At 37.0% G+C, this 72,089-nt stretch overlaps 1 non-coding gene across 1 annotated transcript; it reads left to right on the top strand.

Moving 5' to 3' along the window:
- The first annotated feature begins 18,242 nt into the window (after positions 1–18,242).
- On the top strand, positions 18,243–18,404 carry LOC125999928 (U1 spliceosomal RNA). Its single transcript, XR_007492357.1, has one exon. It is a non-coding gene; the product is annotated as a U1 spliceosomal RNA (small nuclear RNA).
- The last annotated feature ends 53,685 nt before the right edge of the window (positions 18,405–72,089 follow it).

The following is a 72,089-nucleotide window of genomic DNA, read 5'->3' on the forward strand; positions in this document are numbered from 1 at the left end:
CATAATAAGCAATACTAGGAAAGTATTTAAATGACTGAAAACTATTTAATGGTTAAAAGAGACAAATTTATAAGTTCAATAATCTGAGATAAATTTCAAATAGAATAAATATAAAGAAATTCACTTGAAGTAAAAGTACAGTCAATCTCTTGAAACCCAAAGACAAAGAGGAAAAAAGATAAAAATTTAATGATTATTAACACTGGTGAAGTTAATAACACAGATGTTGGAACATTGAATGGCTAAAACTCAATCATCAACAACTTTTTAACTCTATATCATGATGATTCAATTTAAAAAAAGATTCATGGCTGGCAGACCTCCGTATGTGCCAGCGGCCTTTTGGCCTGGCCTAGGGTGGGGGGCCCGGACCTGGGTCACCCGAACCCCCTCTCCCCCTTTCCTCCGGATCTCCAGGTGGGTTCCTGGGAGGAGCTCATGGGGCACCCTGGGTTTTCCCCACTCCCAGGCCGGGTCTGGGGACCGGCCTAGGTTGGGCTTAAATCCCTGTCCTTTTGGCTTGGGAGGGTCTCTCTCTCTTCATGGAGCTGGATTTTTAGCAGCACGGGCGGGCAGCTGGCAGACCTCCGGTTTTCCCCACTCCCAGGCCGGCTCCAGAGGTTGGATCAGGGGGTGGCGTTTGATCTGGGGGGTGGCAGATAATTTCTCAGCTATACTCAGGCTGTCACTGGCAATTTCATACCAGTCTACATTTTGAAACCGCACGGGGGCTAGCCCCCCGCGCGATCATATGCTCCTCCCAACCATCAGTACCCCAGATTTACCCTTCTTAACTTCAGTAACACACAGCTTCAATCTCTGACCAAAGACATACAGTAGATCTTACAAATCCCAGAACTATTTAGAAGGACATAAATCGAACACATATTGAACACATATATCTTTTGAATATTTTATGATTATTTTCTTTAACTGCTGTAACTCTCTATATATTCTTCTACCATGATGTTTCTATCCACTTTTCATCTTGTCTTTTCTTTGTAAGCTGTTCAGTAAGGATTGTGGTGGAACTGTCCCTCAGTTTGATGCCTATGATTGAACTATGTCATGGAAATTGCTGGTCTTGTTCCTATTGCCTCCAGATGCACCAATAACGCTTCGTGGCATTGATCTTTGTTTGCATAGACACATTAAAATGGGAAAACACTATACATACAGATTAGTTATTATCTAATAAATCTCATTACAATGTACCTTACACCCTGAATATTGATATAATGACCTGGCATAGGCCCCAGTTGAATGGGCATTCTCCATTCACGCTGGAACCAGGCAAGCTATCTACGAAACATCCAAGGTCTTTTATAGCAACAGTTGGAAGCAGTCCTCTACCAGGAAAGACACTACCAAGGGTGTGACATCGACCTACTAAAAAGACACTTCCGTTTACACTGAGAAGACGTGACAACAACAATGACCTGCGAGAAGACATGACAACAACAATGACCTGCTCTACAGGACATGGTTCTCTCTATTGCCCCTTAAGTGTGAGGTGAAACGAGAGGATGCTCTGCACCATCCTGACTGCAATATGGGATATGCAGACTCCAGGATCTTTAATACAGAAGAATGATACCAACAACAGAGACTATGTGAGGAATGGGGTGTATTGCCACTACAGACTATGACTTGAATTGGACAAACTAGTTTGCCTGGAGCCTAGAGTCAGTCCCGTGCCAGGAAACTTCAGGGGTAGGGTCTCCATGTATTTAGACCATAATTTGTCTTTCCATGTTCCTTATGTTTTGGTGGGCCTATGCAAACAAATGCCACTTTAATATCGTTTTTTACTATGTTCTCTTGACTCCAATCCTTAAGAAAAATAACCCATTAAAACTTTTGAGGTTAACTTAAACTAGTAAGCATGTGCATGGAACTAGATAAATGTACTTTGCCCTCAATGTTTAAAGAGTTACATAAGTCTAATATCTTTAGATTATATGGTGTGCTGCTAAGAAACAATATGTACTACAACTGGGGATTTGAGGGACAAAGTAATTATATTGTACATGGGTTCAGTTTTGTTTTTCTTAATGTTCTTTGGCTGAAAGTTCAAGGCTGGGATATCATCGATGGAACTACTGAGAATCCTGTTTATGGGTGATTGGGCTTCCACTGTAACTTTACCCTGTCCTCTTTCTTTGCATCTTTGTTGTCATAATTAAAATAATAAAAAAAATAATTAATAAAAAAAAAAAAGATTCATGGGGCCTGAGAGTTGGTGCAAGCGGTAAGGCGTATGTCTGCCTTGCCCGTGCTAACTGTTTGATCCCTCTGTGTCCCATATGGTCCCTCAAGCCAGGAGCGATTTCTGAGCACATAGCCAGGAGTAACCCCCAGAGCGTCACTGGGTGTGGCTTCAAAACAAAAAAGAAAAATTAATAAAAATAAAAAAGATCCATTATTTATAGGGGTATACCAATTAAAAAGGCAATAGATTTACGCAAAGTGAATTTCTGCTTAGGCTACACCCAATCTTGAATATATATATATATATATATATATATATATATATATATAGAATCCTTTCATATGTAAAAAAAGAGAAAAAAGAATGATAATGTCCTAATAATTACCATAAATTACCATATATCAGTATTTTCCAATAAAAAATATAAACCACAGAAAACATGTATATAATTTTAGATTTTTTGTACCCTCATCTTAAAAAGTGAAAAGAACAGGTGGATATAATTATTTCTTTTCTACCAATTATGTATAATCATATGTAAACATTTAGTAAATATAAAATATTTTAACATATTTATCATATTTTATACTCTTCAAAGTTGTGAGTTTTACACTGACACACATATCTCAAATCTGACTAGTACTGGCTTTCCACAGGACTTCAGGTAATGTTTCCTTTTTTACTTTTCTTTGACCTAGAAATGTGATAATACATAGTTATACTTTGCCTTTATTGCCATAATAACTCCTATGATATTTGAATTGAATTATTGGCAAAAATAAATAGCAACAGAAGCAGAAGAAAAAACTCTACCTGTAGCCATCTGATATTCTGTGTCATTTGGGGGTGGGAGTTAAGGTTATCATTTTATGAAGGAATTTCACCAAAAAGAAAGCAATCAATTGTGAGGATAAATATTTAATATTACAGTATTTTCTTACATTTTTAGGGCAGCATGACTATTGAAATTACCAAGCTATATTTGAAATAACGCTATACTTGAACCAAAATTAGATTCAAATTACTCACATGCTCCATAATCTCCATTTTAATTCTTATATTTTAATAAAATGAGGACACTAATTCACAAGATTCCACTAGAATCATGTATATAGTGCATAAATGTGCTAGATGTGGTGTTGGCATTTAACATATCTAGTTGATTATAAATTAGAGTATTTCTATTTATGCTCATTTTTAATAACCAGGGACTCTATTATAAATTAGCAACTAATAACAAGAAATGGAAACACTTTTAAAAGGACTGAAATTGCCCAGTCATTTCTAAAATTTGATGAAGGAGGCCAGAGAGATAGCATGGTGGTAGGGTGTTTGCCTTGCATGCAGAAGGACGGTGGTTCAAATCCTGACATCCCATATGATTCCCTGAACCGGCCCGGAGTGATTTCTGAGCATAGAGTTAGGAGTAACCCCTGAGCGCTGCCGGGTGTTACCCAAAAACAAAAATTAAATAAATAAATAAATAAATAAATAAATAAATAAATAAAAATAATAAAAATAAAACTTGATGAAAACTAGCCATGGGCAAAACAGTTTATCTGTCAATTACCCCAGTTCTGAAGTCAAGAGACTGAATTTTATATTAAGTATGAGGCGAGAGTCTTCAATGCAGACCATATGTCTTCTATGCAAAAAAATCACTATAATGTTGTTTACATAACAGGAGCAAAAATAAGTGTGGAGAGAAATAGAATTTTACACATAGAAAATAAAGCAAGAAATACTATTCAATTTCATTTTTGAAAAATAGAAATAACAACTTGTATAACCTCCAGCACATGGTCACATGCTTTGTTGAATGGCAACATCCACTTGGATGATCTCTAAGTTTCTATTATGTGCGAGCACTTAATGATATCTCAGTTTTCATGGTGTCTACTGCGTGGTGTACACTTTCATCTGAGAAATTACACGATTATCCAGCTAATAAGTAGATAAGATGGGATTCATGCTTCCAGATTCATAACCCTTTTCTTAACCACTGTGGTAATAAATATTATAAATATTTGTTTTCCTAACAATACCTTTTAAAATTAATACTTTATCATTTGTCATTTTCATTTTAACTTTCTTATAATCTCTACTACCAAAGAAAAATATAGCTTTTTCCTGCCCATTTCCACACTACTAATTTTAGGTGATACTGTATAATTCTGGATATTTCATCAGTCCCCTTAAAACCACCTTGACCAGCTTTGAAAATTTATTCCCTTTTCTTTTTCTTCCTTATATGTGCCCTCCTAAGCTTTGTCGTTCTCTCAGTCATCACTCTAAATAGTTGTTTGCTTTACTCTTGCCCCCAAAACTCCACACTTTACTAAGGAAAAGATCATATAATTGCTCATTAACACCATTAAACTCTTGCTTCCCTGACTTTCCTAGCTTTTTAACATCACTTAACAATAATTTCATTTGACCCTGAACAATTTCCTTCCACTTTCCCTGTGTTGATTGCCATACCTTTGCCACCTTGCTTAGTCTTTTTTTGGTAAGTAAATGCTTTATTACATCAAAACTGTTCCTCTGCCTAATGGATTTATAATAAAACTCACTCTCAGTTTTTTTTTGTTTGTTTTCCAGAAAATATTTTCTTAATCAGGCCCAAATTTTCTCCAGGCATTGCCTTTTATTCTTGCCTCCTGGCCCCATGGATTATTACTTTTCTCTGTGCCATCGAAAATCTCTCCCTTCTTCATTCCATCAGTATTAACAAATGCCCCTCCAATATTTACCAAGTGTTTTGTTTGAGGTCTAAAACCTCAGAATACATTAGAGTAGTTTTATTACCTCTATGTCCAATTCATTTCTTGTTTTTTTTTTCTTTTTTTTTTTTTTTTTTTGTTTTTTGGATATTTCATTTCAACTTAGTCTCAAAATAGAAAACTTAGCCAGTTCCAGAGTTTCTCCACAGGGGCAAAATGACTCCCTGTGTGCCTCCAAGATGTTCTAAGGAGGCCACAAGTGAAAGTAAAGTAAATGGGGCCCATAGCATTAGACTAGGGGTCCAATAGGTAGGGAGACCACACGAAGGATAGAAGTACAGAAGGGGGCCTCAGGCAGACAAAAATCGAGAAATATTTATCTATTCTATTGTCCATATTGTCCTTATCCCTATAGATTTGAAAAATATCTGTTACTTAATTGGTGCTTATGTGTTACATAAGTCATAGATCAAAATTTGTTCCACAGAAGCCCTTCGCATTAGTCAACACCCATAATTTCTTAATTCATCCTCCTCCTCTGTTATTATTGTTTACATATTTTGATTAACTGTTGGTCTTCTGTCCTAATCCCTACATCCTTAAACTCCTTAAACTCTGGGTTATGATCACATATGGAGTGATGAACTTTTAAAAACTTGCTTCAAATAAAATTATGATTTATAAATTCTTGCCTTGTATATATCTATCTTATACAGCTGTATATCTAGAGTCACATAAAACATTTTTCACATAAAAAGGGGATGCAAGTAGAAAGTTTTTCCTTTTAGAATCTAAAATTTAGATTAAAGCACTGTGAAGTACAAAGTTATCCTTGTTGAGTTTTATACATACAATGTCTCAGACCTGATCCCACTGCCAGTGTCATTTTCCCTTCACCAATGCGCCCAGGTTCCCTTGTCCATCACCTTCCACCCCCAGTCTGCCATTTTGACAGGTATATTTTTAAGTTTGTTTGTTAACATTTGAGTTTCATGTTTCAGTGTTGTTGACTCTGTTATTTGAATATCCATCTCTATTATTCCTTATTACAACCAGTGCACCTGAATCCTTTGACCATATGGCCATAAATTCATTATGGGTTTTTCCTTCCTTGTCATGCTAAAGCTCATAAAAGGTTTTCAATAATTTTTGAAATTATAGAATTACATTTATGTGTCTTTCTACTCTCTTAATTTTTCTAACATGTAAGGGGTTTCCATGATTGTGATCAAATGATTATTTTATTCTGTGTCCAGCTTTTTAATTGTTTCATCTTGATTATTTCACTGAATTTGAACATGAAAAATATTGTCACATGGTTTGATTAACCTAAAACAAGAAATAAATTCAGAGCTAAATAATATCTTTATGTAATATAAATATATGTTCTTAGCTGATATATAATTTACATCCACTGGTTTTGCTAATTAAGATAAATTATCAGGGAAATAGCTGATTAAGAATGTGAGTATATGCTTAAATAAAAAAACAGGTCTATAAGATAAAATGACTCCATTGCTTTGAGGTTTTATTTTTTAACTGCAATTTTTAAATGTCATTTGACTAAATTAACAATTTAACTGGATATTTTCTATTGTGTAGTTACTACTTAATTCATTTACAGAGTTAATGCCACAATCTTTATAAATTGAGAAATTATAATAAAGATACCATAATTCTAACTCATTTTGCTTTGAATTGCAGTCAACAGTTTTTTTTTTTTTATTCTCCAGATGGTATAGTCTATCCTTTAGCAGTACAATATTGTTTTGAGTTATATTCTTGGTGGTTGCCCTGGGGATTAAAATTAGCATTGCAATTTAAAACAACTTAATTTCAGATTAATACTAACTCAATTTCAACAGTATAGAAAAGCGATATGTTAGTATAGCTCCATTCCCTTATTTTTATGCTATTATTGTCACACAGCTTACATCTTTATTATACTTATTGATATGTCTTATAAAATTGTGAATGCAATTTATAATTACTGCTTTGCATTGTTGTTTTATTTTATTTTATTTTTGTGTTTGGGGTAATACCCTGCAGTTCTTAGAATTTACTCATGCATCTAATCTCTGGGATCAATCCTGGTAGGTTCAGGGCACCATATTTGGGTGCTGAAAATTGAACCCAGGTCAGCTGCATACAAGTCAAGTGCCATACTCACTGTATTATTGCTCCAGCCCCTGTCTTTTTTTAAAAAAATAGGGGTTATACATGGCAATGCTCAGAGACCACCAGGACTTCACCTAGTATTTCTCAGGGCTTATGCAGTACTAAGATTCAAACTTGGTGTATTGATCATGTTAAACATGTGAATACCAGTTGAACTTTCTGGTCACTATTTTTAGAATACTAACTTTTAGAACAGTTCTTATACTTAAAAAACTTATAAAATTTCTTATACTTTCTTAGATTTGTCTATATAATTGCTTTTATTTGTACTTTTTAAACATGGAGGTATGACTGACATAGAATAAAGCTTTAGATATTTAGTGTATATATCTTAAATGGCGTGGAAACAAATAAATACACATGGCACTATCAACGTATGATACCATAAATTGAGTCTCACCTCAGAAATTTCTCCTTTTAATAAGCACAAGTAAAATATGAGTTATTATTTATTGTTTCATTTCAGCCTGAAATACTATCTTTACTGTTCCCTGAAGACTAGATCTTCTAGTGATAATGTCTTAGTTTTGATTTATGGGGAATGTTTGAAGTTTTCCTTTCCAAGGAATGTTTTAGCCAATCACAAGATGCTTAGTGACAAGTTTTTTGTTTTCTGGACTTTGAATATGAAGTCACACTGCCTTTGAGCCTTTATGATTTGTGAGATTTTTGGTCTTCCTTGATAATTACACTTTCAAAGTGCTAGAAGCTGATTCAAAAACATTTCCCTACAGTACGAAACAGCACCAGCAACTGGGAACTTTAGTCCTAGAAAGGATGTGAAAATCTTCAGATGTGATTCATACAAACTGAAGTCAAATGTCAAGTAAAAGGGTGTTCTTTCAGCTACTTTATACTACTTAAAAATGTCAGAAAACATTCCCAGAGGAAATGAGTAGGCACACATGGAGGAAACTCCTTGTGGATAAAAAAGGAAACAAACAAAAAACCAAGGTGACAGAAGACACATGCAAATCAGAGTCTATTAAGGTAGTTACCTAATTTGGAAGTTCACCCACAGTGCAGAAGGAATACAAGTATAAAAAGATAGAAGACATATGTTAGCAGTGACCATAATAGAGTAGACCTTCCAAAATACTCAAGGAAAGTGGACATGAGACTAATGTTTATTCTGAAAGATAACAACAAAAAATATTGTATTTGACTAGGGATCACCTTCATGAAGCAGCCTCTAAGCTGCGTCTGAAGTCCTCTTGTTTTATGCAATGTGGGTTTTATTCCCTATCTCACTATCTCCTAGGGAGCTGTAGACTCATGTGGGAGTGAGGAGGTACTCTTTGCAGAAAAGGAAAACAATACGTCCTTACTTAGGCCTTTTGATAGCTTTGGCTTCCTTAGCAGAAAAATAACCTTGGAATGAAAAGAAAAGCCAAGTATAACAAGCTTGTTGGGAAATCAGGAGAAGTAAAAATAGGTAAGATAAAATGAGTGATCCAGAGTGGAGAGTGCCAGTCATCATCCCAGCAACAAATTGTTACACATACTAAGAAGGGAGATGTAGGCAACCCATGTTAATTATCATGTAACCTTCAGCTAAACATATGTAAAGATAGCATGCACACATGCTTCCTTTGTTCAAGTCTAGCTTACATACAATTTTCCCAAATTTCCATTTTCCAAGCCCAGTGGTTACTTGGGTGGAAGAGATAGAAGCTTAGGATGTCTCAGGTAGCCTTTGTTGCAGTGCTGTAGCCACTCCTCCCTGAGGGTCCAGCCATCTCTCCTCTCAGTTAGCTTCCTGCTTTAGGCCAGTGATTCAATAGCTCAATAGCTTTTCAGGCTCCTGAGATGGCTCCTTTGCCTTAAAGGCCTCCAGGTCTCAGGCTACTTCAGGTATCAGATATAGATTTCCCCAAAACACACATAACCAGATTCTCCCCATCTTCCTGCCTATAAGATTCTCCCCTTTGGAGATTTCACCCCCTTAAATCTTCAAGGGACTATATGAGTGAAGGTTCATGTTCTGTAGCTTTTTCATGCTGACAGAAGGGCTCAGATGCTAAATCAAGAGCAGTGGTAAGAGCAGGTCTCTGTGGTTGGTTTCCTTGGTGGTTCCCAGGTTATTCAGAATTTTCAATAATGAAAATATTGAGTAGTAATTGTGTTCAGACTCTGAGATAGAATGAAGAAAAGTGTATTGGAAAGTAAAAGAGAAGGAAAAGGAACTCCCCACCTGGTGAGGAACTTAATATAGGTCTGAGTTTAACATGGCTTGTTTTGTCTGAGGTTTTATGGGAAAACAGGCCATAAAACTCTTTGCAATCCTTATCACTTGATAAAAATATTACAAAGATCCTGCAAAGTGGCCTGGCTGATCTGAGTCCTTTGGGTTTGCCCATTTGCCTTAGGCATTGTCCATTATCTCATCTTCCTCAGTGTGGATAGAAATCTATGGTGCAGTTAGAATATTTAAATTATTAGACAGACCCTTGGGGATGGGGGTATGTGTTAGGTCAATGTAGAAATGCTGGCAAAGGTAAATTCAAGGTTTCTCTTTCAATGTTACCTCTGTAAGGAAATAGATTTTCCTGTATATTTAGAATTAATGATGCTTAGGTAATGATATATTGGGTTTTGGATTTGTATATCTGAAGGTTTGAAAAATAGAAAAAGATAAGAAATTCAGTTAAAAAACCCCATTCATATCCAAAAACTTCTTGGAGGGGATGGTGATTTTTAATCATAAATTCTTTTTTTTAATTTTTTTATTTTGAATTATGAGAACAAAAGATGCAAAGAAAGAGGATAAGGTAAAGTTACAGTGGAAGGACAATCACCCATAACATAATTATCAGAAGAAGTCCCCTTGCTGATATCTTAACTTTGAACTTTCACCAAAGAAAGTTAAGATAAATAAAACAGAATCCATGTACAATTACTTTGTCCCTCAAGTCCCCAGATTGTAGCACATTATAATATTTCTTAACAGCACACAAGGCAATCTAAAGCCATCAAACTTACGTAACTCCTTAAACATTAGAGGCATAGTATTTTTTACATTTCCACATGCATATTAGCTTAAGTTAACCTCAAATTTTAAGTGGGTGCGTTTTAAGGATTAGAGTCAAAGGAGCACAGTAAAAACAGTGTTAGAGTGGCAATTGTTGTTTGCATAGGCCCACCAAAATATGAGAGGCATGGAAAGGAATAACCTTGGCCTAAATACAAAGAGATCCTACCCCTGAAGTTTCCTGGCATAAGACCAGCTCTAGGCCTCAGGCAAGTTATCATTTGATCCAAGACATTGTCCGTAGCGCCAACACACTTATCACACAGTCTCTGTTGTTGGTCTCATGTTTCTGTATTAAAGATTCTGGAATCTGCATGTCCTACATTGAAGTCATGATGTGGAGTGCCTTCTCGTTTCACCTCACCATGAAAGGGCAATTCAGGAAGCCCTGTCCTGTAAGCAGGTTGTTATTGTTAAGTCTTCTCAGTGTTAAGGGAAGTCTCTTTTGAGCAGGACGATGTCTGAGCAGTGGTAGGGTCTTCCGTGGTAGAGGATTGCTTCCAGGTGATGTTATAGACAAACCTCACCATTAAGGGGCAATACAGCAAGCCCTGTCCAGTAAGCAGGTCATTGTTTTTGTTGTCTTCTCAGTGTTAAGGGGTGTCTCTTTTGAGTAGATCGATGTCAGAGCAGCTGTAGGGTCGTCCCTGGTACAGGAATGCCTCCGGGTGATGTTATATACAACCTTGGATGTTTTGTAAATGTCTTCTGTAGATCAAGGGGTAAATGGAGAATGCCCATTCTTCTGAGGCCTGTGCCAGGTCTTTATGTCAATGTTCAGGGTGTAAGGTCTCATTGCACTACAAGATTTGTGTGTTCCTATTTCTATTAGATAAGAACTTATTGGTATGTATAGTATTTTTCCATGTTAGTGTGCCTACACAAACAAGATATAAAGCCACGTGGTGCTATCAGATATATGGGGGCGTAAGAACATTTCCAACAAGACCCATGACTTGGTTCAAACATAAGTATTAAACTGAGGGATCCTTACACACCAAATTCCATATTGAGCAGTTCACAGAGAGAAGATAAAAAACATGGGGGGGGAATCATCACTGTATAAGAAAGTATTTAGCAAAAGTTATAGCCGTCAAAGAAAACACCCATAAAATGTTGAAAAGATATGTGTCCTTTTTATGCCTTTTAAAATAGTTGGGTGGGTGTTAACTCTAGGGCACCACTTTGATCTGTGACTTAGGACTCAACAGTACTTAAGTTAGAAAGGGTAAAAAAGGAGTAATGATGATAGGAGTTAAAGAAGTTAAAGAGAAATATGAACTTATGAAGGGGTATGCAAAAGGGCAGAGTACAAAATGGACATTCTGCATACATAAAAACATAATTCAATGATAGTGAGTACTATTAATGTTTCTTGTGAGAGTACTATTAATGTTTCTTATGAAAGTACTATTAATGTTTCTTGTGCGCGCGGGGGCAATAGCCCCCGCGCGATTTTGAAAATGTAGACTGGACAGAGATTACCAGTGCCAGCCAAACCTCCTCCTGATAGACTCCCGGCTCCCAGGAAGGACAGATCCTTCAAGAAGCTGGGAGACCAGAAGTTCAGAGCCCCACCCAGACCCTCCCTAAGGAGCTGCATGGATAGTGGGCAAAGGCCTAGGGTACCTTCAAGCTCCACCAAGGGACCCAACTCACTGGCTTGCCCAGGCGTGTGGCCCGGGGAAGCCCTGGAGATCTGGAGCAAGGCGGTAAAGGGGTGCTGGGGTTACCCAAGTCCCGCACCCCCACTAGGCCTGGTCAAGCAGGCCTCCGGCATGGTGGGGGCCTGCCAAACCTCCTCCTGCTAGACTCCCGGCTCCCAGCAAGGACAATCATAAATTCTTAATTTAAGCACCATGGTTACAAAATTGTTCATACTTTTAGATAGCCCCTTTACTTTCACATTGTAGTCTGAGCACATAGACTAAGAAACCATATTTAGAATTAGTATCAGTATTTACCCTAAGTACTTCAGCCAATTGGCAGGCTCACAGAGCATTCCTACTTTCTGTACTGAAGTTGCCCCAGGAAAGGTTTTTGCTTTCACCATCCTGGTCAGACTCACAACAGGATATGTACCTTTCTTAGTCCCTTCATGAACTAGGCTACTCCATCAGTAAACCAAGTCTTGTTTGGATTATTCAAGGAAGTGTCATTAAATCAGACATACTAGAATTTATTTTTCAGTCATGTCTGCACACATGTGATCTGTACTTTCAAGGTTTCCTAGGAGAGTGGAATGAATAAGGGTTACTGGAATAAAAGTCTGGAGAGTCTAGCATTAGGGCATGGTACCTTGTCAGTTTTACACTTATCAACTATTGATGAACTTTTATTTCTTGAACAGTCTAAACTTGAGTGGGAATCTGAACTAGTACCTATACTAGAGTGAGTTTTGATGATACTTTACCATAAGGATAGTTACTGCCACTGCTTGGAGACATATAGGCCATCATTGGGCCACACTGCCAAGCAGTGCTCAGGTCTAGAAGTTTCCTCCCAACTTTTCAGTTAATAGCCATGGTGTTACTCCTTGATTTTCAACTGCTTACTAGGTAAAAGGTTTGTCTATATTCAATATTGCCAAAACTGGAGCTGAAATGAAATGATATTTAAGAATTTAAAATGCCAGTTGGCAGTTCTTATTTCTGTCTAGGGACTCAAAATCAACCCCTTTAATGCTGTATAAAGAGGTCTTGCTATAATGCCATGGGTACAAATTTTACAGAATCCTGTCATCCCCCAAAGGTTCTCAATTGCTTGCTAGCTTGAGGTACTGTGAGTTTAAAAATAACCTTCTTATGGTTTTTGGACAGAGTTCAACACTCAGGAGTAAGTATATATACACAGCACTGAACTTTCTGGTTGACAATTTGTCCCTTGGAAGGGGAGATTTTTATATTCTCAGTCTCCAGAACGTTTAACACCTGAATGGTATGCCTGATAGCCTCTGTAGAGTTGAATACGATTTCTACAGAAAGGCATGTTACAGAAACATTTTTCCTTCCATTTAATATTAAGAAAATATATTAAAATAAATTAAGATTTAGTTTCTTAATAAGCTTGGTTAGACATTTTCATAAATGGCACATTGGAGAAGTCACCATTTGAATAGCAATTATTTGCTGAGAAGTCTTGCTGATTGACTAGGGACAGAGTAGGTGTCATAATAATAAAAACATTAATTATTTTATCTGTCTTGTCACATTTAACAAGGCCTATTTGAATATCATAGTAGGTACATGGTACATTGTAGGTGGTCTTGAGTCTATCTTCTTGTAAGAGTGGCTTGGCATGCAGTCCATCATTCTATTCTCTCTCAGGGTTGGGAGAAAGATGGATTTCCAGGTACTAAGCAAAGTGCAGGCATTGGCTGCAGATATGGAAGTCCCTTGTTTCCCACAGCAGAATTATTTTCCAGTTATTTCTTAAGCAGGCCTGCCTTAGGATCTCCCTGAAATATACAGGCACTAATAACAATGACTGTTAATTGGACCTCTTTGTCATTTAAACGAATTCCTTGACTCAGTTTTCTTGCAATAGAGGGTCAGGCCCAAAACTTCCTTTTTTAGATTTCTCATTTGTATTAAGGACATAGCTAAGTACAAAAAGAGGAAAGACTTAGTTTCTGGATTAATGCAAACAAAAATTATTGTCGTATAGCATTATTGATATACTAACAATATCAAGAAGAGAAAAAATATTTCTCTCTCTTTACTCACAATAAGATGCAATCTAATCATTTGATGTGGGTCAGAGATCAAAGGAAGCACTGTTAAAATCTGTAAAAGTAAGACACAATTTAACAACCACATTATGTTCTCATGTCCACCCCCACTTTTTTATCTGAAAAGCAGAAAAATTATAGTACCTTTGTCATAAATTTGCTTATCTGAGCTAAAATAAACCAGCTAAAGACATGTTCATTGGTAACTGGTTAAAAATAAGGAGTAACAGAATTTAGATGATTAATAAGGAGCAGGGAATGATGGAGGAGAAAAAAATCTTTATCAAAATTCTACCATGGATCCCGTTTCATTCAATAAGGAGTTTCACAATCAACAAAGCACCACTGCTACTAGGATATCTATCATCTGTTTAAAGGTAAGCTAGTTTCTTACATTTTCCCAGAGGAAGGCCTTTGATAATTATTAGCAACTTTCATATGATTCTGATGATCATGTCATATGAATCAAGAACCAAAATTGAGGGGCTGGCACAGTGACGTAAGTGGTAGGATGTCTGCCTTGCACGGGCTAACCTAGGATGGACCACGGATCGATCCCCTAGCATCCCATATGGTCCCCCTAGCTAGGAGCTATTTCTAAGCACAGAACCAGGAGTAACCCCTGAGCATCACCGGATGTGGCCCCAAAAAATCAAAACAAACATAGAACCAAAATTGAACCATGGAAATAATGGTATTATAGAGCAAGCATATAGACCATAATGTCAAAAAACATTGACCATCTCAGAGAGGTCCAGAGACTAAACCCCAACTTCAAATCAAGTGGCTGTATATGGAATACATACCTTAGTAAGGTGTCCTGACCTGAAGTATGGAACCCTAAGAACTCATACAATTGTTTTTTTTTTTAATTCTTAAGGCTAAGATATCCCTCTTTTTTCTTAGCAATATAAAAGCACTATATCCAGATATTCAGGACAGTGAGGATAAATACAAGAATGGGGTCAGAATGAAGATGGAATGCCTGTGGGAAATTTGTTACAATGATTCATTCTAGTTTGAAGAACTGAGGAAGACCATAATGCTTTTAAGGGAAAAATAATAGTAATATATTATTCTGAACCATCTTATATGTTATTCTGATCTTGTTGAGTAAGTTGATCTATGCTCTCTAAATATGAAAAATTTTGAGAAAATATGTGAATTAAACATGATAAGAAGTCTGAATAACTTTTAGAACTGGGACAGCAAGAACACCTCAGAGATAATTCACATGGAAAGAAAAGGTTGATCATGCTTTGGCTACTGTATAAGAAATACTACAGTGCTTCTATCATTTATTTGTCCACTCAATTATTGAGAAATAATTGGCATTCATTACTGAATACACTTTAGGAATACTGCACAATAGTTTGATTACACGTAATGTGAAATGATTGCCATAATAGATTTAGATAAAATCCATTTTGACAGTACAATCTGTTTTCTTCTCTTGGTGTGATGGGGGTATTTAAACATCACTTCTGAGTTCTAGCATGCTCCCAGTGGAATTTTCTTGTGTAATGTTAGTTGTTCTTGTGAGGATATAAGCATCTGGAAAATCCTGAGCTGCTTTCTTGGCAATTTAATTCATACCACCTCTTGTACATTTCTGTTGGAGCAAGAAAAGTACTAATGATTGAGACTGGCTATCCCACTCCACAGCAATGAGATTGTATCTTAAGTAGAGGTTATAGTTTTGTTGATGCAAAAGATACAAGGAATTTTCCATTTTTATGTTCCTGAATTTGTAGCTCAATACTCTTATAAATTACATCTGAATGAGGGCCTCATTCAGGCTTTTACTAAGAGCTTTTGTCCTTTACTTATGTGCAACAGGACCACTTAGAGTATCAAGTTCAGAACATATTTTAAAAAACAGAAATATAGATAATTGAAAAAGTGCTACAATCAAACTCAGAATTTCTTTCAGATGAATTTAAGAAGTAGAGTCTGTTGGGAATTATTTTGAACAAATGGGATATTGCTTCAGATCCAAAGTTCCCAAACTTATTTGACTTATCACCACCTTTTCAGAAAAAGCACTAGTATTCCCCATGAAAGAAACAAAGAAAGGGGGCTCTCCAATTGCACAGGGGGCTACTACCATATCCTTATTGTTCCAGAGCTTCCAAGGTGGCAGTATGACCCACTTTGGGAAACACTGCTATAAAGCCTTGCTTGGCTTGTAATTCAATTATCAGAACAGGGGAAACAAAGCTTTCTTTGGATATATTGAAGATACTATGTTATCCATGAGTCCCAGAAAAAGTGACAGCTAGATAGTGTGAGATATTTAAGAGATATTTTTCAAAGTAATAAAAATAAATGAAAGCAATACCTTGATGTATACCATGAATGCATTGGATGGCAGAGACCCATGATTTCTAAGTATCTTCTGATAATAGAAACTAATAATCCAAAATCAAGAACAATTTTATTTAAACAATGCTGTGATAACTGTCTCTGGATTGACAAATATAAATTCTGGAATTTGCTGTCATACATTTAAGTCAGAGAACATACATTTGGTAAAGATTTTCCAGAAGATGGGCTAGAACAAGAGTACAGTTGATTGGGCATTTATCTTGCATGCCTGGATTCAAAATCTGGCACATATGCCCATATATGCCCCTAATTCACCAGAAATAAGTCTTGAGTACAGAACTAGGAATATCTCCAGATGTGGCCTCAAAATCAACCACCAAAAACACTCTTCACCTTCTACCCCTACAAAAATAACTAAAAGATTTTTCAAGAGGCAAGAGTGCAGCTGTTTAAAGAAGAAAGACTTTGTTACAGGACACTGGCCTTTGGAAAATTAAGACTCAAAAATCATGCAGGTATCCCTTATAGAACATTTCCAAACAGGAGATGATCTTTTAAAAGTATAACTATGAATTTGACCATCTGCAAACATTTTCAAAATAATAATGCTATTACAAGGAGTGGAAGGATTAGGTATTTGCTTTCCTCCAGGGATTCCATACTCCATGAAGCACTATGCTTCAGGAGGAATACAACCAGCTTTATGAGTTTGCACCTATCCAACTGCACAGGGTGCGACATATAAAAGTTTACCACTCTTGGTTTAATTCTTGAATATCATAAATTTATAAATAAGTTTCTAACAAGGGGCCTTAAGTTTTCATTTTGCACTAAATCTTTCAAATTTTACAGCCTTATTTAGAGGCAAGGCTTATGTTTTCTGTTAGTAAAGGTGTTTTACTAGGATGTTTTACTAATTATGTTTGTTTTCTTAGTACATAGTCCATAAACTTCAGAGATTCAAGAATCAAGTAATCATACTGAATAGGATAATATATTTTTATTGATATGAAATGTCAGGTGTTGTCAGGCATGGATGCTTTGGGACAGTGGAACAACCTGGAAAATTCTGTGGAAGCTTGACTAGGGTGAAAATTATATTTCAGACCTTACCGAATTTCTCAGATCCCAATAGAATGGGACCAGAGACATAAATAGTTGATTTAGGGAAATAAATAATCTAATTTTATATTGAATAACTTTGTGAACTGAGATCCAAACCCATTAAGAGAGTAAATAATATTTTGTGGTATCTGTCCTAATTCAATACTACATACTAAATGTACAAATTGGAACAATCCACTTAAAATTTCACTGTACAATTTAGCAGCATTTTTGTTAGTAACTCTATTTTAGAATGTAACTAAATTTTATAAACGTGTTTTACAATTTTTAAGAGAATTATATAAAAGAGAGAGATCATGGTTTGTCACCATTGCTTTTATTTTTGTTGCACACTTGAAGAGAAATAATATTAAAGTATTGGACAGTAAAGTGATAGAAGCAGAGTATACGGATAAATGAGATTTTAAATAGAAACATTATTTCCCAAATAATTAGACTAATATTATTAACATTGAAGTATATAATAAAAAATTAGTGCTGTTTAACCTGAAACATGGCAGACGTCTTGGACCTTATCTCTGCTGTCCTGCAGCCTGTGGTTTGATACTATCCTCCATTGTTCCCTAAGGGGTCCTCTTCTTTGGAGGTGAGCAGTCCAGCACACAAAGGGTGGATCCAGAAGAGAGTGGCCATTAAGTGAGCGTCTTCTAGCCAATAAACACCAATAAAACACATATAAATATCTACACTACAAGGATGATGATGGGGGAAACAACGCAGGCCAACATCAGGCATAGAGAATGAAGATGGTAACTTCGATGACCCAAGAACTACCAACCACCAAGATATTCTCTCAGATATGAAGTTTAGAGAAGAAATATGGAGGATATTCATAGAACTCAAAGAGAGCATGCCTAGAATTGAATGGAACAAAATAAGAATCAAGAGGATATGGAGATAGAAATCAGAAAACTCATACTTATCTGGCAGGGGCGATTCCACGATCAGGAAGGTGGATTACCCAGGGTTAGGCTTGCCCATTGCACTCTGGGTGTGTTGACTCCTGCGATTTTCCCAAATGTGGGAAACTCGACTGCATAATTTATGATAGTGGGGGACTGCGTGCACAGTCTCCCCTGGGGGGAAATATCAGAAAACTCCAAACTGAAATAACAGGTATAAAAAAACTCAGTAGAGAAAATGAAAACCTCAATGGAAAGCCTCTCCACCAGTGTAACAATAGCTAAAGATAGAATCAGTGAGCTGGAAGATAAGATGCATAACAACTCCAGAAGGGATTGGAAAAGAGCCATAACACATATGATCAAACAATGGAAAAATTACTCAAAGAATGGGAAGAGATGAAAATGGAAGACTTTGATAAGATCAGCAGAAACAACATAAGAATCATTGGAGTGCCAGAGCCCCAGGAAGAAAATGCCCAGGAAGAACCAGCAGTCAAGGATATCACTGCAGAGAAACTCCCAGATAAAAAGAATGCATGCAAACAAATCCTACATGTCCAAAGATTATCAGCTAAAATACATCCGAAGAAAAGCACCCCAAGACACATCCTAGTCACAAAGACGAATAATCCCAAGGATAGGGATAGAATAGTAAGAGCAGCAAGATCAAAAAGGTAAATTATATTCAAATGTGCATCCTTAAGATTTACAGCAAATTTGTTACAATAAAACCTCAAGGAGAGAAGGCAGTGGTGGGACATAGTTAGAATACTCAATGAAATGAATGCTTTACCGAGAATACTGCAACCAGCAAGACACACTTTCAGGGATGAATGAAGTATACAGAGCATCAAAGATAAACAATAGCTCAGAAACTTTGCAGACACAAAACTAGAATTACAAGAAACACTGAAATGTCTACTTTAAGACAAGACAGTAGACCAACAGACACACCACACTTCTACACAAAGATGGCAGTAAATTCCATGACAAGTATCTCTCTCAATGATAATGGACTAAATGCACCAGTTAAGTGACACAGAATGACTAAATGGATAAAAAAACACTGAATCCAACCTTCTGCTGTCTACAAGAAACACACCTGAATAGTCAGAACAAACATACTCAAAATCAAAGGATAGAGGAAACTCATCCAAGCAAACAACACCATTAAAAAAGCAAGAGTGACCATATTAATATCAGATGCCACAAACTTTAGACTCAGAAAGTTGTAAGGGACAAAGATGGACATTTCATACTAACCAAGGTATATGTACAACAGGAAGAAATCACACCCCTAAACATATATGCACCCAATGAGGGACGAGCAAAATATTTAATACAAATGTTGACCAATATAAACGAAGATATCAATAGCAACACAATAATTGTAGAAAACCTCAACACTGCCCTATCATACCCTGAGAAGTCAACCCTACTAAAAACCAACAAAAATATACTAGAGCTGAAAAAAAATGAATCATCTGAGGAAACTGAGGACCTGAAGGGAGCCCTGTTCTGAGCTTCTATGTCTTTTCTGAATCCTGGAAGCTCTTCTCAGAGCCTTGGAAAGCGAACCCCAAAAAAACTGCATTCTGAAGCTACCCAGCGAGCTAGTGAGTAAGAAATAGCTGACTGTGGGGACTGCCAGGTGAAGTGCTGATTGCTTCACCTGAGGAGTTTCCTACCTGCTGTGTTTCTTCTGAGGACACTGAGGACCTGAAGGGATCCTTGTTCTGTGGTTCTCTGTCTATTCTGAATCCTGGGGATCTCCTCAGAGCCCTGGAAGGCAAACCCCCAAAAAACTGCATTCTGAAGCTACCAAGTGAGCGAGTGAGTGAGTAAGAAATGGCTGACTTTACAAGCCCAGAAAGGGAAAGCCACTGAATTCTGCTGGAACTCAGATGCCAGCACACCTATCTGCCTGTATTCTGTGCTGTGTTGCATTTTTGGCCTTATTTCATCCTGTGTGTGGCTCATCTGCGGACAGCTTTTCTTCCCTGGAGGTGAATTTACAAGCCCAGAAAGGGTGGAGCCAGAGAAGCATGGCCACTCTGCTTAACTTCCCGGCCTTGCACATCATTTAGCCAATGAATACAACCACAACACGTAGAAAAACCCACAATACAAGTGTGACAATAGGGAAACAACGCAGGCAAGCGCCAGACACAGAGAATGACGATGGCAACTCTGATGACTTGAACATGACCAACCAATTAGTCAGTCTCTCAGATAAGGAGTGTAGAGTCGCAATATGGAAGATGTTCAAAGAACTCAAAGAAAGTATAGAAGATAACACTAATAAGAATCAAGAGAATATGAAGATAGAAATCAGAAAACTCAACTGAAATTTCAGGTCAAATAACAGGTCTGAAAAACTCAGTAGATGAATTGAAAAAAACATGGTTGAGCTTTCCCATGGGTTAAAGCAGTTGATAGAATTAGTACACTGGAAGATGAGATGAATAGCAATTCCATACAACAGAAGAAATTGGACAATATGCCTTAAAGTAAATGATTAAACAATAGAAAAATTACTCAAAGAATGGGAAAAGATGAAAATAGAAGTCTATGATAAGCTCAACAGAAACAACTTAAGAATCATTGGAGTCCCAGAGACCCAGGAAGAAAATCTCCAGGAAGAATCAATGGTAAAGAACATCATTAAAGAGAAACTTCCATAGCTAATGAAGACATGCGATCAAATCCGGCATGCCCGAGGAGTACCAACTAAAAGAGACGCCAGAAAAAGACACCTCAAGACACATCCTAGTCACAAAGATGAATCCCACAGAGACAGAATTCTGAAAGCAGCAAGATCGAAAAGAGAAATTACATTCAAGGGAATATCCTTGAGTTTTACTGCAGACCTGTCACCGAAAACACTCAAGCCAGAAGGCAGTGGTGAGACATAGTGACAAAACTCAATAAAATAAATGCTTTGCCTAGAATACTGACCCAGCAAAATTCACTTTAAGGTTTGAAGGAACAATACATGGTTTCACAAACAAAAAAAAAGCTCAGAAACTTTACAGTCTCAAAACTATTCTTAAAATAAAAACTGAATGGCCTACTTTAAGACAAGACTGACCAACAGACACCAAATGTCGATATAAAGATGCCACTTACTTCCCAGGACATTTCTCTCTTTCAATGTCAATGGACTAAGTGCACCAGATAAGAGACACAGAGTAGCTAAATGGATCAAAGAACTCAATCCAACCTTCTACTGCCTACAAGAAATTCACCTGAATAGTCAGAACAAACATAGACTCAAAATAAAAGGCTGGAGGAAAATCACCCAAGCAAACAACACACATAACCAAGCTGGAGTGGCCAAGTTGTAAGGGACAAAGATGGACATTTTTTATTAACCAAGGGATACATACAGCAGGAAGAAATCACTCTCCTAAACATATATGCACCGAATGAGGGGCCAGCAAAATATTTAATAAAATTGCCAACAAATCTGAAAAATAATATCAATACCAACACAATAATTGTGGGAGACCTCAACACGGCATTGTCAACACTGGACAGGTCAACCAGACTGAAACCCAACAAGAATATACTTGAAGTGAAACGAGAAATGGAAGAAAGAGGCCTAGTAGGTATATACAGGACACTCCACCCCCAGATGCCTGTATACACATTCTTCTCTAATGAACATGGGACATTCTCCAGGATATACCACATGCTAGCACATAAAACATACCTCAGTAATATCAAGAGAATAGAAATTTTGTAGACTACCTTCGCTGACTACAAGGCCCTGAAATTATATGTGAACTACAAAGGGACACAGAAGAAAAACTTTAATACCTGGAAGTTAAACAGCCTAATACTGAATAATCAGTGGGTCCAAGGTGAAATCAAACAGGAAATCAAAAATCTTCCTAGAAACAAATGACAATGGAGACACAAAGTATCATAACCTATGGGACACAGCACAAGTGGTACTGAGAGGAAAATTTATAGCATTGCAAGCACACATCAGGAAAGAAGAAGGGGCATACCGAGGAACTTAATGATGCAGCTCATGGAATTAGAAAGTACTCAACAAAAGGACCCAAAAATAGGGAGACAGAAGGAAATAACAAAGCTGAGAGCAGAAATAAATGAAGTGGAAACCAGAAAAACAATCGAAAAGATCACCGAAAGCAGAATTTGGTTCTTTGAAAAATTAAACAAGATTGATAGACCACTGGCAAAACTAACAAAGAAAGAGAGAGAGAAACTTGATAACTCGTATCAGGAATGAAAAAGGAGAGATCACTACTGATATGATAGAGTTACAAAGGGTAATCAGAAACTATTTTGAGAATCTCTATGCCACTAAAAATGAAAATCTGGAAGAAATGGATAAATTTTTGGACTCTTATAAACTTCCATGCTTGCATGAAGAGGATGTAGCATATCTAAACACACCCATCACTGTTGAAGAAATTAAATCAGTAATCAAATGTCTGCCCAAATACAAAAGTCCAGCGCAGATTGATTTACTAATGAATTATTTCAAACCTTTCAAGAGGAACTTCTACCAATCCTGGCAAGACTCTTTCATGACATTGAAAAAATTCGGGAACACTTCCAAATAGCTTTTATGAAGCCAACATCACCTTGATACTAGACAGAGATGCTACCACAAAAGAAAATTACAGACCAATATCACTGATGAATACAGATGCAAAGATCCTCAACAAAATCCAGGCAAATAGGATTCAATGCCTCTTTAAGAAGATCCTTCAATACGATCAAGTAGATTTTATTCCAGGAATGCAAGGCTGGTTTAAATCAGTAAATCTATCAACATAATACACAACACCAACAACAAGAAAAACAGAAATCAAATGATCATATCAATTGACATAGAGAAAGCATTTGATAAGGTCCAACACCCATTCTTGATCAAAACTCTCAGCAAGATGGGAATGGAAGGAACCTTTCTCAATATAGTTAAGGCCATCTACACAAGCCAGAGGCAAATATTGTCCTCAATGGAGAAAAACTAAAAGCCTTCCCTCTAAATTCTGGCACAAGACAAGGCCGTCCTCTCTCACCACTCCTATTCAACATAGCACTAGAAGTACTTGCTATAGCGATTAGGCAAGAAAAAGATATCAAGTGAATCCAGATTGAAAAGAAAGAAGGATTTTCAGCTGGCACGGGCTGGCTCCTGGCAGACCTCCGTATGTGCCAGGGGCCACTTGCCCGGCCTAGGGTAGGGGGGCCCGGACCTGGGTCACCCGACCCGCCTCTCCCCCTTTCCTCCGGATCTCCAGGTGGGTTTCTGGGAGGACCTGATGGGGCACCCTGGGTTTTCCCCACTCCCAGGCCAGCTGCGGAGATTGGCCTAGGGTGGGTCTTGAGCTCTGGTCCTTTGGGCCTGGGAGGGCCTTCCTCCCTTCCTGGGGCAGGATTTTCAGCCGGCACGGGCTGGCTCCTGGCAGACCTTCGTATGTGCCAGGGGCCACTTGGCCCAGCCTAGGGTAGGGGGGCCCGGACCTGGGTCACCCGTCCCCCCACTCCCCGTTTCCTCCGGATCTCCAGGTGGGTTTCTGGGAGGACCTGATGGGGCACCCTGGGTTTTCCACACTCCCAGGCCAACTGCGGAGATTGGCCTAGGGTGGGGCTTGAGCTCCTGAGATTGGCTTGGGGGTGGTGTTTGATCTGTGGGGTGGCAGATAGCTGGTCAGTTATACTCAGGCTGTCACTGGCAATTTCATACTAGTCTACATGATGCAAACCGCACGGGGGCTAGCACCCTCGCGCGAACGTATACTCCTCCCAACCATCAGTACCACCGATTTACCCTTCTTAACTTCAATAAGACACAGTTCTAATCTCAGACCAAAGACATACAGTGGATCTAACAATCCCAGAACTATTTAGAAGGACATAAATGAACACATATATCTTTTGAATATTTTATGTATATTTTCTTTAACGGCTGTAACTCTCTCTATATTCTTCTACCATGATGTTTCTATCCACTTTTCATCTTGTCTTTTCTTTGTAAGCTGTTCAATAAGGATTGTTGGTGGAACTGTCCCTCAGTTTAATGCCTATGATTGAACTATGTCATGGAAATTGCTGGTCTTGTTCCTATTGCCTCCAGATGCACCAATAACGCTTCATGGCATTGATCCTTCTTTGCATAGACACATTAAAATAGGAAAACACTATACCTACAGATAAGTTCTTATCTAATAAATCTCAGTACAATGTACCTTACACCCTGAACATTGATATAATGACCTGGCACAGGCCTCAGAAGAATGGGCATCCTCCATTCACACCAGAACCAGGCAAGCTATCTACGAAACATCCAAGGTCTTTTATAGCAACAGCTGGAAGCAGTCCTCTACCAGGAAAGACACTACCAAGGGTCTGATATCGACCTCCTAAAAAGAGACTTTCGTTTACACTGAGAAGACTTGGCAACAACAATGACCTGCTCTACAGGACATGGTTCTCTCTAGTGCCCCTTATGTGTGAGGTGAAATGAGAGGATGCTCTGCACCATCCTGACTGCAATATGGGATATGCAGACTCCAGGATCTTTAATACAGAAGCATGATACCAACAACAGAGATTATGTGAGGAATGAAGGTGTATTGCCACTACAGACGATGACTTGAATTGGACAAACTAGTTTGCCTGGAGCCTAGAGTCAGTCCTGTGCCAGGAAACTTCAGGGGTAGGGTCTCCTTGTATTTAGACCATAATTTTTCTTTCCATGTCCCTTATATTTTGGTGGGCCTATGCAAACAAATGCCACTCTAACACCATTTTTTACTATTTTCCCTTGACTCCAATCCTTAAGAAAAACAACCCACTAAAACTTTTGAGGTTAACTTAAAGTAGTAAGCATGTGCATGGAACTAGATAAATGTACTTTGCCCTCAATGTTTAAGGAGTTACATAAGACTAATCTCTTTGGATTATATTGTGTGCTGCTAAGAAATAGTATGTAATACAACTGGGGATTTGAGGGACAAATTAATTGTATTGTACATGGAAAAAAATATTGCATATACTTTAAAAAAAATAAAAAGAAAGAAGTCAATCTCTTGCTGTTTGCAGATGACATGATACTCTACTTAGAAAACCCTAAAGTCTCTACGAAAAAGCTTCTAGAAACAATAGACTCATATAGCAAGGTGGCAGGCTACAAAATTAACATAAAAAATCAATGGTCTTTCTGTACACCAATAGTAATAAGGAAGAAGTGGACATTAAGAAAACAACCCCATTCACAATAGTACCACACAAACTCAAATATCTTGGAATCAACCTGACTAAAAATGTGAAGGACCTATACAAAGAAAACTATAAAACTCTGCTCCAAGAAATAACAGAGGACACGCAGAAATGGAAGCACATAATCTGCTCATGGATTGGCAGGCTTTACCATCATTAAAATGGCAATACTCACCAAAGCATTGTACAGATTTAATGCAATCCCTCTAAAGATAACCATGACATTCTTCAAAGAAGTGGATCAGGCACTTTTGAAATTTATATGGAACAATAAACACCCTAGAATAGCTAAAGCAATCATTGGGAAAAAGAATATGGGAGAAATTATTTTCCAAAGTTTAAAATGTACTACAAAGCAATAGTTATCAAAACAGCATGGTAATGGAATAAAGACAGGCCCTCAGATCAGTGGAATAGGCTTGAATACTCAGAGAATGTTCCCCGGACATATAATCACCTAATTTTTGATAAAGGAGCATGAAATCCTAAATGGAGCAAAGAAAGCCTCTTCAACAAGTGGTGTTGGTATACCTGGCATAAAATTGAACTTAGACCCCCAGCTAACATCATGTACAAAGGTGAAATCCAAATGGATGAACGACCTCAATATCAGACACGAAACCATAAGATATATAGAACAACACGTAGGTAAAACACTCCAGGACATTGAGACTAAAGATATCTTCACAGAGGAAACTGCACTCTCCAAGCAAGTAAAAGCAGAGATTAACAGATGGGAATATAGGGGCCGGGCGGTGGCGCTGGAGGTAAAGTGCCTGCCTTGCCTGCGCTAGCCTAGGACGGACCGCGGTTTGATCCCCCGGCGCCCCATATGGTCCCCCAAGAAGCCAGGAGCAACTTCTGAGCGCATAGCCAGGAGTAACCCCTGAGCCTCACAGGGTGTGGCCCAAAAACAAAAAAAAAAATAACAAAAAAACAAACAAACAAAAAAAAACAGATGGGAATATATTAAAATAAAAAGCTTGTGCACCTCAAAATAAATATTGCCCAGGTTTCAAGAACCCCACACTGAGTGGGATAAATTATTCACCCAATACCCGCCAGACAAGAGACTAATCTCCAAAATATACAAGACACTGACAGAAATTTTTTTTTTGTTAATTTTTTAGCCTGCCACTTTGCCATACAAATCAATTGTTTCCAGAAGATTTTGGTGGAGTCCGGTATTCAAAATAAGTATAATGTCATCTGCAAGCAGTGAGAGCTTGACTTTTTCCTTTCCTGTCTGGATGTCCTTGATATATTTTCTTGCCTAGTTACTATGGCAAGTACTTACAGTCCATTGTTGGATAGGATTGATTATATAGTAAATTTCTTCATATAATCTGCCCTGTCAGCTTTATATGGGAAATATTCACATTTACATACGATTCTATTTAATTATAGTTAATATTCATTAGACTTAATTGAAAAGAAAATTCTATACATATTTAGATTGTGTCAAAATCCAGAGATAAAACTAATTTTATCTACATATAAGTTACAGTTACAGTATATTTTGGACCCTTCTACTTCTAATATACAATGCTTGTATGTTATCACTGCCTGGAAGACATACTAATCAAAAGCAGTTAAGTCATTTGTCTCTTCTAAGGTAAATAGATTCTCAATTACTAAAGTTAATTTGGGAAAATATTTTTTTTTCTCTTTACCATAGCAGTTCAGGTTTTATTCTATTAACAGATTGGTGATTTGGAAGCTTCTTAATTTTTTTTTTTACACCACCCATCACCAGTGCAACATTCCCATCACCAATGTCCCAAGTCTCCCTCCTCCCCACCCGACCCCTGCCTGTACTCTAAACAGGTTCTCAATTTCCCTCATACATTCTCATTATTAGGACAGTTCAAAATTTAGTTATTTATCCAACTAAACTTATCCCTGTTTGCGGTGAGCTTCCTGAGGTGAGCTGGAACTTCCAGCTCTTTTCTCTTTTGTGTCTGAAAGTTATTATTGCAAGAATGTCTTTCATTTTTCTTAAAACACATAAATGTGTGAGACCATTCTGCGTTTTTCTCTCTCTCTCTGACTTATTTCACTCAGCATAATAGATTCCGTGTACATCCATGTATAGGAAAATTTTATGACTTCATCTCTCCTGACAGCTGCATAATATTCCATTGTGTATATGTACCACAGTTTCTTTAGCCATTCATCTGTTGAAGGGTATCTTGGCTGTTTCCAGAGTCTTGCTATGGTGGATAGTGCTACAATAAATATAGGTGTAAGGAAGGGATTTTTATTGTATTTTTATGTTCCTAGGGTATATTCCTAGGAGTGGTATAGCTGGATCCTATGGGAGCTCGATTTCCAGTTTTTGGAGGAATCTCCATATCGCTTTCCATAAAGGTTGAACTAGACAGCATTCCCACCAGCAGTGGATAAGAGTTCCTTTCTCCCCACATCCCCGCCAACACTGTTTATTCTCATTCTTTGTGATGTGTGCCATTCTCTGTGGTGTGAGGTGGTATCTCATCATTGTTTTGATTTGCATCTCCCTGATGATTAGTGATGTGGAGCACTTTTTCATGTGTCTTTTGGCCATCTGTATTTCTTCTTTGTCAAAGTGTCTGTTCATTTCTTCTCCCCATTTTTTGATGGGATTAGATGTTTTTTTCTTGTAAAGTTCTGTCAGTGCCTTGTATATTTTGGAGATTAGCCCCTTATCTGATGGGTATTGGGTGAATAGTTTCTCCCACTCAGTGGGTGGCTCTTGTATCTTGGGCACTATTTCCTTTGAGGTGCAGAAGCTTCTCAGCTTAATATATTCCCATCTGTTAATTTCTGCTTTCACTTGCTTGGAGAGTGCAGTTTCTTCCTTGAAGATGCCTTTAGCCTCAATGTCCTGGAGTGTTTTACCTACGTATTGTTCTATATATCTTATGGTTTTGGGGCTGATATCGAGGTCTTTAATCCATTTGGATTTTACCTTCGTACATGATGTTAGCTGGGGGTCTAAGTTCAATTTTTTGCAAGTGGCTACCCACTTGTGCCAACACCACTTGTTGAAGAGGCTTTCTTTGTTCCATTTAGGATTTTTTGCTCCTTTATCAAAAATTAGGTGATTGTATGTCTGGGGAACATTCTCTGAGTATTCAAGCTTATTCCACTGATCTGAGGGCCTGTCTTTATTCCAATACCATGCTGTTTTGATAACTATTGCTTTGTAGTAAAGTTTAAAGTTGGGGAAAGTAATTCCTCCCATATTCTTTTTCCCAATGATTGCTTTAGCTATTCGAGGGTGTTTATTGTTCCAAAAAAATTTCAAAAGTGCCTGGTCCACTTCTTTGAAGAATGTCATGGATATCTTTAGGGGGATCGCATTAAATCTGTACAGTATTGGGGAGTATTGCCATTTTAATGATGTTAATCCTGCCAATCCATGAGCAGGGTATGTGCTTCCATTTCCGCGTGTCCTCTCTTATTTCTTGAAGCAGAGTTTTATAGTTTTCCTTGTATAGGTCCTTCACATTTTTAGTCAAGTTGATTCCAAGATATTTGAGTTTGTGTGACACTATAGTGAATGGAGTTGTTTTCTTAATGTCCATTTCTTCCTTATTAGTATTGGTGTATAGAAAGGCCATTGATTTTTGTGTGTTAATTTTGTAGCCTGCCACCTTGCTATATGAGTCTATTGTTTCTAGAAGCTTTTTGGTAGAGTCTTTGGGGTTTTCTAAGTAGAGTATCATGTCATCTGCAAACAGTGAGAGCTTGACTTCTTCCTTTCCTATCTGGATTCCCTTGATATCCTTTTCTTGCCTAATCGCTATAGCGAGTACTTCCAGTGCTATGTTGAATAGGAGTGGTGAGAGAGGACAGCCTTGTCTTGTGCCAGAATTTAGATGAAAGGCTTTCAGTTTTTCTCCATTGAGGACAATATTTGCCTCTGGCTTGTGGTAGATGGCCTTAACTATATTGAGAAAGGTTCCTTCCATTCCCATCTTGCTGAGAGTTTTGATCAAGAATGGGTGTTGGACCTTGTCAAATGCTTTCTCTGCGTCGATTGATATGATCATGTGATTTTTATTTTTCTTGCTGTTGATGTTGTGTATTATGTTGATAGATTTACGGATGTTAAACCAGCCTTGCATTCCTGGAATGAAACCTACTTGATCGTAGTGGATGATCTTCTTAATGAGGCATTGAATCCTATTTGCCAGGATTTTGTTGAAGATCTTTGCATCTGCATTCATCAGCGATATTGGTCTGTAATTTTCTTTTTTCGTAGCATCTCTGTCTGGTTTAGGTATCAAGGTAATGTTGGCTTCATAAAAGCTATTTGGAAGTTTTCCTGTTTTTTTCAATTTCATGAAAGAGTCTTGCCAGGATTGGTAGTAGTTCCTCTTGAAAGGTTTGAAAGAATTCATTAGTAAATCCATCTGGGCCTGGGCTTTTGTTTTTGGGCAGACATTTGATTACTTTCTTAATTTCCTCAATAGTAATGGGTGTGTTTAGATATGCTACATCTTCTTCATTCAATTGTGGAAGATTATAAGATTCCAAAAATTTATCCATTTCTTCCAGGTTTTCATTTTTAGTGGCATAGAGTTTCTCAAAGTAGTCTCTGATTACCCTTTGAATCTCTACCATATCAGTAGTGATCTCTCCTTTTTCATTCCTAATACGAGTTATCAAGTTTCTCTCTCTTTCTTTCTTTGTTAGTTTTGCCAGTGGTCTATCAATCTTGTTTATTTTTTCAAAGAACCAACTTCTGCTTTCGTTGATCTTTTGGATGGTTTTTCTGGTTTCCACTTCATTGATTTCTGCTCTCAGCTTTGTTATTTCCTTCTGCCTCCCTATTTTTGGATCCTTTTGTTGAGCACTTTCTAATTCTATGAGCTGCGTCATTAAGCTATTCAGGTATGCCCCTTCTTCTTTCCTGATGTGTGCTTGCAAAGCTATAAATTTTCCTCTCAGTACTGCTTTTGCTGTGTCCCATAGGTTCTGATAATTTGTGTCTCCATTGTCATTTGTTTTCAGGAAGGTTTTGATTTCCTCTTTGATTTCATCTCGGACCCACTGATTATTCAGTATGAGGCTATTTAACTTCCAGGTGTTAAAATTTTTCTTCTGTGTCCCTTTGTAGTTTATATATAATTTCAGGGCTTTGTGGTCAGCAAAGGCAGCCTGCAAAATTTCTATCCTCTTGATATTATGGAGGTATGTTTTGTGTGCTAACATGTAGTCTATCCTAGAGAATGTCCCATGTACATTAGAGAAAAATGTGTATCCAGGCTTCTGGGGGTGGAGTGTCCTGTATATATCTACTAGGCCTCTTTCTTCCATTTCTCTCCTCAGGTCTAGTATATTCTTGTTGGGTTTCAGTCTGGTTGACCTGTCTAGTGTTGACAATGCCGTGTTGAGGTCTCCCACAATTATTGTGTTGTTATTGATATTATTTTTCAGATTTGTCAACAGTTGTATTAAATATTTTGCTGGCCCCTCATTCTGTGCATATATGTTTAGGAGGGTGATTTCTTCCTGCTGTACATATCCCTTGATTAATACAAAATGTCCATCTTTGTTCCTTACAACTTTCCTAAGTATAAAGGTTGCATCATCTGATATTAATATGGCAACTCCTGCTTTTTTTTGGGTGTTGTTTGCTTGGATGATTTTCCTCCAGCCTTTTATTTTGAGTCTATGTTTGTTCTGACTATTCAGGTGCGTTTCTTGTAGGCAGCAGAAGGTTGGATTGAGTTTTTTGATCCATTTAGCCACTCTGTGTCTCTTAACTGGTGCATTTAGTCCATTGACATTGAGAGAAAGAATTGTCCTGGGAATTAGTGCTATCTTTATATTAAAGTTTGGTGTGTCTGTTGGTAAGCCTTGTCTTAAAGTATGCCGTTCAGTTTTTCTTTTAAGAATGGTTTTGAGTCTGTGAAGTTTTTGAGCTGTTGTTTGTCTGTGAAACTATGTATTGTTCCTTCAAATCTGAAAGTGAGTTTTGCTGGGTGCAGTATTCTAGGCGAAGCATTTATTTCATTGAGTTTTGTCACTATGTCCCACCACTGCCTTCTGGCCTTGAGTGTTTCTGTTGACAGGTCTGCAGTAAATCTCAAGGATGTTCCCTTGAATGTAATTTCTCTTTTCGATCTTGCTGCTTTCAGAATTCTGTCTCTATCTATGGGATTCGTCATTGTGACTAGGATGTGTCTTGGGGTGTTTTTTCTGGGGTCTCTTTTAGTTGGCACTCTTCGGGCATGCAGGATTTGATCACATGTATTCATTATCTCTGGTAGTTTCTCTTTAATGATATTCTTGACTGTTGATTCTTCCTGGAGATTTTCTTCCTGAGTCTCTGGGACTCCAATGATTCTTAAGTTGTTTCTGTTGAGCTTATCATAGACTTCTATTTTCATCTGTTCCCATTCTTTGAGTAATTTTTCCATTGTTTGATCATTTGCTTTGAGGCTTTTTTCCAATTTCTTCTGCTGTATGTAATTGTTATGTATCTCATCTTCCAGTGTACTGATTCTATCCTCAGCTGCTGTTAACCTGTGGGAAATCTCAAACATGTTTTTCTTCAATTTATCTACTGAGTTTCTCAGACCTGGTATTTGATCTGAAATTTCTGTTTGGAGTTTTCTCATTTCTATCTTAATATTCTCCTGATTCTTTTTAGTTTTCTCTTCTATACTTTGTTTGAGTTCTTTGAACATGTTCCATATTGCAACTCTAAACTCCTTATCTGAGAGACTGACTAGGTGGTTGGTCATGTTCAAGTCATCAGAGTTGCCATCTTCATTCTCTATGTCTGGCACTGGCCCGTGTTGTTTCCCCATTGTCACACTAGTACTGCGTGTTTTTCTACGTGTTGTGATTGTATTCATCGGCTAAATGCTGTGCACCGTCACGAAGGGGAGCGGAGCAACCGTGCTCCTCTGGCTTCTCCCTTTCTGGGCGTGTGGACTCACCTCCACGGAAGGCTCACAGGAAGGCAGGCTGGCAGATGGGCCGCACCCAGGATGAAATCAGGCCAAAAATGCAGGACAGCAGAGTAGAGAGGCAGAAGTGTGCTGGCATCTGAGATCCAGCGAAGTTCAGTGGCTCCTCCCTTTCTGGGCGTGTCGACTCACCTCCACGGAAGGCTCATGGGAAGGCAGACTCCCTGGAAAGCTCACAGGAAGGCAGGCTGGCTGATGAGCCGCACCAAGGGTGAAATCAGGCCGAAAATGCAGGACAGCAGAGTAGAGAGGCAGAAGGGTGCTGGCATCTGAGATCCAGCGAAGTTTAGTGGCTCCTCACACTGACAGAAATTTACAAGAAAAAAAATCTAATCCGATCAGAAAATGGGGAGAAGAAATGGACATACACTTTGACAAAGAAGAAATACAAATGGCCAAAAGACACATGAAAAAATGCTCCACATCGCTAATCATCAGGGAGATGCAAATCAAAACAACTATGAGGAACCCCTCACATCCCAGAGATTGGCACACATCACAAAGAATGAGAACAAGCAGTGTTGGCGGGGATGTGGAGAGAAAGGAACTCTTATCTACTGCTGGTGGGAATGCCATCTAGTTCAACTTTTATGGAAAGCAATATGGAGATTCCTCCAAAAACTGGAAATCGAGCTCCCATATGACCCAGCTATACGACTCCTAGAAATATACCCTAGGAACATAAAAATACAATAAAAATCCCTTCCTTACACCTATATTTATTGTAGCACTATCCACCATAGCAAGACTCTGGAAACAGCCAAGATACCCTTCAACAGATGAATGGCTAAAGAAGCTGTGGTACATATTCACAATGGAGTATTATGCAGCTGCCAGGAGAGATGAAGTCATGAAATTTTCCTATACATGGATGTACATGGAATCTATTATGCTGAGTGAAATAAGTGAGAGAGAGATGGAGTATGGTCTTACTCATCTATGGGTTTTAAGAAAAATGAAAGACATTCTTGCAATAATAACTTTCAGACACAAAAGAGAAAAGAGCTGAAAGCTACAGCTCACCTCATGAAGCTCACCGCAAACAGGGATAAGTTTAGTTAGAGAAATAACTACATTTTGAACTATCCTAATAATTAGAATGTACAAGGGAAATAGAAAGCCTGTCTAGAGTACAGGCAGGGGTTGTGTGAGGAGGAGGGAGATTTGGGACATTGGTGATGGGAATGTTGCACTGTTGATGGGTGGTGTTCTTTACATGACTGAAACCCAAACACAATCATGTATGTAATAAAGCTGTTTAAATAAAAAAATATAAAAATGTTAAGATTAATCATAAGATCCATAAAAAGCTCCATTTGGAAAATGAACAACATGCTATTCAACAGCCATAATAATGGAATAATGTAGACTAGTATATATGTATGTATATGTATATGTATATATATATACATATAAAAAACTCCATCACCAGATACCTGGATAAACATTCTATTTCAATGCACATGGGTCATTCCCCAGGATAGACCATATGCTGGCCCATAAAACATACCTCCATAAAATCAAGAGTATAGAAATAGTGCAGACTACTTTTTCTAATCTCAAGGAATAAAATTTGATGTGAACTACAAAGGGACACAGAAGAAAAACTTTACAACTAGAATTAAACATCTCACTACTGAACAACTAGTGGATAAGAGAAGAAATCTAAAAGAAAATAAAAAAATTAGTGGAAACAAATGACAATAAAGACACAAACTACCAGATTTTATGGAACACATCAAAAGCTGTCCTGAGAGGAAAATTTATAACTTCACAAGCACACATCAGGAAGGAAGAAGGGGGCTACATGAAAGCTTAATGAGACACCTTATAAAATTAGAAAATGATCAACAAAAGGAACCAAAAATAGGTAGGCAGAAGGAAATAGCAAAGCTTAGACCAGAAATCAATTAAGTGGAAATCCAAAAAAAAAAAAATCCAAAATATTAACGAAAGAAATGTTGGTTCTTTGAAAAAAATGAACAAATTTGATAAACCACTGGAAATACAAAGAAAAGGAGAACAAAACTTGATAACCTGGATTAGAAATGAAAAAGAAAGATGACTACAGATAATGTAGAGATTCAAAGGGAAATCAGAGACTACTTTGAGAAATTCTTTACCACAACATGATAAACCACTGGAAATACAAAGAAAAGGAGAACAAAACTTGATAACCTGGATTAGAAATGAAAAAGAAAGATGACTACAGATAATGTAGAGATTCAAAGGGAAATCAGAGACTACTTTGAGAAATTCTTTACCACAACACATGAGAACATGAAATGGATAAATTTTTGGACTCTAATGATTTTCCATTTTGAATAAGGGTGAGGTAGCATATCTAAACAGCCCAACCACTATTGAGAAAACTAAAATTTTAATCAAAATTTTTCACAAGGGCCAGGAGCAGTGGCGCAAGTGGTCTGGCATCTGCCTTGCATGCGATAGCCTAGAATGGACAGTGGTTCTATCCTCTGGTGTCCCATATGGTCCCCCAAACCAGGAACAATTTGTGAGTGCATAGCCAGGAGTAACCCCTGAGTGTCACTGGTTGATGGCTGAAACAACAACAACAACAACAACAACAAAAATGTTTCTCAAACCAAAAAACAAAAGCCCAGCCCAGGTGGGTTCACTAAAAGTTCTTTCAAATCTTTCAAGAGGACCTACCAATTCTTTTCAAGCTCTTTCATGAAATTGAAGAAACAGGAACACTTCCAAATAGTTTTTGTGTATCTAACATCACCTTGATATCAAAATCACACAGAAATGCTTCCAACAAGAAAATTACAGACCAATATTCCTGATAATCACAGAAGAAAATATCCTCAACAAAATTCTGCCAATTAGAATTCACTGCCTCATCAAGAAGGTCATTTACCAGGACCAACTAGGTTTTATCCCAGGAATGCAAGGATGGTTAAATATCTGTAAATAAATCAACATAATACACCATATCAAGAAAAAAAGAAAAATCATATGATAATATCAATAAATTCAGAGAAAGCATTATAGAAGGTCAACAGCCATTCTTGATAAAAACTCTCGTCAACATGGGAATGAAAGAAACTTTTCTCAATAGACTCAAGGCCATCTACCACAAGCCATTGGCAAATGTTATTCTCAATGTAGATAAACTAGAAGCCTTTCCTCTAAAATCTGGTACAAACAAGGGTTCTCTCTATCACCACTTCTGTTCAATATAATACTCTAAGTACTTGCCCTAGCTATTAGGCAAGAAATAAATATCAAGAGCATCGAGTTAGGAAAGTAAGTAGTCGAGCTCTGACTATTTACAGATTACATTATACTATATTTAGAAAACCCTAAAGACTTACAAAATTATTCTAGAAATAATAGATTAATATAGCACATTGGCAGGCTACAAAATTAAGATGCAGAAATCAATGGCCTTCTTATACACCAATAATGATAAAGAAAAAATGGACATGATAAATATCATCACATTAGTGCCACACAAACTCAAATATCAAAGTCAATTTAACTTTTAGGTGAAGGATCTATAAAAAGAAAACTAAAAAAGCCTGCTTCAAGAAATAAGATAGGACAGAAGGAAATGGAGATATATACCTTGCTTATGGATTGACAGGATTAATATAATTAAAATTTCAATAGTCCCCAAAGCATTGTACAGATTTAATGCAATCCCTATAAAAATAACCATGGCATTCTTCAAAGAAGTGAATCAAGCACTCCTGAAATTCATTTGGAACAATAAATATCCACAAATAGCTAAAACAATCCTTGGGAAAAGGAATATGGGAAGCATTACTTTCCCCAATTTTAAATTGTATTACAAAGCAATATATGTTAAAACAGTAAGGTATTCGAATAAAGACATATCCTCAGATCAGTGGCATAGACTTGAGTATTCAGAGAATGTTCCTAAGACATACAATCAATTAAATTTTATAAAGAGGCAAGAAATCCAAAATGGAACAAGGAAAGCCTCTTCAATAAGTGATGTTGGCACAACTGGTTAGCCACTTGAAAAAAAGCAAACTCAGAATCCAATCTAACACTATGCACGAAGGTTAAATCCAAATGGATTAAAGATCTGAATATCTGGATTATATGATATTTTTCCTCTTAACAATTTTTGAGTTCTTGATACTGGTGGTTAAATCCAGGAACTCATTCATAAGAAGCAGTCACCCCACCTCTGAGCTACATACCTCAACCCATAGATTGTGATTTTACAAGAAGTTTCTAATTAGTTTCCTGGGTGGGAATCTCTATTTTAGGGTTCATTTTCCAGGGTACTCTATCTGACATAATGTGTTATAGGAATGAGCACAGGAGCCCGGTTGGTTCAATCACTGTTAGGCCTGATCAACTAGTTTCTCTTGCAGATGTTTTTCGAATATAGGATGAAGAAAAGCTAACTGGTCTTAGACCAGTGTCCTTCAATTGCAAGTGTAAAAAAATGAAGATCACTGGTCTATCTCTTGGCTTCAACTGCCAGTCCATGGACCATATAAGGAACATGTACTGATCTACCTGTGTACAAAGGTTAAGTAATGCTTTCTCAGAGATAACCTATAATGATGTGGGTCTCTACTGAATATCATACCCACTGCCATATAGTTTAAGTCAAAGAAGCAGAAATAAATGCCAGAAGAACTATTCACTCTGCTCTTTTTAAAAAATCACAGAGGATAATTGGGCCCATGCATTAACATTTGTGAATGAATTAATGGAAGATTAAACTGCATATAAAATCTTAAATCATTGACAAAGCAAAAAAGTATGAGTCAACAGGAAAATTAACATTTGATCAGAGGAAGAAACAGAATAATTTGCAAATAAACCACTTTCCAGTTTTTCATGGTGTGTCGATTTTCAATTCCATAGCTTTCTTAGTTTTTTTGGGTGGGGGCATAGTGGTAGGCATCAGGGCTATACCTAGTAGTATTCAAGGATTTATGCCTGAATTATGTACTCAGTAGTGATTCCATGCAGTGCTCAGTGGGCCATACATGGTGCCAGTGAAGAGGCCAGGGTTTGTCACATGCAAGGCAAGCATATGTACTGTACTGTTTTCCCTAGTACCTTAATTTCCAGATTATTTCTCTATCAACAGTCACTTAGTTTATGTTCAGCAGATAGTTTGTGATTAGATCCTATATTGCTTTTAATATTTTCTAGACAGCTTTCTCCTTTAACACGGGTCTTAAAAATACAAAAACTGGGGCCCGGAAAGATAGCACAGCGGTGCTTGCCTTGCAAGCAGCCGATCCAGAACCTAAGGTGGTTGGTTCAAATCCCCGTGTCCCATATGGTCCCCCGTGCCTGCCAGGAGCTATTTCTGAGCAGACAGCCAGGAGTAACCCCTGAGCACCGCCGGGTGTGGCCCAAAAACAAAACAAACAAACAAACAAAAAACAAAAACAAAAAAATTACAAAAACTGGCTTTCTTAAGTCAGAGAGAGAGAGATAGATGCAGAATAGTCTCACTTATCTATGGGCTTTTAAGAAAAATGAAAGACGTTCTTGCAATAATTTTCAGAGACAAAAGAGTGAAGGGCTGGAAGTTCCAGCTCACTACATGAAGCTCATCACAAAGAGTGATGAGTGCAGTTAGAGAAATAACTACATTGAGAACTATCATAACAATGTGAATGAATAAGGGTAGTAGAAAGCCTGTCTAGAATACAGGCAGGGGTGAGGTTTGGAGGAGGGAGATTTGGGACATTAGTGATGGGAATATTGAACTGGAGAACAGGGAGTGTTCTTTACATGACTGAAACCTAACCACAATCATGTTTGCAATCAAGGTATTTAAAAAAAGATATTAATAAAAGTTCATAAAAAACTTTAGCTTTCTAATGCAAATTTGTTGTTATTACCTTTACTAATTTACATTAGTAAATTAATTTACATTGCTATTTCTCTTTTTTCTCAATCTTCTAGAGTTTCCACCCTGAATTTTGAACAGTACCAATGACTCTTCATGGTGTGAATTCCCTTTCATTCATAGTCTATGACTAATGGAAAAATCAGTGTTTCCCAAAAATGGGTGAAACCAACATCTCCTTCAGGGATTCTGGAACCAATCCAATAAGGCGCAGAAGTACTTTTAGGTGTAATCAGAACACTCTGCTTGTTTACTTAAAGGAGGTCAATTTCTAACAGGGAAGTGAATGGTCGGCTAAATGAATTTTGTAAGGTCTGTTTTAGACCCTTGGTGGGCCATTTATATTCAGTTGGGAGATTTAGTTCTTTGATAATTCACTTCCATCTGTTTTCTCTATTCTTTCTGATACTGCAATTAGTCAGCTGTTTGTACTAGTCAATTGTTTACCTACTTTATTATTTTTTCTTATTTCTCATCTTGTGTTATCATATTACATTTTGTGATATTTTTCTCAAGTTTATCTTTTTTTCCCAGTTCTTAAATTTTTTAATGTTGAAACCTTATTTGTTTTATCAAGAACACAGATATCTTTCTCTTTTCTAATAGATTCTATCTTTATTTCTTGAGTGAAATATATTCTCTTGTACTCTATGGGTTTTAAAATTATTCATTTTGTTTCACTATATTTATTTTTTGTCTTTTTTCCCAATTTCTTGTTTTCCCCAACTTTGAGGCTCCTAACATGCCTACCATTTCTTAGAGTCACACTACAAAATCCTCTCTCAAGATTGTCTTTACTCTAGAGCTATCGATGTCAAATCCAGCTTTTATTAATGGATCTCCCAAATGACAGTTTTAGGACATTCTGTCTCTGAGGAAATTAAGAGACTAATCCTCTACTATCTGTGTGCCTTGGTGTTCATGTTCTGGGAGCATGGAGGACAAAGAGAAATAAAATTTAATTCAGTAGACTTATACTCATACTTAATTCTCCAATTTCAGCCCTACCAGGAGCCACACTCTTTTCTTTTTGTTTGTTTTTGGGTCACACTTGGCAGTGATCAGAGGTTACTTCTGATTCTGCACTCAGAAATCACTCCTGGAAGGCTCAGGGAACCGTTTAGGATGCCCAGGTTTGAACCCATCTTAGTTGCATACAAGGCAAATGCCTTTCCTGCTATCCTATCACTCTGACACCAGGAACCAAACTCTAGTGAGGCTGATGCCTTCATTCTTGAACTCTCTGGAGGTCTTCAGAAACCAATATAGTTCACCTACTGTGGGCAAAGGGAACTATTAACTTATTAACTGTTAAGTATTTTAATTTTAGTTAACTCCTAAGTTTAATATTGAGTGTTGAACTGACTTTGTGACCCAGGAAGGGAAAGAGGAAGAGAATCCTTGGATCTAAGAGTGCTGAACGCTCACATAGTGCCATTCATTTTCTGTTGCCTCATCTACCAAGGTATGTTTACAATTACTGTGCCAATTTTCTGATGACACAGGAAAATCTAATATATTTCACCACTCCAGCCACAATTTTCTTTAATATATTTTTGCCCCCACCCCATTGTTATTTTTCTTTATTCTTTAGAATATATCAGGAGACAAGAAACTTTTATAATTACAAACATTTTTTTCAAACAAACATAACACTCCAAAGCTTTAGGTTTTTTACTTAGAGTTCACTGAAGAGATATAAAATAAAATGAAACAAAAAGTAATATTAAAGAATGAATGAGAAAAATCTTCACTTAAACTTGGAGATTTCAGCATTGCTATTAGTAATTACAAGAATAAGTGACAGAAAATCAGTAAGCATAATCATAAGAAGAAAGTTGACCTAATTGATATTCATAGAAAATTTCATTAGGCAATAGCAGAATAAATATTTCTTCAACTGTCTAAGAAAAACTCACCAATATAGGTCATGTGCTGAACTATTTAAAATTGTGCACAAATTTAATAGGATTGAAATAATTAGGTTTATACTATTTGACTATAAGAACTTTAGTTAAAAATCAGTGTCTGTCCATTTCTTCTCCCCAATTTTTGATGGGATTAGATGTTTTTTTCTTGTAAATTTATGTCAGTGCCTTGAATATTTTGGAGATTAGCCCCTTGTCTGATGGGTATTGTGTGAATAGTTTCTCCCACTCAGTGGGGGGCTCTTGTATCCTGGGCGCTAATTTTTTGAGATGCAGAAGCTTCTCAGTTTAATATATCCCATCTGTTAATCTCTGCTTTCACTGGCTTGGAGAGTGCAGTTTCCTCTTTGAAGATGCCTTTAGTCTCAATGTCCTGGAGTGTTTTACCTACATGTTGTTCTATATATCTTATGGTTTCGGGACTGATATCAAGGTCTTTCATCCATTTGGATTTAATTTTTGTAAATGATGTTAACTGGCGGTGTAAGTTCAATTATTTTGCAAGTGGCTAGCCAGTTGTGCCAACACCACTTGTTGAAGAGTTTTTCTTTGCTGCATTTAGGATTTCTTGCTCCTTTATCAAAAATTAGGTGATTATATGTCTGGGGAACATTCTCTAATTATTCAAGCCTATTCCACTGATCTTAGGGCCTGTCTTTATTCCAATACCACGCTGTTTTGATAACTATTGCTTTATAGTACAGTTTAAAGTTGAGGAAAGTAATTCCTCCCATATTCTTTTTCCCAATGATTGCTTTAGCTATTCTAGGGTGTTTATTGTTCCATATGAATTTCAAAAGTGCCTGATCCACTTCTTTGAAGAATGTCATGGGTATCTTTAGAGGGATCGCATTAAATCTGTACAATGCTTTGGTGAGTATTGCCATTTTAATGATGTTAATCCTGCCAATCCATGAGCAGGATATGTGCTTCCATTTCCACGTGTCCTCTGTTATTTCTTGGAGCAGAGTTTTATAGTTTTCTTTGTGTAGGTCCTTCACATTTTTAGTCAAGTTGATTCCAAGATATTTGAGTTTGTGTGGTACTATTGTGAATGGGGTTGTTTTCTTAATGTCCATTTCTTCCTTATTACTATTGGTGTATAAAAAGGCCATTGATTTTTGTGTGGTAATTTTGTAGCCTGCAACCTTGCTATATGAGTCTATTGTTTCAAGAAGCTTTTTTGTAGAGACTTTAGGGTTTTCTAGGTACAGTATCATGTCATCTGCAAACACCAAGAGCTTGAATTCTTCCTTTCATATCTGGATTCCCTTGATATTTTTCTTGCCTAATCGCTATAGCAAGTACTGCCAGTGCTATGTTGAATAGGAGAGGTGAGAGAGGACATCCTTGTCTTGTGCCAGAATTTAGAGGAAAGGTTTTCAGTTTTTCTCCATTGAGGACAATATTTGCCTCTGGCTTGTGGTAGATGGCCTTAACTATATTGAGAAAGGTTCCTTCCATTCCCATCTTGCTGAGAGTTTTGATCAAGAATGGGTGTTGGATCTTATCAAATGCTTTCTCTGAGTCAATTGATATGATCATGTGTTTTTTATTTTTCTTTTTGTTGATGTTGTGTATTATGTTGATAGATATACGGATGTTAAACCAGCCTTGCATTCCTGGGATAAAACCTACTTGATCGTATTAGAGGATCTTCTTAATGAGGCATTGAATCCTATTTGCCAGAATTTTGTTGAGGATCTTTGCATCTGTATTTATCAGCGATATTGGTTTGTAATTTTCATTTTTGGTAGCATCTCTGTCTGATATCAAGCTGATGTTGGCTTCATAAAAGGTATTTGGAAGTTTTCCTGTTTTTTTTTTTTAATTTCATGAAAGAGTTTTGCCAGGATTGGTAGAAGTTCCTCTTGAAAGATTTGAAAGAATTCATCAGTGAATCCATCTGGGCCTGGACTTTTGTTTTTGGGCAGACATTTGATTACTGTCTTAATTTCCTCAATAGTGATGGGTGTGTTTAGATATGTTACATCCTCTTCATTCAACCGTGGAAGATTATAAAAGTCCAAAAAATTTATCCATTTCTTCCAGGTTTTCATTTTATTGACATAGAGTTTCTCAAAATAGTGTCTGATTACCCTTTGGATCTCTATCATATCAGTAGTTATCTCTCCTTTTTCATTCCTAATACGAGTTATCAAGTTTCTCTCTCTTTCTTTGTTAGTTTTGCCAGTGGTCTATCAATCTTGTTTATTTTTTCAAAGAACCAACTTCTGCTTTCGTTGATCCTTTGGATTGTTTTTCGGGTTTCTACTTCATTGATTTCTGCTCTCAGCTTTGTTATTTTCTTCTGTCTCCCTATTTTTGGGTCCTATTGTTGAATACTTTCTAATACTAGAGCCACATCATTAAGCTATTCAGTTATGTTCCTTCTTCTTTCCTGATGTGTGCTTGCAAAGCTATAAAATTTCCTCTCAGTACTGCTTTTGGTGTGTCCCATAAGTTCTGATAGTTTGTGTCTCTATTTGTCATTTGTTTTCAGGAAGGTTTCAATTTTCTCTTTGATTTCATCTCAGACCCACTGATTATTCAGTATTAGGCTGTTTAACTTCCAGGCATTCTGTATCCCTTTGTAGTTCACATATACTTTCAGGGCCTGGTGGTCAATGAAGGTAGCTTGCAAAATTTCTATCCTCTTGATATTGTGGAGTTATGTTTTATGTGCTAGCATGTAGTCTATCCTGAAGAATTTCCCATGTACATTAGAGAAGAGTGTGTATCCAGGTTTCAGGGGGTGGGGTGTCCTGTATATCTACTAGGTCCCTTTCTTCCATTTCTCGTTTTAGGTCTAGTATGTTCTTGTTGGGTTTCAGTCTGGTTGACCTGTCCAGTGTGACAATGCCGTGTTGAGATCTCCCACAATTATTCTGTTGTAATTAATATTATTTTTCAGATTTTTCAGCAATTTTATTAAATATTTTGCTGGCCCCTCATTCAGTGCATATATGTTTAGGAGAGTGATTTCTTCCTGCTGTGGGTATCTCTTGATTAATACAAAATGTCCAACTTTGTTCCTTACAACTTTCCTAAGTATAAAGTTTGCATTATCAGATATTTGTATGGCCACTGCAGCTTGGTTGTGGGTGTTGTTTGCTTGGATGATTTTCCTCCAGCCTTTTATTTTGAGTCTATGTTTGTTCTGACTTTTCAGATGCGTTTCTTGTAGGCAGCAGAAGGTGGGATTGAGTTTTTTGATCCAATTAGCCACTTTGTGTCTCTTAACTGGTGCATTTAGTCCATTGCCATTGAGAGAAAGAGTTGTCCTGGGAGTTAGTGCCATCTTTATATTGTAGTTTGGTGTGAATGTTGGTCAGTCTTGTCTTAAAGTAGGCCATTCAACTTTTCTTTTAAGAATGGTTTTGAGTCTGTAAAGTTTCTGAGCTGTTGTTTGTCTGTGAAACCATGCTTCTCTGGCTCTACCCTTTCTGGGCTTGTAAACTCACCTCCAGAGAAGGCTCCAGGGAACGAAAGCTGTCTGCAGATTAGCCACACACAGGATGAAATCAGGACAAAAATGCAGCACAGCACAGAAGACAGGCAGATAGGGGTGCTGGCATCTGAGTTCCAGCAGAGTTCAGCGGCTTCCCCTTCCTGGGCTTGTAAAATCACCTCCAGAGAAGACTCCAGGGAAGGCGAGCTGTATATAGATGAGCCACACACAAGATGGAATCAGGCCAAAAATGGAGCACAGCAAAGAAGACAGGCAGATAGGGATGCTGACATCTGAGTTTCAGCAGAGTTCAGTGGCTTCCCCTTTCTGGGCATGCAAGCTCACCTCCAGGGAAGGCTCCAGGGAAGGCGAGACATCCGCAGATGATCCACACATAGGATGAAATCAGGCCAAAAATGGAGCAGTGCACAGAAGACAGGCAGATAGGGGTGCTGGCATCTGAGTTCCAGCAGATTTTCTCAATTCTGTCTCTCACTATGAAGCAGGCAGGATCACCAGCAGGAACGTTGATGAAATCCAGTCTCAGGCAGCTGGAAACCGCATGGCCCAAGATGGCTTCTGCGCCCTTCTGACTCCCAGCAGAAACCAGCAAGAATCAGTGTGTGTAAATCCCGACCCACCTCTGAAGCAGGCAGGACCACCAGTAGGACCACCGATGAAATCCAGTCTCAGGCAGCTAAAAACAACATGACCCAAAATGGCTTCTGCACCCTTCTGACCTCTGGCAGAAACCAGCAGGAATCAGTGTATCAGTGTGTGTACGTCCCAAACCATCTCTGAAGCAGGCAGAATCACCAACAGGAACGCTGATGAAATCCAGTCTCAGGCAGCTGGAAACCTCATGGCCCAAGATGGCTTCTGCGCCCTTCTGACTCCCGGCAGAAACCAGCAGGAATCAGTGTGTGTACGTCCCAAACCACCTCTGAAGCAGGCAGGATCACCAGCAGGAATGCTGATGAAATCCAGTGTCAGGCAGCTGGAAACCGCATAGCCTGTAATTTTTCTCTGCTCCTTAAGTTTCAATTAATTTCTCCATTTGCTTTTTACCTGTCAACATTTTTGAAAATTTCTGTGCTTTGCAGCATGTTTAGTCAGGGGTCTCAAACTCAATTTACCTGGGGACCGCCAGAGGCAAAGTCAGGGTGAGACAGGGCAGCATAAGGAATTTCACAAAAACAAAGTCCTAAATCGCATTATTAACAGTTTTAATTATTTCTTCTGAACATGAATAGAACATTGAGTGAAGATCATGAACAGTTCTTCTGAACATGGCATCTTTTGCCTATTCCTTGCTGCCAGAAACTTGACAGTGCTTCTTCTCACAACTCTGAACCACATTTGACTTTAGAGAGTAATCAGTTGAGACACTCAGTATGGCTTGAAGATGATAATCATTAAGTCTAGACCTGTAATTTGACTTACCGAAGTTCAATGTGGAGAATAACTTTTCACACAAATATGTGTTCCCAAAAAGGCATATGGTGCGCTTGATCATTCGAGAAATCTCAGGGAAGCTCGGGGGCAATTCATTCAAAAATTGCCCATGTATGTCTGCTTTTCTATTAATCTCCCTGAACTTGGCTTTGAGATCAAAGTTGCATTGCAGGTCAATGAACTCAATTTGAAGCACAGGAGGAGCATCTTGCACATCAAATTAAAAAGGGTCCACAAAAATCTGAAAGAACACAGCAAACTTATCTACAAAGATGACACTAAATCCTATGACAATCATCCCCCTCAATGTCAATGGACTAAATTAACCAATTAAAAGACACAGAGTGGAAAAATGTGTCAAAAAGATGAATCCAACCTTCTGCTGCCTACAAGAAACACACCTGAATAGTCAAAAACAAACATAGACTCAAAATCAAAGGCTGGAGAAAAATCATCCAATCAAACAACACCCTTAAAAAAGCTGGGTGGCCATATTAATATCTGATGACATCACTTTATACTCAGAAAATTTGTAAGGGACAAAGATGGACACTATGTACTAATCAAGGTATATCTGTAACAAGAAGAAATCAGACTATTAAACATATATGCACCCAATGAGAGATCAGCAAATTATCTAATACAATTATTGACAAATCTGAAAGACATCAATAATAACACAATAATTGTGGGAGACCTCAACACGGCCCGTCAACACTGAATAGGTCAACCAGACTGAAACAAAAAAAAACACACTAGCCCCGAAAAGAGTAATGGAAGAAAGAGGATTACTATATATATATATATATATATATATATATATATATATATATATATATATATATATATATATATATATATATATATATATGACACTCCACTCCAAAAAAAATCTGTATACACATTCTTCACCAATGTACAAGGGTCATTCTCCAGGATAGACTACATGCTGACACATAAAACATACCTTCATAAAATCAAGAGGATAGAAATATTGCAGGCTACCTTTGCTGACCACAAGGCTCTGAAATTAGATGTGACCTACAAAGGCACACAGAAGAAAATCTTTAACAACTGGAAATTAAACATCCTGCTACTGAACAACCAGTGGGTCCGAGATGAAATCAAAGAGGAAATCAAAACTTTCCTGGAAACAAATGATAATGAAGACACTAACTGCAAGAATCTATGGGACACAGCAAAAGCGCTCCTGAAAGTAATATTTATAGCTTAGCAAGCACACATCAGGAAGGAAGAAGGGGCCTACCTCAATAGCTTAATGACACCACTCATAGAATTAGAAAGTGCTCAACAAAAAGACCCAAAAATAGGGAGTAAGAAGGAAATAACAAAGCTGAGAGCAGAAATCAACGAAGTGGAAGCACAAAAACAATCAGAAAGTTCAACAAAAGTAGAAGTTGGTTCTTTGAATAAATAAACAAGATTGATAGACCATTTGTAAAACTCACAAAGGAAGAGAGAGAGAAACCTGATAACACATATTAGAAATCAAAGGGATGAGATTACCACGGATATTGCAGTGATCCACAGGGTAATGAGAAACTGCTTTGAGAAACTTTATGCTACTAAACTTGAGATCCTAGAAGATGGATAAATACTTGGACACTTATAACTTTCCACAGTTAAGTAAGGAAGATGTAGCATATATAAACACCCCCATCACTATTGAGGAAATTGAAACTTTAAACAAAAATCTGCCCAAAAAGAAAAGCCCGGGCCAGATGGATTTACTAATAAATTCTTTCAAACCTTTCAAGAGGAGCTACTACCCATCCTAGCCAGCCTCTTCCATGAAATTGAAAAAAACAAAACACTCCCAAACAGCTTTTATGAAGCCAACATCGCCTTGATACAAAAACCAGACAGAGATGCTGCCAAAAAAGAAAATTACAGACCAATATTCCTGATGAATGCAGATGCAAAGATCTTCAACAAAATCCTGGCAAATAGGATCCAATTCATCATCAAGATCATCCATTACAATCAAGTAGGTTTCATCCCAGGAATGCAAGGATGGTTTACAATCCGTAAATCTATCAACATCATACACAACATCAACAACAAGAAAAATAAAACTCGAATGATCATATCAGTAGACGCAAAGAAAGCATTTGACAAGGTCCAACACCCATTCTTGATCAAAACTCTCAGCAAGCTGGGAGTGAAAGGAACCTTTCTCAATATAGTTAAAGCCATCTACCACAATGGCAAATATTATCCTCAATAGAGAAAAACTAAAAGCCTTTCCTTTAAATTCTGGTAGAAGCCAAGGCTGCCTGCTCTCAGCACTCTTTTTCAACATAGTACTGTAAGTGCTTGCTATAGCGATCAGGCAAAAAAAAAGATATCAAGGGAATCCAGATAGGAAAGGAAAAAGTCAAGCTCTCATTGTTTGCGGATGACATGATACTCTACTTAGAAAACCCTAAAGACTCTACCAAAAAGCTTCTAGAAACAATAGATTCATATAGCAAGGTGGCAGGCTACAAAATTAACACACAGAAATCAATGGCCTTTTTATACATCAATAATGATAGGGAAGAGAAGGACGTCAAGAAGGCAATCCCATTCACATAAGTGCCACACAAGCTCAAATACCTTGGAGTCAACTTGACCAAAGACGTGAAGGACATATACAAAGAAAACTATAAAGCCCTACTGCAAGAAATAAGAGAGGACACACAGAAATGGAAACACATACCCTGCTCATGGATTGGCAGGATTAACATAATTAAAATGACAATAATACCCAAAGCATTGTACAGATTTAATATGATCCCTCTAAAGATATCCATGACATTCTTCAAAGAAGTGGATCAAACACTTATGAAGTTCATCTGGAACAATAAACACCCTCGAACAGCTAAAGCACTCATAGGGAAAAGAAAAATGGGAAGCATTACTTTCTCCAACTTTAAACTGTACTACAAAGCAATAGTTATCAAAACAGCATGGTATTGGAATAAAGACAGACCCTCAGATGAGTGGAATAGTCTTGAGTCCTCAATGTTCCCCAGACATACAATCACCTAATTTTTGACAAAGGAACAAGAAATCCTAAATGGAGCAAAGAAGGCCTCTTCAACAACTGGTGCTGGCAGAACTGGTTAGCCACTTGCAAAAAAGTGAACATAGACCCCCATTTAACATCAAGTACGAAGGTAAAATCCTAATGGATTAAAGACTTGTATATCAGACCTGATACCATAAGGTATATAGAATAACATGTAGGTAAAACAAGCCATGACATTGAGACTAAAGGCATCTTCAGGGAGGAAACTGCACTCTGCAAACAAGTGGAAGCAGAGATTAAAAAATGGGAACACATTAAGCTCAGATACTTCTGCACCTCAAAAGAAATAGTGCCCAGGATACAAGAGCCACCAACCATGAGGTAGAAACTATTCACCCAATATCCATCAGAAAAGGGGCTAGTATCCAAAATATACAGTGCACTGACAGAACTGTACAAGAAAAATACATCTAATCCCATTAAAAATGGGGCAAAGAAATGAACAGGCACTTTGATAAAAAAGAAATACAAATGGCCAAAAGGCACATGACAAAATGCTCCTCATCACTGATCATCAGGGAGATGTGAATCAAAACAGCGATGAGATACCATCTCACACCACAGAGATTGGCACACATCACAAAGAATGAGAACAATCAGTGCTGGCGGGGATGTGGAGAGAAAGGAACTTTTATCCACTGCTGGTGGGAATGCCATCTAGTCCAACCACTATGGAAAGCGATATGGAGATTCCTCCAGAAACTGGAAATTGAGCTCCCATTCGACCCAGCTATTCCACTCCTTAGAACATACCCTAGGAACACAAGAATACAATACAAAAACCCCTTCTCACACCTACATTTATTGCAGCACTATTCACAGTAGCCAGGCTCTGGAAACAACCAAGATGCCCTTCAACAGACGAATGGCTAAAGAAACCGTGGTTCATATATACAATGGAATATTATGCAGCCGTCAGGATTGTTGCAAAAATGATTTTTATTTTTCTTAAAACCCATAGATGAGTGAGGCTACTTTGAGTCTCTCTCTTTCTCTGACTTATTTCACTCAGCATGATAGACTCCATGTACACCCATGTATAGGAAAATTTCATGACTTCATCTCTCCTGATGGCTTCATAATATCCCATTGTATATATGAACCACAGTTTCTATTCCTTGTGATGGTATTCATGATGATAAAGGAACCTTAAATTATTTTTCCTTTATTAATTTTTATGCATGGGCTTTTATTTTATTTTGGAATCTTTAATCTAACACTTATATAATAATTTGGGAGCAGGTGGCAGGATAAACAGTTGGTATAGCAGGTATAGCACTTACTGGTTAGATTGATCTCCAGCACCACATAAGGACCTCTGAGTACCAATAGTGATCTTGGAACATAGTCAGGTTTAAACCCCGAGCAGGGCCAGGTGTGAGCCTAACTCCAATAAAAAAAATTTTTTTTTTTGCTTTTGGATTATGATTGGCAGTTCTCAGGGCTAATATCTGGTTCTGTGCTCTGGGATAACTTCTGGCTGAACACAGGGAACCATATTTGGTGCTGGAGATCAAACACAGACTAACCAAATTTAAATGTCTTATCTTCTGACTATCTCTCTATCATCAATTAAATAAAATTAACAAGTGAATGGTTACTCTCATTTATTTTATTCTATCTTCTTTAATTTTTATTTTGGTTTTGGAGCCAGGTCTGGCAGCGCTAAGGGGTTACTCCTGTCTCTGCACTCAGAAATCACTCCTGGTTGGCTCACAGGACCATATGGGATGCCGGGGATAAAGTCCGGACTATCTGGGGTTGGCCACGTGCAAGGCAACTGCCCTACCACTGTGCTATCACTCTATCTCATTATTATCAATATATTTATTTGTAGCTATTACTCAACTCTTAACTAACTTTATGAGTTTTTATCCTCCTTGTACATTGAATGCATTTAACTTTTATTATTTATTTTTGGTTTGTTTTGGGGCCACACTCAAGGGTGCTCAGGGCTTACTCTTGTCTCTAAAGTCAAGAATCACTGCTGGTGGACTTGGGGACCATATGGGATACTGGTGATTGAATCCAAGTAGGACTCATTTAAAGTAAAAGGTCTACCCACTGTACAAATCACTCAGGATTGTAATTCTTAATTCTTGACATATATATTGCTTAATATATGAACGTAATTTTTACCACTAGGCAGATCTACAGGCAATCTTAGAAATTCTGTATGCTTTGAACTCTACTATTCTAGGGTTTCTGAAACATTTTCCATGGTGACCCCTTTTTTACCTGGAAAATATTTTTATCTGATTATATATATGTTTATAAAATAGGTGTACAAAACAGTTATTGTTAATGAGTAATGGAAGAAATTTGTATTAAAAATTAATATCATACATAGAGGCAAGAGCCATAGGACAGTATATTAGGCATTTGCTTTGCATGCCATTGACCTAATTTTAATTCTCAGCATCCCAGGTGGTCCCTTGATTTTCAGGACTAATATCTCAGCACAGAATCAGGACAGGTATGGTACCCAAGTACCGACAGTTATGGCTCAAAGATGCCCCATTCTAAACCATAGTAATTGAAATTATATTACAGTTTAAGAAGCCAAAGACTAGGCCATCTTGAATAGATTAATAGGTTTCAGAGGCTTGAGAACAAATTCTTGTGTGCATGAGTATACAAATATTTTCCTGGAGAATGAGTCTAGAATCACATGCTTAAATATATTCTATTTTCCCAAAACTTTAGTTTTAGTCTGTACCATTGTGCTTTGGTTTTTAATATTATCAAGCTGCTTCTCCCCCTCTAATAACTCACCTGGAAGCTTTTAGGAATTTTACACAATACCTTAAATTTAGAAATTTTATCTCATGTTTTTTCTTTTTTATTCCTTTTTTATTTTGGGGCACACTCGGTGATGCTCAGGGGTCACTCCTGGATCAGATATTGCTCCTGGCTGAGGGGACCATATGGGATGCTGGGGGGATCAAATTGTGGTCCATCCTAGGTCAGACATGTGCAAGGCAAATTCCCTACTGCTGCACCACCGCTCTGGCCCCATGCTTTCCTTTTTTATTATTTATTCCAGGTATGTGAAAAGTTTTGTTTTAGTCTAAAGACTATAGCCTTGTGCAACTATGGGGATTTCTTTTCTATAATCTTATAAAATCTATTTCTCTTGCTATATTTTCTTCCATTGATTTTTGTAATAATATCAAGAATCTACCTTTCCCTTTTCAATTTCTTTTTGTGTCATATCTAAGTCTTATCCTAATCATTTTAAAACAATGACCGTTTTTGCTTTGTTTTTGGCTTTTCATTTTAGGGTCACACACTGCTGTGCTCTGAATTCAAGGATCACTACTATCACTCTTGGTGGGACTCATGGAACTATATGGAAACTAGGTCAAACCTGAGTTGGCTTTCTGAATGGAGAGAGACCTGCCTACTCTACTACAATTCCACTCTAAAACAGTGAATTTAAAGCAATTATCTGATAAGTTCTGTTTTTTGTGGTTCTTTCTTTGTTCCTTTTTGAAAAACCCTATTTAGTAGTGCCTATGCTTTGTCTGCTCACTATTTTGTGTAGTGGAATAATTCTCCTCAGTTTATTTTCTATTTGAACTAGCTAGAATCCAAGGCCTGTTTGACTCTTCTTCTTTGTTGGTGTTATTATTTTGATCGCTTTGTTTTTGTCTTAGGGACATTTTTTATGGTGCTCAGGGATTATTCCTGACTCTGCATTTAGGAATCATTCCTGGAAGGCTCTGGGTACCACATTGAATATCAAGGATTGAGCTCAGGTTGGCCACGTGCAAGAAAATGCCCTACTTGCTGTATTATCAGTCTTCTGAAATCTTATTTAGTCCTATTGTATACATGGATTAGCTTGCCTCTAGTTCCCTATGCTCAGCAGATAGGAGCATTCCCAGAATTTTCTGGCATACACTTGCTGAAAGGTTATCATTATTGTTCCATTATTGAATTGAAGATAATGATTAGGCCACACTCTAATCCCATCAGGTTCATTTTCTAAAATTTGCTGAACTTTAATTTTTACTTAGTTTGTATCTCTACATTTTAAGGTTATTTTTCTTCCTTCACTAAATAGGTTTTGATGAGGATTGAAAAGAAATACTTCAGTTCAAATTATTATTCAAAACTTTAATTTGGAAACTGTCTTCTAAAATATTGTTTTTTTAAATAATTCAGTCTTTACCCATATCTCTTTTATTACTAATTTTTGCTATTATCAGAAACTTAATGGCTCACAACTAAATAATAGATTTCAAAGCTGTGGCATTTAATCTCACAGTCTACCTATTTCTCCATTTTTATTTGTATTTTTTTCTGCCCCATAAAGTCTTTCTATCTGCTTCAACTAAATAAGTGTGTTTCGGGGCCGGAGAGATAGCATGGAGGTAAGGCGTTTGCCTCTCATGCAAAAGGTCATCGGTTCGAATCCCGGCGTCCCATATGGTCCCCCGTGCTCGCCAGGAGCGACTTCTGAGCATGGAGCCAGGAGTAACTCCTGAGCACTGCCGGGTGAGACCTAAAAAAAAAACCAAAAAAAAAAAAAAAAAAAAAAATAAGTGTGTTTCTTGTTTTCCAAATAGCCCATTCTCTTTCTTATACTTTAGTCATGCTGTCTTTACATCGAGCAGATTCTTGTCCATCTTTGCTTGTATTAATACAGGACTGTTAGAAACCCTGTTCACTGCCTCTGTAAAGGAGCTGAATAAATGTAACCTCTTTTAATTTGATTGCTGGAACACACTTTGATGGAATTAGTAGGCTCCAGTAGAAAATGAAATAAGTCAATTTATCTTTCGAAGGTGTCAATGTAATATGTTTTAAAGTTTTTTTATATATTTTTATTTTGTTTCATGCAATATGTTCTAAAGAACTGTCTTTAAGGATTGTTCAGCGGGAGAGTGCAGACTTGGCAAACTGAGGCTATTTGATCCCCAGCACTTCTCCACATGTCAAGTGTGATCCTGGCAGTATTGTCATGGTTGGTGTGCAAACACCACAAACAAAGGTGTGAGCTCCAGGCAAGCACTACAAGCAAGGTATGCACAAACAGAACAAAAAGTGTGTGTGACCCTGATAATTGCAACAGTAATGACAATGGGAAGCCGGGGATGAATTAAAAAATTAAAAAAATAAAACCTATATAAATATCTTGGGGTTATTTGGATAAACACTAACATTTAGAAATTTGAGGTTTAATAGCATAAACTGATACATATATTGATTTTGATTTAATAAATTCTATGCTCCTGGTGCCAGAGCGGTATCACAGCAGTAGGGAGTTTGCTTTGCACATGCTGACCCAGGATAAAAACAGGTTTAATCCCAGCATCCCATATGGTCCCCCAAGCCAGGAGCAATTTCTGAGTACAGAGCACCACTGGGTGTGGTTCCAAAAAACAAACAAACTAAATAAATAAATTCTATAATCCAAAAAAACAACCCAAACCCCCCCCAGAAAATCCAGTATTACTGTAGTCAAACTCCAATGAAATTAGATAGATCTTCATTAGTCACAATTCATTTTCATGTGGAAAATTGATATCCATTTAATTTTGATCAATTTACCTAAAAATCAGTAAACATGCATAATAGTTTTTTATTATGTGCTACAATAAACGATGTCCTAATATGGCAAAACAAAGCTGTCTTTTTTTTTTCATTTTACAAAGCTCCAAATTATTTCTTCAAATTTTTTTTGAGTTCCTTGGCAGAAAAATTCTGAGAGTATGAAGTATGATAAGAAAATAACACATAGAAAGTAAAAATATGTCATATATTTTAGTTGATCATGTTTTCTTGAACTTCATCAGTTTTAGAGAGAGTTAATGGGAAAAGATATATGGAGGTGGCAAATTGGTATTTATTGCTATCAAGTTTCCTAATTCTGAAATATCATAATATGTAAAAAAATAAGTAGTGAATATTTTATAGTATTAGTAAAATACAGGGTGCCCCTATTGTTCCTCCCAAACTGTTGGTCTGAGCCCTTTTTGTTATTTGTTGCCTTTAACTTAGCTCTTATCTATAATGAAGTGAAGCTGATTTAATACCCTATATGCACTTATTTTTAAAGAAAGCCATCTGAGATGCTTCTAATCACTTTGCTCTAAACTGAGAAAAAAATGGAGTGTAGATTTTATGTAAGACATTATCAAACATCTGCTAGAGCATTTGGGATTTCTTTCCAAACAGTATGTGGGATATTATTTCAGCTACTGTTTAAGAAATAAAGGTAAAAAAAGTGAGATTAATATTGCTGGAAATATGATGCTAGATTAAGAGGAAAACATCTGCAGTCATGCAGTCATATTTAATGTCTACCTGCTTAGTATTATATGGGACTAGTCCTTAATGTTTGTGATTATTTATTGCATTCAGACAATTCTGAATTTAAATGATGCCCAGGGTATCAAGATTGGTTAAAAAAAAACAACAATGTCTGCATGTGATGATATGTTTGGTAGTTATACTGTTGAAAATGCTTTTAATTGGTTCCTTTGTTTTGTTTCTATTTTGTATGTAATATAGGAACTTTACCTTTTTTTTACTTTTAGGGGGTAGATGGTGAGAGATCACACCTGGCAGTACTCTAAAGTTGCTTCCAACAGTGCACAATACTGGACATTCAGAAGATAAAGGCTGCATGCAAGGCAAGTACCTTTACCCTTGTAGCATCTCTCTAGCTCCTGTTTCATTCATTTTTAAATATATGATTATAAATATTTAAAGTGTATAATGAAGTTATTTGTTATACATTCACATGGTAGAATGATTGAGGTGATGGTCATATTAATTAACTTTGCTTTGATGTACAAAAGATACATATAATATTAATAAACTTTGTCACAGGCTGATTTATACTGACACTAAGGAATCTTCTGGAGTACCTTGGAAAGGTAGGTGCATAGAATTTGGCTAAGGGAGACAAAGGCCAAGGAGTCAAGTTGGGTTCTAGCTCTGTTCTGATTATTCAAAGCAAAAGATGGTATATTTATACTCAATTTCTTGACAAGTCATAATTTTCAGACAAAACTAATTTACTAAAAAAGAAAAGGGACAAATTGTTCAAGGTGTATTCTTATTCAGGGCAGTTTCACTTTTGAGCCTCTTTTGTTATCTAAGATCCTTAACGAACAAGGTCAGTTAGTATTGTTTTGATCTTATTCCAGTCTATGCACTCTGAACTGGGGCCTGAAAGGTTAACCCTTGATATGTCTAACAGCAAAACTATATTTAATTCTGAAAACTAAATAAAGGATACTTGAATCTATACACATGTTCCTAGTAAGGCATGTGTATATATCTGAGTAATCTTTAAGAAAGACTCTAAGAAGAGTGAGTAATAATTATTCTGTAAGACTTGATAAAAATATTTTATTTCAATGTCTTTAATTTTTCTTAAAACCCATAGATGTGTGAGACTACTCTGTTTATTTCTCTCCCTCTGACTTATTTCACTCAGCATAATAGATTTCTTATACATACATGTATAGAAACATTTCATGACTTCATCTTTTCTGACAGCTGCATAATATTTGTGTATATGTACCAAGTTTCTTTAACCATTCATCTGTTGAAGGGCATCTTGGTGATAATTCCCAGAGATTAGGGCAGGAAGGGCTGGCTCAAAATATTAAGCTCACCATAAAGAGTGGTGAATGCAGTTAGAGAAATAACTATGCTGAGAACTATCATACCAATCCCTCACATTGAGTGAGGGATGTAGAAAGCCTGTCTCGAATATAGGTGGGAGGTGGGGTTGGGTGGAGATGGGGGCATTGGTGGTGGGAACGTTGCACTGGTGGAGGGGGGTATTCTTTTTATGACTGAAACCCAACTACAATTATGTTTGTGATCAAGGTGTTTAAAGATATTATTAAAAAAGAAATCTTATATTAAAAAGGATATTTTAATACATAGAAATGTTAAATATGAGTAATCGTTAAAATGTCAGCTAAAGTTATGTCTTAAATAATATTTATGCTACATCCCCTTTTTTCCTGAATTCCTCATGGACAGGCAATCAGTATTTTCCAGGGCCCTAATGTCTGTGAGTACAGGCATTCATTCTTACAGGTGCTACTTTTCATATACCCTCTTTGAGAATGTAGGCAGTGAAAAATTCCTGCAATAGTTGACAACTTTTGAAAAACCTTCCCTCACATAGTTAGCGATATTTTTAATTTGGTGCCTTCCTGAGTGTCAGGGTCTGCTTACATGGTGGATGATGTAGCAAACCTTACTTTAAGCTAAAGAAAATGAATCATTTAGATATTCTTATATAAAAATACTTTGTGAATCATAAAATAAAATTTAAGAAATAAACTATCACAAACATTACACATATGACAATATATTGAACTTGAAAATCTGAATTAAAACGCTTAGATGATCACTGATAGTAAAAGCAATAATAATTTTTTTAATTCAATATTAAAAATTTTTTTTCCTTAGCTATGAATAATAGAATGTATTTTATTTTATTTTTTTATTTAAACACCTTGATTACATACATGATTGTGTTTGGGTTTCAGTCATGTAAAGAACACCACCCATCACCAGTGCAACATTCCCATCACCAATGTCCCAAGTCTCCCTCCTCCCCACCTGACCCCCACCTGTACTCTAAACAGGCTCTCCATTTCCCTCATACATTCTCATTATTAGGAAAGTTCAAAATGTAGTTATTTCTCTAACTAAACTCATCACTCTTTGTGGTGAGCTTCCTGTGGTGAGCTGGAACTTCCAGCTCTTTTCTCTTTTGTGTCTGAAAACTATTAAGGCAATAATAATTGACTAATGCATTGAATCACAATTAAATATATCATAATTTGAACATGGATAACTTCAAATATTGTAACTAAATTAAGTAATTGGGATGTAACATAGAAAATATTTCTGTGAGGGCTTGAGAGATAGTACAACAGGTAGGATATTTGCCTTGTACATGGGTTCAATCCTTAGTACCCCATTTGGTACCCTGTTCCTCTATAAGTGATCCCTAAGGAAAGAGCCAGGAGTAAATTCTGAGTATTGCAAGAGAGATCCCCAAAACTGGGGTCAGAAAACAAATAGAAAATATTTATGCAATTTTAATGTAGCCTTCCAAATATTTATGAGAAATTGGGACTTGCTTTTGTCCAAAGTTCTCATAAACACAATACTAATTGTATTTTATTGCTTCCCAAATAGTTGTATCTCTTTCTTTTCTGTTATGTTTTAACTTCCTATATCCTCAATTATATTCACTCTTCATTGATATATTTTTAAATAAAACTACACTGTTGTTTTAATTTAACTTGTGGTATGTCCTGGAATTTTCTTGCTTTAGTGTTGTCTTCTTTTAATTTTTCTTGTCTTATGTGGATGCATGGTGAAAGAAAGGGAAGTGTCTGAATATTATCATATCTTCAAACACAACAGTGCCTCATCCTATAATAAAGCTATCCTTTACATAGCAGAAATAACAAGTACCTAAGTTTTGATCAAGAAGGCTTGACCTTAACATTCCCTTCAAACAATTGAACATTAGACAGGCTTTTTTTTTTTTTTTTTTGGTTTTTGGGTCACACGCGGCAGCGCTCAGGGTTCACTCCTGGCTATCTGCTCAGAAATAGCTCCCAGCAGGCACGGGGGACAATATGGGACACTGGGATTCGAACCAACCACCTTAGGTCCTGGATATTCTGCCTGCAAGGCAAACACCACTGTGCTATCTATCCGGCCCCAGACAGGCTTCTTTATAATTCAGGTTCTGAATTCATTTTCTTGGGGTATTTATTTTACTTAATTTCTTATTTCAGTTCTTTATCTGCCCTTCTGAGAAACTAATCTTTGCATAAGCCTTGTACCATTTGTTCAACCCATGGTTCTAGTTCTAGGGGCCACTCTTAACCTCAGTAATAAAATTCTCAAAAAATTGATGCCCTCTCTAGTTCTCATTAAGTATGGAAAAGTAGAAGCTTAACTTCAGTGGGCACCAAATAGCAAATCTAGGTGGCCTAATCAAATTTATGGAACTTGTCTCAATGTTCTGGATGCTCAATATATCCCAGTAAGTAGCCTGCTCCTAATCACTGTTCCTATATTCCACTAACTCTTCAATTCCTTTAATACTCTGAAACCTTTGCTGTCTGAGGAATTATATACAGATAGGGCTTTTGCTCTATTGCAATTACTTTATTTTATTTTGCATTTTTAACTTTGTCCAGTGTGGTGCTATTTTGCCAAATTTTATTTATAAATATAATCATCCACAGAAGCAAATATTATTCTAAGTGTAATTAATGTGAAATCACAAAATTATTTGTGAAAATTTCCAATCTTGAGGTCAGGGAGATAGTATATATTTAATGTTGTTGAAATATATGGTGGAAAAAGCTGCCAGAGAAAGAGTACAAGTCGCGATAATGCAAGTTCTAATAAAAAATTCCCAATCTTAAAAAGATAGTATGGAGCTTAAAGCATGTACATTGCATGAAATGACCCCAGTTCAATCTATACAAGTATATTTTCCCCTTGAACATTGATAAGTTCCTTCCTGGAAGTCCCCAAGAACTGTCAGAGATGCCTGATTATTCCCTATATGGCAGGGCTGGAATGATACCCTATCCTCAGGCCCTTATACAGAACTGTCAGCTGAGTGGCTAAGAATATCCCGAACACTTGGGAAGCACACCCTGACCCCAATATTCCCAATCTTAAGTGCATTTGTATCAAGATGAATTCTCCACCAAAGATTGTGTGAGTTTAAATTAAACTATGATTTATTTCCTATTTCTACTATAAATATAATTTTAGTGACTTAAAAGCATGTAAATTAATTTTCTTACAATATAGGAGTTCATAAATTTAAAATTTGTCTCACTGAAGGAACTCTTATCCAGTGTTGGTGGGAATATTCAACCACAATAGAAAGCAATATGAAAAATTCTCCACAAAAAATAGGAATAAGGGGGGAGCAAACACCCAGGGCACTCCCTGCGCACACCCCAGACCCACACACCAGCCCAGACACAGGTAAGGGAGCAACCACACCCGGGCAATCCACCTGCTGTACCAGACAATTGCAGACACAGGTGAGGGAGCAATGGCCACCTAGGCACCCCCTGCCTGGCTCCAGAGCCACCCGGCTAAGCCAGGACAGGCTGGAATCTGTGGAACAGAAAGGAGTGTGGGGCCGCTCCCCAGACCTTCGGGTGGGCTAGAGCAGCTTGCCCCCACTCAGCCCAGGAGTGAGCCTCAAACCCCAGGGGCCGAGAGAAGCTGCCAGGGGTCTGATTGAGGGAATTTCTTTGGCTGAGACCCGGAGGGGGCGGAGCTCCACTGACAACCAGACAGGGGAGAGAGGGCAGGGACCTAGGCTCAACAGCGCCCTCCACCATTGTGGCCAGGAGCAGAACTGCACTGGCTGGCAGGAATAAGCAGAGGGAATTGACCAGGCCCACTGAAGGGAGAGGCAGTGCCGACTCTCAGGTAGGGGAGGAGGGGCTAAGGAGCTAGGCTCAACAGCGCCCCCAACCACTGTGGCTAGGAAGGAGACAAAACTCAGCGACCTCACCCAACAGACTCCTCTAGAACCACGTTCAGGGAGGGGACCCATCCCCAATCCACAATGGGCCAAAACAGGCTGAATTTGGAAGGCACTGCACTCCAAGACAAACCGATAAATGCAAAGAAATATGCGTAAATTAAGAACCCTAACATCTGGAGATACGGAGACAAACCCTGGCAAGTTTCCAAGTCCACCAAAACACACAGATCCATGGGAAGGAGACCTAAAAGCAGTCACGCAGAAGGAAATGAAAGAATTGATAAAGTAAATGAAAGAAACGCTAGTCACTGAGTATAAAAAAATCTATGGATGAACAAATCAGCCAAATTTAAGAAGTAATGTTAAAGAACATGAGAGATTCCATACAAAAGGAATTGAAGGAATTAAAAGACAATATAACAAGCCTTACGAGCAGAAGCACACAGTTGGATAAGCACATTGAAGAACTCGAAGGAAAACTTCAAACAAAAAACAACCAAGAAACCAACAAAGAAATAAAAGGCAAAACACTGGGAGGAAAAGTCCAGTACCTAATGAACAAGGACAAAAGAAATAACCTAAGAATTGTGGCTATACCAGAAGGGAAGGTAATAGGGAAAGGGGAAGAACAAATAGTCAGAGAAATAATAGCAGAGAACTTTCCCACCCTCTGGAAAGAAGATTCAGTGCAAATCCAGGAAGTGAAGAGAGTCCCTAATAAAATAGACCCTAATAAGCCAACACCAAGACACATAGTAATCCAAATGGCAAAAAACAAAGAGAAAGATGAACTCCTTAAAGCAATAAGGGGAAAAAAACCTCAAGTACAAAGGAAGGGACATAAGAATCAAACCAGATCTCCAATTTGAAATAATTCAAGCAAGAAGAGAATGGAACAATATATTTAAATGCCTGAATAAAAGAAATTTCCAACCTAGGGTCCAATATCCAGCAACACTCTTATTCATATGGGAGGGCAGACTAAAACATTCTCAAACAAAATGATCTTGCATTATTTGCACAAACAAAACCGATCCTAAACGATCTACTCAGAGACGAACTACACAATCCAAATCCCCGATTGTAACAACAAACACCCTACACAACACAACTGCACAACAGTCCTCTCTGTCAATAATTTCCCTAAATTTTAATGGTCTAAACTCTCCCATTAAGAGGCACATAGTAGAAAACTGGATTAGAAAACATAAACCGGACTTCTGCTGCCTGCAAGAAACACACCTACAACTACAGGACAAACACAGACTTAGAATAAAAGGATGGAAATTAATTATTCAGGCTAATAGAAAACAAAAAAGAACAGGGACAGCCATACTTATATCAGACCAAATTACATTCAACCTCAAAAAAGTGATCAGGGACAAAGAGGGACACTACTTGCTGATCAAGGGAACACTAGATCAAGAAGTACTAACCCTGGTCAATATTTATGCACCTATTGTAGAGCCAGAAAAATATGTGAGGCAATTGCTTGCAAACCTGGAGAAACACATGAAAGGAAATGTGATAATTGTAGGAGATCTCAATACTCCACTATTACCACTGGACAGATCCACCTGCATTGGGGGACCATATGGGATGCCGAAAATCTAACAGCTGTCCATCCTAGGCAAGTGCGCGCAAAGCAAACGCCCTACAGCTTGTGCTACTGCTCTAGCTCCAAACAAATATATTTTTAAAGGAACTTTCCAGTAGTTCCCAGTAGTCTCTTCTGTAGTGCTCAGCTTGTCAGTGATAAGCCTGGTTTCTCAATATTTTGGTTGTCCCTGGTAATGTGGTGCTGTTTAGTCTCAGTAGGTGCTTTGAGGTTCATGAGAGAAGTGGTTGGGAAGCATGCAGTAAGAGGGATTGAACTTTGAACCTTGTGCATAAAAGGCATGCCAGATTCAATAACTATTTCTTGAATTCATTTGATAATATGTTGCACTTAAATTGCAGCCTTTCTCCACATTTTCTCTCACTTTATTTGCAATTAAAGATGAAGTCAGATAATTCAAAGGAGGTAAAATGTTATTATAACATTTTATCAACACTTAAAGTAAAGGAAATTCTATCACAAAACCTTTGGTTTGGGTTCCACTTTTGTTTGTTTGATTTGGGCCACACTTAATAATGCTTAGGGAATATTCCCAACTCTGCTCAGGAGTGATCTAGGAAAGTGCTCAATGCACCACATATGTGGATTTGGAGATTGAACTTTGTTCGAGGCAGGCACCTAACCTCATATACTATCCCACTAGCCCCTTATTAAAACTTTAAATGTGCTAAAGATGAAGTAAAATGCTAGCCATTTCATGTCTGTATTTATTTTTAAAAATATACTGCAGAAGGGGCTGGAATAATAGGACAACATGTAGCACACTTTTCTTTCATACAACTGACCTGGATTCCATCCTTAGCATTCCATATGGTCCCCTGTGCCTTAGCAGGAGTAATGCCTAGGTGTAGATCCAGGAGTAACTGCTCAGCAGTTCAATATGTGGCCCCCAAATAAAAATAAATATTCTGCACAAATATGGTAAAAGTAAAAATATCTGAAAAAGACATCAAACAAAACTTCAACAAAACGTTTTGTGTCTGATAAGATTAAATGTTAACATACTCTAAATTATTTTTAATGTGGTTATATCATTTGAGAATATGGAGTTTTTCTCTGAGGTAGTCTTATTTTACATATATTTTGTGACATATTTCAGTTTCCTAATCCTTAAAGAAATTTTTGTATTATCCAATGTTCAAAATGTTAAATAGTAATTTAATGGCCTTCCAAATAGTTCTATGTTAGTTTCTTTTCACAAGCATATTTTAAAATGTTCAAATATAATTTCAAATTAAAGTATGGTTGGTTTTTTTGTTTTTTATTTTTGTTTGTTTTGTTTTGTTTTGCCTTTTTGGACCACACCTGGGGACGCTCAGGGGTTACTTCTGGCTATATGTTGAGAAATTACTCCTGGCTCCGTGGACTGTATGGGACGTCAGAGATCAAACCAAAGTCTGTCCTGGATCCACCGAGTGCAAGGTAAATGCCTAACCGCTGTGCTATCACTCCAGCCCCAATGTATGGATATTTAAATGGATATTTTGATAAGACAAATCTTTAAAATCAGAGCATAGTTTGTCTTTATATTTACTACAGGAAAATAAAATATCACTACATCCTTACCTAACACTGAGTATTAAAATTTTCTGCATAAATTAATTTATTCATATGTACTTATAGTTTTGTGACTAACTTTTGCTCCATTTGTTACATAAGCTTTATATCTGCAGTTTCCTTATATTTTCTTTAGAGGCTTTGTGTTTAATTTTTCATGTTTAAGTATTTGATCCAATTGTAAATCTGGTGTTTAGACTTAAGTAGAAATAATTTTTCAGACAATTATCCGGTTGGTCAAATACAACTTGTTAAGATGCCATTTTTTCTGCTATGAATTAGTATGCCATATCTATCATATGCCAAATGCCTATTGATATTTTAATATATTTAAAGCGATGTATTTATTTTACATGATCTTTTCCAAAATTTCCATTAAATGTTACTCATTTTATGAAAGTTCATCATTTGTTTTTACATAAATAAGCTTTATTCTTGGCAATTCTATGTAGTATAGGATTAATAGATTTTATTCTGAGCACATTGACTTCACATATTAAATACAGTTGCTTTATTTTAAAAATATTTTTACTTAGTTATAAGGAATGTAATTTTATTTAGAATTACATGTTCTTAGTAGGAACTGTGCTGTATTCAAGTTAAACATATTTCTGAATACAAATTTTCCTAAATACCTGATTTGTTCAAACATGAAATAGTTCCATTATTATAGTTTCTAGTTCACTGTAGCTTGTGTATTAGTAAAATATTGGTATTTTGGCAGAGACAATTTCAACATAGATTTAATTAGTTTAGGACTACTTTTGGTGTTGCATTCTGAGATATTTGTCTATGGTATCTTCAAAAAGTTTCATTTTTTATATTTTTACATATTTTATTTAGGTTCTTTTGGGGGAGAGTGAATACTGGGAAATGCTCAGAACTTAGTTCTAATGCTATACTTAGGGATCACTTCAAACAATGCTTAGGGGACTAATTATATTTGTACAGGAAATTGAACTGGGGTCAGCCTTATGCAAGAGCTTTACTCCTGCACTATTTCTCCAATCTATTTTAGTTTTTAATGCACTTGTATTATGTTTCATATGTAGTATGCCATTTTGATTTACTTGGATTCTTTTGGCTAATTGCTTCAGCACTGTAGCATCAATGGAGGGACTATCTGCCCTCCAATGAGATGTTCTTTTTTTTTTTTCAGGCCACACCCGTTAGATGCTCAGGGGTTACTCCTGGCTACGCGCTCAGAACTTGCCCCTGGCTTGGGGGGACCATATGGGACGCCGGGGGATGGAACCGTGGTCCTTTCCTTGGCTAGCGCTTGCAAGGCAGACACCTTACCTCTAGCGCCACCTCGCCGGCCCCCAATGAGATGTTCTTGATTTTAATTTTTTTTTTTTGGTTTTTGGGCCACACCCGGCGTTGCTCAGGGGTTACTCCTGGCTGTCTGCTCAGAAATAGCTCCTGGCAGGCACGGGGGACCATATGGGACATGGGGATTCGAACCAACCACCTTTGGTCCTGGATCATCTGCTTGCAAGGCAATCGCTGCTGAGCTATATCTCTGGGCCCTTGATTTTAATTTTTATTTACTTTTTAAATCTGTATTTTTTAATGGGGGGTGGGCCACACTAGGCAGCACTCAGGGGTTACTCCTGGATTTGCACTCAGGAATTGCTCCTGGCAATCTGGGAATGGATTTTTTTTCAGATGTGTTTTCTGCATAAGTTAATATAATTATTTGTTCTCTTTCATCCTTAGTTAATGTGGTAAATTGGTAAATTGAAGAGGGAATGTTGGGCCACACCCAAAGGTGCTCAGGGGAAAATCCTGGGAGTTTCATATCAGGTTCTGGGAATCAAACCAGAAGCAACACAGTATTGACAGGTATTATCTCCCTCCTTTAACTAGAGATCTCTGTGAGGGAAGAGGAATGGCACAGAGTCTAGCCTAATTAGAAAACTCTAATCATGGGGGCATAGCACCTTTCTTTTTTCATCCTTACCCATTACTGGTGTGGTGGTGTCTCTGAAGCTTTAGCCTCTAGGAAAATCTCTGAAACAATTGCTCTAAATTGCTCTGGAACAATTGCTCCTGGAACAAATAGTTCTAAAAGGGTTCCATCTTCCAGGTAGTTTGAGAACAGCATCACAGAGGGTGTCCAACACCACCTGATTCTAGAAAGTTACTTTTTCTGGGCATTCAGAGTACAGGTTAAATTTCTGTGATGGTTATAGAGGCTATTCAGATGGGCTTAACTCTTGGTAATTTGTAGAGTTTTTTATAATCTTATTTTTGTTTTAGGGAAAATATCCTGCAGTAGTGAGGACATGTAGTATGCCAGATGATTAATCTGGGCCTTTTACAGACAAAGTATTTACACTCGCCCTTGGAGATATCTCCCAAGCTTTTACCCTAATTTAAAAAACATATTGAGAAATGGCCCAGCTTTACAAATAAACTCAAATAAACTGTATAGCTGAACCTTCTCAAGTGAATCAGCCCAGTTCCTCTATAAGCTCCAAAAGGAAATAATGGCCTTGAACACTTTCCAGGTGGTCTGGGCTGGGCTGATACATCTGAGAGATTCTCAAAATGGGTGAAGATAGACTTCCCAGCCCAGCATCATACCTATCATACCCTACAGCCTCTAATAGATATTACCCAACTCCACAACTTAAACTTATCAAACTGCCAAGATATATAGCTGTATAGCTCCTGGACCAAGTGACACCTTAAAATTATATAGTAAGATCATCCCCATAGTATCACGGGAAATTTGATGAGAAAGTTACATAGAAATCAACCAAGCTCTGAGCCTAAACAGTAACACAGAAGGCTCAACTAGCACCAACCACATCCTGGTAAATCCTTCAGTGATTTAGTAAATAAATTTAGTAAATTTAGTAAATTCTTTAGTGACTTTAGTAACGCCATGAAAGGATATAAAAATTATCTCGAACTGGCCCTTGTTGTTGTAAGTTTTAATAATTCCATTTACCTTTATGTTAAAACAAACTATATGACATAAATATGTGCCTGCAAGAGGGCAGGTTAGAGTAGTGGGTGGGAAACTGGGGACACTTTTGAAGAGAATATCATACTGGTGGTGGTATTGGAGCTTGAATATTCAATGCTTGCAATGACTGTGTTATGAACAATTTGGTAAATCACAGTGTTATAATAAAATTAAATATTTTATTGATTATTTTATTTATTTTATTGTAGTACCATGATTTACAAAGTTATTCATAGTTGGGTTTCATGCATACAATATTCCAACACCAATCCCACCCCATTGTCAACTTTCCTCCATGAGTAATCTCAGGTTACTTTCCATAGTGCACTGCTTCTCAATTATTTTCTGTCATGCCCCCCTAGGAAGAAGAAGAAAAATTTTACGCCCCCTACACAACTGTAAATACTATCATTATTAAAAAAACTTTAAACTGAAAAACAAAAATATATAAAATAATTTGAGCTGAGTTTTTTAATAAGAGGTGATGTCTGTATTAATGGCTACAATGAGCATGTTTTGCAATGCATAGCTTTTTGAAGCGGAGCTTGAAGTATGACACAGCATCTCTCAACTCCAGAGACATAAATACGGTGCTTAGCTTGTTATGACAGTGTTTGCTGAGGTCAAACGCTCCCCCCTTTACAGAGCCTCGTGCCCCGTGGGGGCGCGCCCCACTACTTGAGAAGCAGTGCATGCAAACTGTCTCCTCGAAAGGCATATTTTAATGTCTTGTTGTAGCAGTTTGGAGCCCATGCTTTTGGTTATAGTTTGTAGTTTTTGAAGAATTAATATTTTAAGTGTTAATTTATGGCCACAAAGTTTTATAGCATTTTTCTTTATTTTAAAAATGGATTGAATGATTGATTGGTTGGTTTTTGGGCCACACCCAGTGGCTCTCAGGGGTTACTTCTGGGTATATACTCAGAAATCGCCCCTGGAAGGTTGGGGGACCATATGGGATGCCAGAATTAAACAAGTCCCTCCCTGGTCAGCTGCATGCAAGGTAAACGCCTTACAGCTGTGCTAGTTCTTCAGTTCTACATCTTTTTCTAAGGACTATGAAGTCTGTGTCTTTTATTTTAATTTATTTATTTACTTATTTTTGAAGTAAAAGTCTTTCACTGTTATATTTAAGGTACAATGTATTAGGGCAATTCCCACCACCCGTGTTGACCTCCCTCCGCCACTGTTCCCAGCATGCATCCCATACCTCCACCCTTAGCCGCCTGTATCTTATTCTATGTTTCTCTCTAGTAATGATCTATCTTCTCTGTCATAATTTTATTTGGGGAGTTTGTACGATACCCAGCAGCATTCAAGTCTAAATCTTGGCTCTATCCTCATGAATCACTTTTGGCAGTGCTCAGGGGAACATATGCTCTTTTATGGAGCAAACATGAGTTGGTTGCATTGAAGGCAGTCACCTTAAACCCTATACTATCTATCTGATTCCCTTTGTCAGAACTTTTAGATGTCTAACAACTTCATAGAATATTTTTAGAGACCTCCAACCTTTGTTCCATTTAACTTCCTTGTTTTCCTGCTTTTAATTTCTTTTTTATTTGGTATTCTAACTCCCCTCTCCATCTACTACTTTGTCTTGCTTTGGATTTGTTTTTTCCTTTCTATTCTTTAATCACAGGTTCTTAGATTATTGATTTGAGATATTATTTTTCGCATGAAAATAGTTTGTATTGAAATATGGGCTCTTGGAGGTAAAGTTTAAGGATGAAACTCTAGTTGAAATGGAGTCTGGTTTTTCTGTGGTGAATGGCTGTAAAAGTACATTTTTTCTAAATGTTTTCTATCTTGTAGGACTATTCCCTTTTTGATCATTTGGCTAAAGAAAGCTGGCTTTTGTTTGCCTTTGTTTGAATCCACAGGCATTTTGTAGTTCCTAGCTTCTTTAGTATGCAGTGTGGAACTTAAGAGAGAGAAAGAAAACCCAAGGCATACATTGCAGTGTTATTGAATTCTAAGGCCAGTGGCTGATCTGTCTCACCATTTTTATAGCCTTCTTATGCCTATTTTCATATATATTGTAATGACTAGGAGTTTTATCTACATGAAACCATTATACTAGGTATAAATATATCTGTTCCATCTTCCTAAAAGTATACAATTCTAAAAACTTTTTATCTTTCTGAGATTAGTATTTGTGATTATGTCTAGATTTTATGATTCATTATGTGCATTTTAAGATAATTATTCTTTCATTTGCTCCTTATCTATTAGTTCTTTCCCAAAGTGTTCTTGAACAGCATTTTTGCTCTTATCAAAGAGCATCAAAACTTACTGATCCTGGTTTGTTTCTGTTTTATTTGTTTGTTTTTAAACCACACCTGGAGATGTTCAGGAGTTACTCCTGGTTGTGCTCTTAGAAATTGCTCCTGGCAGGCTCGGGGGACCATGTGGGATGCTGGGGATCAAACCTAGGTTTGTTCTGGGTCAGCCGCGTGCAAGGCAAACACCGAACACCATTCTATCACTCCAGCCCAAATTACTGTCTATTTTTCCATGAAATATATTTATTTATTTTATATCTAGGCTATTGAGAATGTTGAACTGAATATGCAAATTCACATGTCTCATCTAAGATAAACAACCTAAGAGTTATTAGGCAAATGGATTGAAAATTGATACAAGTCTATATACACCTTTAATGTGTGTATATATATATGCATATATATTATATTTGGACCACACCCAGTGACGCTCAGGGGCTACTCCTGGCTATGCGCTCAGAAATTGCTCCTGGCTTGGGGGACCATATGGGATGCCGGTGGATCGAACCATGGTCTGTCTTAGATTAGCACGTGCAAGGCAAAAGACCTACTATTCGTGACACCACTTTGGCCCTGCAGAGTATTATTTCTAATGAAATAATCCAAATAATGATAAATACTATATGATCTTTCTATGCTTAATTTAAAAGATCTTTTTAAATCTCATATAACAATAGAATGGTAATTGTTCTGAACTGGAGTGTGGAACTTATTGGGAGTTGTTGGTCAAAAATTTCAAATTTTTGAAACTAGAAGCTGTGAAATTATGATGATGTAATATACAACATGATGAATATAATTAAGAAATGCATTGTATACTTGAAATTTTCTGATAGAATATAACAAACATTCTCATCACAAAAATAAATGTTACTGGGGGAGAGAAAATAAAGATTGCTATGTAAGTCATGGATGTTTTTATATGATCATGGTAAATATTTAGTAATATGTACATATTAGCAAATAATCATATTTGCTATTTGAAATATATGACATTTTATTTATTAAACATTTAAATAAAACTAGAAACAATTTTCTATAAGAAGATGACTTACTCTCTGTAGTTTGTTTATTTGGTTAATTATCTATGTCATAACCTCAATTCTTTCTCTTCCTATTTCAAATGATCTCTTATATCTTCTATGTGGTTATTTTTGCATATTTGTCATAATGTTCTTTTTGATTATGTTTGAAAGTTATATGGAAGACTCCATGAATACCATTTATTTGCTTTAGCTTAGAGCACGTGAATTATCTCTTATTCTTTCCCAACACATGAGGCCTACTTGTTTCAAAGTTTCTTTACAAGAATTGTATGTTAAATGCTTTAAAATATTTATTAATAAGTTACCTTTAAAAATGATGGAGCCTAATGAAAGATGACTAGAAATTTCTAAGATTTAATATAGGTCTTAATTTTTCTCTTTCTGAATTCCCAGAACAAGCAGTTGTGTCATCGGGGAGGATGGGGGAGGTTTATATTTCAATGCATACAATATCTGAAGAAACATAATTTATTGGATTGTATTATTTTGACTAATTATATTAAGTCCAAGCAAGGTAGACAGTATAATCAAGCTTTACTTGATAGTATAAAACTATCATAGACATGATTTATTTCTTTAATTTTCTTTAACTCAAAAGAGTAAGTAAATTTATAAAATGATTTAGGCTTCTTTTAATTAGCTCGGCTGATTGGGAGGTCTAAGAACTGTTGTGTAAGAGATTTTTTTCACATACTTTAAATTGCTCTTTCAAATCTGTATGGAGCTTTGAGCACTTTTCTTTACATAGAGACTGTGACTACCAGTTCTTGTGCCTCATGCTTCATTGACTTCTCTTCTGGAATTGTTTAAACTCTTCTCAGCTAGTGGAGGTATAGATAGGTTAAATCTGTCAGGGAAATTCCCTAAAATTTGGAAATAGTACAAAGCAATTACTAGACTTGTCTTCTACTGTCTAGGCTCTTTTATAATTTTATAGGGTAAATTTTTTATCTGATAGATATAAAAGGGATTTCTGTCCATTGTACAGAAAACCACTGAAGGTTTATGGCTCCATTAGATAGTCACTAATTTTCTAACAAACCCAGCAATCTAAATTCACCAATTTTCTAAATTAACTATAGATCTATATTTTTATACTTTCATTTTAATTTTGTTAATAATATATTTAAGCACCATGGTTACACATAAACATAGTTGGGTTTCAGTTATAAAGTGTGCACCCTTCTTTACCAGTGCAACTTTCCCACCACATATGTTCCCCATTTCCCTCCTCTCCCACCTCCTACCTGTCTACCAGCCATGACTACTGTCATGATAGTTGTTAGTGTAGTTATTTCTCTAAAGAAATAATTTTTCAAATGTTTTTGAGTATCTCTCTGCCCTCACATCCTACGGATTTTCTCCACCAATTAATAAGTTAAATAACATAATTAATATTTTTCATTTACATTATGGTTTTATTTTTTTTTAAAAAACTGATCTACACAATTGAGTTGGTTAGTAGGGCAGGTTAAAAGGAAGACACATCCTTAGAGGAGGGAGAATGATACATTGGTCATGGGTTTGGAACTAGAAAAAGTGTATGAAAACATTGATTTTTATTGTATTGTAAATCGCAGAATCTCAATTCAAAATAATACTAAAAAGAAAATGACATTTGAAACATTTTAAAGGTTTCAGTGTGACGCTTCAGTGAATTCACTTGATGAAACCCGGTAGAGTGGTTAAGACCAGTCCTGTCTTCGCTTGGTTCCTAGAGTGAAGCCAAATAATAGACCTTATATTTGGTTAACTGTTTTTTTCTGTTTTGTGTCTTTTAGATTTGTTTTTATATTTATATTTTCTTGTACTTATCTGGTAAGTTATTTATCCTTGATGGCAGCAATGATCGGAAATTTGCCCTGGGATCTGGCTATTTGATGATATGTCAGATAAATAATATTTACTATTAGCTATGTGAGAAATGTAGTTTGTAAGAATTTTGTATCCTTTAGAAGGAGAAATGCATTCAAATTTTAACTGAGTAGTTGTGGTGTTTAATGTTGATCTATAACTTTCGTTGTAAAAATGAAGCAATAGGTTCTCTTGTGTTTGTGCTTGATAAAAGGACTTTATCACTCAGGATGTCAATGTTTTTCTCCTTCCATATTATATCTCTTAAATTTAAAGGAGTTCTGTTCTATTTATTTATAGAGATAAGTGAGCCCTTAAATAAATCTGGTGTAAAGTCAGAATAAAAACCTGACCTAATAAATTTAATTGAGCAGTACATTAAAAGCTCTTCTTAAGAATATGCTGACTCTAACTCCCATCTTTTAAGTACAAGCTTATATAATTAACACAAATCGTTAGGCAAATTAAACTAGCTTAGTAGATTTAGATGAAAAAGTATATATGAGTGTATCAGTATGATAGATAATCCAACCATTTTAGATTTGTGTTTTATGGGTTCAAATTATTCTCATGTGTGATGACTTAATCTCACCTTTCCCATGCCTTATAAGGTCATTCTAGATACAACACCATGACAAAGATTAATGTGTGTTCAGCTAAATTGAATCATTATTATGAGACCCTTTTTAAAAAATCAGTAGCGATTACATATTTTTAGTATTTCTGTTTAATTATGATTTCCAAGATCTTTAGAAAGCTTACAACTTTTGATTAATGCTAAATTGGGCTAATTAATAGATGATTAGATACCTCAATAATTCCTACTCAAACATTGATTACTAAACACTATTTTAACTTTATATACATATACTGATTATTTTTATACTCCTTATAGTGGCTATATATCTTGGATAATGTTAATGAACATTTTCATTAAGCCACTTAGAGAAGGT

This window comes from Suncus etruscus, chromosome X (genome assembly GCF_024139225.1).
Source record: "Suncus etruscus isolate mSunEtr1 chromosome X, mSunEtr1.pri.cur, whole genome shotgun sequence".
Classification (NCBI taxonomy): domain Eukaryota; kingdom Metazoa; phylum Chordata; class Mammalia; order Eulipotyphla; family Soricidae; genus Suncus; species Suncus etruscus.